At 36.4% G+C, this 72089-nt stretch overlaps 5 protein-coding genes and 1 non-coding gene across 8 annotated transcripts; 4 read left to right on the plus strand and 2 right to left on the minus strand.

The window, feature by feature from the left end:
- Positions 1 to 1968: 1968 nt before the first annotated feature.
- Positions 1969 to 8799, plus strand: LOC126695212 (heterogeneous nuclear ribonucleoprotein 1). 2 transcript variants are annotated; one of them, XM_050391879.1, is made up of 6 exons: positions 1969 to 2246; positions 2398 to 2521; positions 2950 to 3175; positions 3486 to 4683; positions 7471 to 7552; positions 8214 to 8799. In XM_050391879.1, the coding sequence occupies exons 3-5, from the start codon at positions 2954 to 2956 to the stop codon at positions 7473 to 7475; spliced, it is 1425 nt and encodes a 474-aa protein (XP_050247836.1). In that variant the 5' UTR covers positions 1969 to 2246; positions 2398 to 2521; positions 2950 to 2953; the 3' UTR covers positions 7476 to 7552; positions 8214 to 8799. The 2 variants fall into 2 exon arrangements, with proteins under 2 accessions (XP_050247836.1, XP_050247835.1); XM_050391878.1 differs by lacking the exon at positions 7471 to 7552 and having other exon boundaries at positions 1971 to 2246.
- Positions 8800 to 30316: 21517 nt separating this feature from the next.
- Positions 30317 to 30397, plus strand: TRNAL-CAG (transfer RNA leucine (anticodon CAG)). Its single transcript has one exon. It is a non-coding gene; the product is annotated as a tRNA-Leu (tRNA).
- Positions 30398 to 31018: 621 nt separating this feature from the next.
- LOC126695213 (cytochrome b561 and DOMON domain-containing protein At2g04850) lies at positions 31019 to 32424 on the minus strand. Its single transcript, XM_050391880.1, has one exon. It carries the CDS (start codon positions 32309 to 32311, stop codon positions 31112 to 31114), a length of 1200 nt encoding a protein of 399 aa, XP_050247837.1. The 5' UTR covers positions 32312 to 32424; the 3' UTR covers positions 31019 to 31111.
- Positions 32425 to 36151: 3727 nt separating this feature from the next.
- On the plus strand, positions 36152 to 42710 carry LOC126695214 (uncharacterized). 2 transcript variants are annotated; one of them, XM_050391881.1, is made up of 6 exons: positions 36152 to 36444; positions 36646 to 36717; positions 36920 to 37022; positions 40108 to 40240; positions 41578 to 41616; positions 42364 to 42710. In XM_050391881.1, exons 1-6 carry the CDS (start codon positions 36261 to 36263, stop codon positions 42442 to 42444), a joined length of 612 nt encoding a protein of 203 aa, XP_050247838.1. In that variant the 5' UTR covers positions 36152 to 36260; the 3' UTR covers positions 42445 to 42710. The 2 variants fall into 2 exon arrangements, with proteins under 2 accessions (XP_050247838.1, XP_050247839.1); XM_050391882.1 differs by having other exon boundaries at positions 36158 to 36444; positions 36935 to 37022.
- Positions 42711 to 42843: 133 nt separating this feature from the next.
- On the minus strand, positions 42844 to 44673 carry LOC126696151 (cytochrome b561 and DOMON domain-containing protein At5g47530-like). The gene is made up of 2 exons (XM_050392935.1): positions 44665 to 44673; positions 42844 to 43368 (listed from the first exon to the last, which is right to left on the minus strand). Exons 1-2 carry the CDS (start codon positions 44671 to 44673, stop codon positions 42844 to 42846), a joined length of 534 nt encoding a protein of 177 aa, XP_050248892.1.
- An 11057-nt stretch (positions 44674 to 55730) lies between these two features.
- Positions 55731 to 56363, plus strand: LOC126696152 (uncharacterized). Its single transcript, XM_050392936.1, has one exon. It carries the CDS (start codon positions 55731 to 55733, stop codon positions 56361 to 56363), a length of 633 nt encoding a protein of 210 aa, XP_050248893.1.
- Positions 56364 to 72089: the final 15726 nt, after the last annotated feature.

Raw genomic sequence — 72089 nt, forward strand, 5'->3', positions numbered from 1 at the left:
GAGAAAACGTACACAAGTGATGAATTAGATTATTGGTCCCACGAAGAAAAAGATGTGCAGTATTTTGCCTCCAAAATGATCAATTGTACATCCCCATTATTTCACTTATTCAATGGAAAATGGAATATTATTGTTATAATTATATCGCTAAATGAAAATAGAGAAGATTAGCTCAACATTGTTGTGGGGATGGGTTAGCTAGACACATGGAAAACAAGGAAGATGCCTAGAGAAAAAGAATATCATATATCAAAATATTTAAGTGGGGCATGTACAAAGCTTAAGAAATCCTTCACGAAAGTACTTAGTATTGATTCACATTAATATTCTTATTATAACTTAGAGTAATGATATATATATATATATATATATATAATTTTGACAATTTTTTTCACATCTATTGAGTTGACAAGTTTTTATTAATTATTATTTGAATCTACTTTTGATATCACGTTTTTACTTATCACTAATAATCTGCCGCATCAACAAATGTTCTTTTTTTTTTTCATTTGTAAAATTTCTGTAACTTCTAACGTCACATCTATAGAAGAAAGTCTGGAAGAGGATAGAAACTAGAATTGAACCATAATTAATAATTGTATCTAAAAAAAATTGAGAATTACAGGAATATAATTCATTTATCGCTTACAATGCCCTCGGGGGGAACCAAAAAAAAAGAAGAAAAAAAGAAGAGAAGACCCATTTGGACACGTGCTACACAAGCTTAATGGTTAAGAATTAACCAAAGTATTTGTCCACTTTGCAAAGTATGAACTAAAAAAAAAAAAAAAAAAGGTCTATAGTGAAGTCTAAGGTCTAAGCTTTAAGTTCTACACTCTCCCCTAGTCTCTCTATCTTTGATTGGATGGAGAAGAAGGAAACAGAGGTAGAGAAGACTAGAGTACAATTTTTTTTTTTTTTGCTGAAGACTAGAGCACAATTGGATCATTAGAGTTTAGGCCTTCATAAGAGTTAATGCTACGGTTTTTTTATTCCAAAAAGAAAATTATGAGATGAATGGTAAAAAAATATATATATATTTTTACATGGCATTTGTTCTGGTATTTTCCCAATAGTTGGTTTTTAATATAGAATGAGATAAAACTTCAAATATCTTGTTCAAATATCTTGTTATGGGAATAGAGAATAATAGAGTTTTTTGGGTGGTTTGACTTGATTTTTTTTTTTAAAAAAAATTTTAATTTGAGTAAGAAACTGAGATATAATATTTTTTCACCGACCGAATGTGTTATGCATGGTCAAGATATGTTAGGAAAGCCACACCCACATATAAAAACTCCATATTGTAACTATGAAAACAAAAGTATTCTGAGCTTTCAGTGAAAGAAAATTTAATTAATTTTTTTTTTCTCAAATCATTGTCTCCCATTAACAGTAAAATTTTTGCAGAGAATTTGAGAAAGGTTTTTAAGTTTTGACATCATTTTTGTCGACTGATGAGAGAATCAACTCTGACTATTTTTGTTTCCCATAATGTGTTTACAAAAGGTAAAAGAATATTCATACCCATATATTTTCTATAAATAATTCACCGAGTAACATTTATATTTTACACTCATGGATCAATCAAAATCGTTGATAACAATCTTAGCAATAAAATCAAATAAAAGTCAAGCTAATAAACGGTTTCAGATCAATTTGTCTGATTTTGATCAAATATCCATATGCTTGCAGAAACAAAAAAAAAAAAAAACATATATAATACTTCTTCCAATAATTAGAAAAGGAATGAATAAAAAATGGAGGACGAGCAAACATTTCAAATATATATAAACCCAAATAATTATGTTTTGAAAATTTTAAAGCATAATTTTCTTCCAAATCCCTGTTTATTGTTACAAAACCATTTTCATAAATGAAATTGATATTTACAAAAATTAAGAAAAGAAAAACAAAACATTAAAAAAAAGGAAAATCTTCAACTTCTATTCTCAGAGAGAGAGAGCCCGCTATATAATCCTCACAAACAAGACATCTCACCCCTTCTCTTTCTCTCTCTAAAACCTCTCTCTCTAAAACATATGTTAGAAACATATTTGTTCCAATCGGTTTGTAACTGAATTTGCATTTGCTAATCCAATAAGAACCACAACAATTGAAAGAACAAAGAAAAAAGGTTGTGGGGAGGCATAATCTGCTTTCTGTTCTTATTCATTATTGTGCCTCCCCTCTCACTCAGATCTTAGTTTTCTGTAAGATTTGGCATCTGGGTTTTGCTTCAACCGGTGGGTTTTGTGGAAATTTCGATCCAAGTTTGGATCTTTTCTAAATTTTTTGTGGGTTTTTTTTTTTTTTTTTTTTTTTTTTGGATCTTGATGAGTTTACTGATTGAAATTGTATCTGGGTTTTTTTGCCTTTTTTGTTTTTTGTTTCCAGGTTTGGTTAATTCTGGGTGCGTTAATTGATCGATGAACGATCCGATGTTTTTGAATTGAATCCAATAGTATTGATTATTTTGTTGGAGTGAGAGTTGGTGGCTTGTAATAAATATACAAATAAGGTATTGGTTTTATTGCCTGGAATCTGGATTGGTTATTCATCTGCATTTCAATTCATTTGCTTGGATTCTTATAGTCGATGTAAACCATAATTTATATTCCTGGCAATGCTTTGAATTATGGATTGTGATTGGAATTTTAATCTGACTTTCATTCAATCCACTAGCATGGAATTTTAATCTGCCTTTCATTTAATCCGCTAGCGTGGATTGTTCTAGATAATTTTGATGGCTATGCTGTTTTTATTTATTTATTTATTTTTATTTTTTATTGTAGAATTGTGTTTAATGGATTGGATCCAATGTATAATATGTTTTTAGAGTTGAATTTAGTGTTTGTGAATAAGGATTTACGTTTGAATTCCTAATAGTGCCATTGGCATTTGTGAGTTTTTGAACTTATAACTGATGGAAGTATCTTTGGCATGTAGAAAAATGCAATCTGATAGTGGCAAGTTATTTATTGGTGGGATATCTTGGGACACAAATGAAGAGCGTCTCAAGGAGTATTTTAGTTCATATGGTGAGGTGGTAGAAGCTGTTATTATGAAGGATCGGACCACAGGTCGTGCTCGAGGTTTTGGCTTTGTTGTTTTTGCCGACCCGACTGTTGCGGATAGAGTCATAAAGGAGAAGCACAACATAGATGGAAGGATGGTAAGTTTTCTCCCTTAATTATACTTTTGAGATTTTCACATGGCATTGAGGTTTTCTATTTGAATTGCTCAAAATAGAAAGGAAAATCCATTTCCTTATCGAGTTATGGGTCCGGAATTGTAATTGCAGGAATTCGTTTTATTGTGGTAATTTCAAATTGGGCCAAGAGTAATCATGTCTTCTCTTCTCACATTGATTTCTTTTAATCGGTTTTGTTCATGTATGTCTTAATTGTCTTGTGATGAGATCTTAGAATTCATAGTTTTGCTATTTGATCGTGTTTTCATGATTGTGCCATCTCTATACTCAGGTTGAGGCAAAAAAGGCTGTTCCTAGGGATGACCAAAACATTTTGAGTAGAAGCAGTGGTAGCATCCATGGCTCTCCAGGTCCTGGCCGCACTAGAAAGATATTTGTTGGAGGTTTAGCATCCACAGTCACAGAGAGTGACTTCAAGAAGTATTTTGATCAGTTTGGCACAATCACTGATGTTGTGGTGATGTATGATCACAACACCCAGAGGCCTAGAGGCTTTGGATTTATCACTTATGATTCAGAGGAAGCAGTGGACAAGGTTTTGATCAAGAGTTTTCATGAACTAAATGGTAAAATGGTTGAGGTCAAGCGTGCAGTTCCCAAAGAGTTATCACCTGGTCCCAGTCGCAGCCCACTTGGTAACTACTATGGTCTGAATAGGGTCAATAACTTACTTAATGGCTACCCTCAAGGATATACTCCAACTACAGTTGGAGGATATGGACTTAGGATGGATGGTAGATTCAGTCCAGTTGGTGGTGGCCGAAGTGGTGGTTTTCCTCCATTTGGTTCTGGTTATGGAATGGGTGTGAATTTTGAGCCAGGGTTGAGCCCAGGTTTTGGGGGGAGTGCAAATTTTAGTAGTAATCTCAGCTATGGACGGGGATTGAACCCTTATTATGGTAATTCAAATAGGTTTACTAGTCCACTTGCATATGATGGTGGTAATGGAGGAAGCACTTCCTTTTTCAGCTCTATGACTCGGAATCTGTGGGGGAGTGGGGGGCTTAATTATGGCACAAGCTCTGCAAGTTCCAGTGCATACCTGGGATCAGGAAGTGGGAGCATTGGGGGAAGCACATTTGGTAATGCTGGAGTAAATTGGGGTTCTTTGGGAATCTCTGCTCAAGGTGGAAGTAACAATGCCCCTAACAATAGTGGAAATTTTGGTTATGGAGGTGGTGAGGACAGTTATGGCTTGGGAACGGGAGGGTATGGAAGAAACAGTGGTACCAATACGGCCCCAACATCATCTTATGCTGCATCAACAGGTGGTTTTGATGGGGACTTTGCAGACTTCTATAATAGTGGTTCTGTATACGGGGACACCACTTGGCGATCATCAAATGCTGAACGAGATGGGTCTGGTCCCTTTGGTTATGGACTTGGCAGTGCAGCTCCTGATGTTTCTGCTAAAACTTCTCCTAGTTATGTTGGTGGTTATAGTGTTAATAAGAGACAGTCAAATAGAGGTAAGAGCCAGTTAATTAATATCTTCACACAAACTCAATAATCCTTTTTTTGGTCACTCACTCAAATATTATCAAGTTTGGGAACTTTACTATATTGAACAGTAACACTAAATATATTTCTGACATATGGTAGAAAGAAACAAATATCTTGTGGGAGCTGTTGTAGAATCTGGCTCATTTTTAATCTTTTTGCATGATGATCTAAATCCTGGCCTTTCACTTGATGAATTTGGTTGTCTTTGTGCAACATTCAAAAGCTTCACCTCATTTATAAATGGAGCAATTTTTTCCTCTACCACCAGTAATTTTAGCTGACTACTTTGTTTTGGACCATAAGTTAAGTAGCTTTTTATAGAATACTAGAGAAAAATTAAGGTGTGGTGTATTGGTGTACTGGGAACTACTTGACTACTTTATTTACAGAATAATGTGTATACCAAAATCCATTTAGCCCATAGTTTTCGTGCAATGTCCAGCCGAATAAAATGGTTCAGGTTCAAGCACATTGTTCAATGGATTTAACAAGCATGCTGTTGTATGTAACTTGATGCTTTGTATTTCCTACATTTTGTATGCACTTGTTCTTCTCAAAATTTTGATTAGTCAAGCTGTGAGCTACATAGAAGAATTTAAACCCAAAATAAAAAGAAAAAGAAAAAAAAGGCACATTAGTCTATTCTCTGTTTTTTTTTTATAATTATGTTATGTTTAATTGATTATTATGCTTTGAGTATTTTAACAGGTCATGGACTAACATGTGACACTAAATGAAGTTGGATGGTTAACATCTAGTCATTGTTATATGTAAGATGAAGGACTACGATTCTAGGGTTACTAAAGGTTATCATAAATAGTCTCTTTTGAATATTTGCTTACTTTGAGCCTAGTTGTTGATGTTTTAGTGTTCCAACTTGAATCCTATTTTCTTCTCCTAGCTGTAATCTTGTTTTATTGCTGGAAATTTCTTGTTAGACCCTTCTTCTAATCTAAACCTAAATTCTCCTCATCAAATCGTTTTCTTTAAACCTCAATTATCGAGGTTTAGAAATATAAAACTAAGGCTCTGTTCGCAGAAAATTGTTTTTGAAACTTGTTTTTGAGAACGAGAACAAAAACAGCTTATCCAAAAAAAAAAAAAAAAAATGAGAATGAAAATAAGAACAGTTTAACAGAAAATTGTTTGGGTTAATTGTTAAAGAAACAGTTTTTCGGGAGCAAAAAAAAGCTCTTTGGATTAATACCCATTAATGAAATTTCCATTTAAAGTTTTTCCAACCATTATTTTATAAGTAGCTCTATTCTTGCATTGCCCCAAATAGGTTATTTTAGGCCAATAATATCCAAAGCTATTATCTGGAAGGCATTTTATTAGAAATCAATAACTACTTACCGAATAATGGATAAATGGACATTATCAGTAACATGATAAATTGAAGGTTTCCATAGATAAAATACATAAATATTAGCGTGTTCCAAGGTTCATATTAATGTCATGGGATACAAAATGATGTTAAGATTGATAGTGATGCCTGTCTTTTTTCAGATGACCTCCACACTTTGTACCAAGTTAGTTAAGCAGAATATTATAAAATATATAGAAGTCCTTAGAATTTCAAGATATATCTTCAAACTTGGAGCTAAAGGTCGAAGATAACAATTAGTGTACTAGTGATGATTGGGGGTAATTGTTACATAATTATGTTATCATAGACAGTTATTGAACAGCTGGAAATACCAAATATGTTCTTCAGGTTGTTCTATGGTATTGGAACATGTTCATCCACTCAACCATTTGTCCCTGCACTTCTGCTGCACATGTATGCTTCGCCCAGTTGCTCACAAAAGCCTTATATTCCAACTAATTGGATTGTTGCAACTATTTTCCTCTTCAATTACAATGCAAAGCATTGCTTGTCACACAGATACATGCTGATATTGATATAGATAGGCAACAATATATATTCTTTATTTATCCTGTTCTCTAATTTCTAGGTCATATCATCTTCATTCTCCCCTTATGGATTATTGGTTGTTTGTTACAAAATCCTTATATTAAAAAGAAGAAAGTTTTTTTTTTTACTGAAGCTGTGGCATCTTTAGTGGTGGTTTGTATATGTCAACCTAGAAGTGCATTGTGTTGGACCTTGATTATTAGGATTGTCTGATCTGTTGATATATTAGATTATTATGCAGTGCACCAATAAGAAAGAGCAAGTTTATCCAAGTTGAGGGTACGAGTAAAGGTAGAGGAAGACCAAAAATCACATTAGTAGAAGTAATAGAAAATGACATGTCAATTAAGGGAGTAATAGAGAGTAGACTAGGGGAAAATATGGCTGACCTTAACTAATTTGTCGAGGATCCATAACCCACCCCAAAATTTGGCACTAAGGCTTTATTTGTTGTTGTTGTTGTTTGGTAAAACTTGAACCTAGAACCTATCCCTAACCCCATCTCCCCTATGGGAATTTATAGGCTGTGGACACCCCTTAAAGGGTGCTTTTTTGCTCTTTTTATGGGGTGGAGCTCCCAACAAATAAGCTTGAGTTTGTTGTCTTGAAAATTGTCTCAGTTGCTTCTGGGATTGGCCATTAGCTCTTTTCCTTTCTTGTTTGTTCTTAGATATTTTTGGATGAGTTGTTTTTGAAGTGGTGCTCTATGTTTTCACTTTTTATTTTATGGTAAGATTCCTCCTGTACACTGTGAACTTGGGTTGTGCTCCCTATTCTTTTTTTAAATTATTTCCTTGCTTCTGTGCTGGTTATCACTTATTCTGCAATTCCTTAGGTTGATGTCTCGAGTTGACAGCCCATGCATGAAAATCCTTGACCCTGTCTTTGCACCGACCCTGCAACATATGCTTTTGAAGGTTAATAAGCACCATATTTATGATCTCTCTTTTTTTTTTTTTTCATAACTTTATAATAGTTGCTTAAGTAAATAGCCTGTTTTGTTTTGGCAGTGTAGACTTGAATGTGAACTTCTTATCTTTCACACACCAATAGTCACTCCTTTGGTGCTTTGAATTAAATGTATAGCTAAATTTGGTGTTCTGAGGTTCCCTCGCCGAATTAAAAATTTGTCCCTTTCAAAATTGGTTGGTCTAGGCTCTTCTCTGCTATATATCCATTAGTTTTGCCATGACTTACCTTTTCCAAACATAAAAGCTAAGTTGGAAAGAATAGAGTTTGGACTGACGATGCGTGCCTCTCCTATGTACTTACAGAGGCATTCTCATCACTGTTTTTTGTCAGCAAACTTATGTATTAAAAGTTAGATCATAATAACTGGGGTAGTCTTTCTATATTCCTCCTGTGTACTTAAGTGTTTTTGTTTTCCTATTTTCTTAATGAAATTCTTTACGCACACTCACCCACATATATATAATTACATATATTGTGGTGAGCCTTACAATCTCACTATATGTGTATTCAAGTTCTCCTTTTCACTAATGATATTCTTTTCATGAAACATGTTGCTTGTCTTGATTAATTTTGAAACTTACAAGTTCCTTTTCCCACTTGCTTCAGGAATTGCTGCGTAGGAGGATCATTTGGATTTCACAACATTGTAGGTGAAGCAGGTGAATTGTGAATTTCACACACCTTCCTCGTTAATATATTTCAGTTAAAACTTAAGGAAGTTCAGTTATCTAGATCTAACTGGAGTGCCTCTGTCGAAGAATCAAATTTAGAGATAGAAGTTACAGGAATTTTGTGTTAAGACTTGGGTTTTGAGTTACCATTTTAGGTTTTTTGTTCTTGGTACTTGAGTGAGATGTAAAATCAGATTGCGGGATATAGTCAGAAGTGTATCATGCATCTCTGGTGAGGCGGCAATACATAAAAAGATAGACATGATATTTTTTTTGTTTTCGTAGATTTTGATATGGTATCTCTGGCAAAGTTGTGGGTTCTGGTCAGGGATGCTTTGTTTTCTCTTTGTTTCCATCATTTTGGTTTGTTTTTGGGCAGATTGTACCGAGGCTTTTGTTGTTTTCCTAGTGTGAAACATTAAGGGATACCTATCTTGGAATCCCATGAATAAGTTACTACAGATGCCGATTCTTTTTCCATGAGAATATTTTATGCAACAAGTTCGAACTCTTCTTTGGTCTTTTTGTGATGGAATATAATTTTTAGTGTTTTTATTTTTTATGGAAGAGACCAGATAAACACATACAATCCTTTGATGAATCTTTATGTTGTGTTAATGACTGGTAACGTTAGTGTTCAGGTTTCTTTCGACAAGTTAGATAAGGACACTGATCAAACTTGGTGGAATATTGCACTTTCAACCATGTTCTTGCCATCATCACATTGCACTATTAAATGGAAAATTGCTTTTCATATTTCCCATCAAATGTAGAGTCCATCATCCATTTTATCAGTTTACTCCTATGCCAGCATACTCTGCATCCTGTTGAACTGAATGGCATAGTTTGCCTGTATTTGGAAGAAATTATTTTCAAAATTGTATATTTGTCAATATCTATTTCAACTGTGTCGGTGGCTCGGATTAGGATGATTTCTGTTGTATGTCTATGGATGGTTCATGACTCTAAGCACATCAATATATTTGGCCTAACCACAGTATATAAGCATCTTATATTGTTTTCCCCAAAGAAACTCTCTCTCAGGCTCCCTGACTTCAAATGAATAAAAGATGTATTAAAAAATTATCTTGAACTCGACAATGAAGGTTTTTTAGGGAGACAGGGTAGGCTGTCCATATTTGCTTTATTCAACAAACGCCAACGTCACTTAGAGTCGCTCTTTCCTGTAGTAATAAGTTGAACTCACAAGTTACAACCCTTAGTTACAGAATTTGAGGCCACTTTGTGTATTGTATGTGGTAGGTATCCTCTTTATCTGTCTTGCTTGAAGATTAAGAGGGAAAGTAAGGTAAAGTTGTTTGATCATATAGAGCTGGTATAAACTAAATCATAAAAGTCAGGGTGAATGAGACGGCCACATTATTTATTTATTTTTTTGAATAAGATGGCAGATTTTGCATTGTAGAAAAACACACACACAGAGTCTCCATAACAGGGATGTCTGAGAGAGACCAGGCATAGTGTGCCTTGAAGTAGCATGATTCAAGGAAGTAACCTCACTAACTGAATTTAATTAAGAAAACCACAATGTAATGATAGAGACACATTAAAGAGAGACCAGTTTGCCTAGTGCTCTCATTTGCCTACCCCTTTGCTTTATGTGATTCTTTGATATTTCTGATGATATGAAAGACATTTAAAGTGGGAAGAAACTGGAATATATTATAACTAATGGCCCAAAAGTTCAAAAGTGAAGAAAAAAAGGATTTGAACATTGCCTTTTTCTTGACTTTGTTTTCTTCATACCTGTGCTGTGACTCTCTCTCTCTCTCTCTCTCTCTCTCTATGAAATGGTGGGGATCAATCAAAGTCCTACTTTTACAGGCTGTAAATTCTGAAGATCTCAAATTCTCAACCCCACACAAGCAAACACATGACACATAATGAGAAATCAATGGAGCGGTGAGCGGAATTTTTTCCATTTTGACTGGCCTGCCAATGCACTAACTAATAGATGTCCCACTCCAAAGAAAAATATATGGAAGTAGAGAGTGTGTTTGTAATACCCGGAAAAAAAAAAAAGTAAAATAAAATAAAAGGAGGGGTATTTAAGTAAATTTGTTATGGGGTCAACTTTTATAATTAATATTACTAAGGGGTTTTTAGAAAAAAAGGTTGAAACCCTAGTTTATATAGTCTAATTTTAAGTCAGCGTATACCTGACAGATGTTTGAGAGAGGAGACTACCCAAAATACTGAAGTAGAGAAGATTTGACTGCACAATAGAGGTAAGAGCTTAAGAATTTCTTCTTGTCAAAATCTAAGTTTTATTTAGAATTAGAGTATTTCTTTTTATGTGGGTATTTTGGCTAATAGTGAGACTATATAATAAAATAAAATAAAAAATCCAATGAAATATGATGATATAGATGAAGAAGGAATTAGATCTATTTTTCCCTGCTGGTGTTGCGGTAACTGTAAGTGTTGCACAGGTTTACCGAATTGAATTTTGGTGAATAGTAAAGAGTTTTTGTGTTGGTCGGTAGTGTGATGAATTACGGAGTTAACATATGTGTCTAATAGTATTTTTTTTTTCTGTAAAAGCATGTCAGGAGCTTGACTCAGGATTGATACAGTGCTTTTCTTAGTTTTGTCCTCATGCCAAAAGAGAACCATGGTCAGCGGCACTAGCAGGAAAGAAAAAAAAAAAAAACATTTATATATGTATATATGTTAAACGGAATTACCACATTGTAAGGGTCATCAAATAGCCCATGACCCATGGGCTGGTCCAGTAGCCCGCTAGCCCACTGGGCCAATGGGTAGCCCAGCCCTGTAACATTGAAGCCCGTGGGCAGCCCAGTAGCCCAATGAGACAGGTTATGGGTTGGTTTCTTTACCCATGGGCGCCCAGTGGGCCGGCCCGTTAGCCCAGCCCGTTAGCCTGACTCATTGCCCAAAATTTATAACAAAATAATTTAGGGGTTGGGTCATGGGTGGGTGAGGGATTGAACTTTAGACATTATAAAAACTTTAAGACCACACACCTAACCACTAAATACTTGGAATGATTGTGATACAATATGCATAATAAATATATATTTTGGTATTAGTCTAGTAGCTTTGATTTTTAAAATAAAGTTACTAAGATGACTGTTGCCCTACCTCTGTGCTTCTGGAAAGAAAGTCATTCTTTCCTTTGATAAATTCCAATTCTTTCCTTACAAGTTACAATTATAGAAGAAATTCCTTAAAAAAAAAAAAGCTTACCGTTGTTTGGAAGAAATTCTTTCCTTAATGAGTTGATATTCTTCATATATTTCCTTTAAGAATTGATATTTTATTCTTCAAATATTTCCTTTAAGAGTTGATATTTAATTCAATGTACTTATTTATTCTTATCAATAAAAGTTAATTAATCTTATTTTAGTACCTTTTTAAGAGGTATGTCTTAGTATTTTTTTTAATAGAATCTTTTTAGTAGATTTAATTGTTCAATTTGATAGTTTGTAATAATATATAATTATAATTTTTTTGGTTAAATTTTTATAACCCCATTGAAGACCTGTTAAAAATGCCCATGGGTAGCCCATTAAACCCACCTCACTAGCCCAGCCCGCTAAAGCCCAAATAGGCATTGCCCATGGGTAGGGCCATGGGCTAAGGTTTTTCCATCCAGCCCGGCCCGACCCAACCCATTGACTAATCAACAGCCCGTTAAGCCCAGCCCATTAGACCCATGGGCCAAGTAAAAACGGGTCGGCCCGGCCCGGCCCGGCCCATTAACGAGGCCTACCACATTGAGAAAGCAAAGCCAGCTCCTTTTCTTTATTGTTATTATTATTATTATATTTGTTTATTTGGCTAGTTGAGGCGTAAAGGGGAAGCAGTAGGTTTGACTAAGTGATTATATATATATATATATATATATATATATATCAACTGATGAATATAATAATGGGTGATCTACTTTTGGCCCTTTTAGGCATATAGGTATGGTGTAACTATAGACTTGATTCCTAGGAACTATTAGTGGCAGAAAATAAAGAGAGCAAAAAAAAAAAAAAAATATTGTAAAGTTATGTGGGATATTGGTGTGAGTGGATAGTGGGAAATTATTGGTTATTTTGAATAGTCTCTCTTCTGGTTGGATACCGTTATAAGTTTTCTTGAATTATTTGATTATTGAGTATAGTGTTTGAAAATTGTTCTAGGTGATATTTAAAGATTTTAGGGGAATTGTTAAGGAAAAGTTCTTTTTGAAATAACATTTGGAGGTAAGTAACCTTATCCTAATGGGTTTTATTTTGCGTATTTTAACTACTGAAAATTGTTTACAGTTGTTACTATTTATTTCTATTGTATTACTGATTTCAAGTAAAGAATAGAGAAATTTCACAAATAAATATGAGCATTGAATATATGATTTATTTATTTAATTGTTCCTTTAACTATATTGATTTAAAGTACAGAATATAGAAATATCACAAATATATTTGAATATTGAAAATATGATTATATATGATTATGGACAAATTGACTATGAATTGATTTTGATACACAAACCAATGGGGGTTATTCATTGGTATTCTGATACCCAATCAAAGGGGGTCATTCATTAGTATTCTGATACCCAAACCAATGGGGGTTATTCATTGGTATTTTGATACCCAAACCAATGGGGGTTATTTATTGGTATTCTGATACCCAGCCAATGGGGGTTATTCATTGGTATTCTGATACCCAAACCAATGGGGGTTATTCATTGGTACTCTGATGCCCAATCACGGGGATATAGCGTGACCATAGTCATAAGATTGTTAAGAATATGAATTACGTTTGAGTATTTGAACTAATTTGAGTCTTCAAAATTGCTTATGTATTTTTAGAACCTATTGCAAGTTATAGCTTTTGATATATGAAAAAACTGACTACTTTCTAAACCATCTATGATATTTTTGTAAGATTAAAGTATGTGATCTATTTGCAACTTATTATTTTAAGACTATGAAATTTCTTTAGTTATTTTTGAAAACCCATAGCATAGTATAACTTTTGAAGATTCATATTACATCTTATTACTTCATAGATCTATTGTTGGATAGAACTTAATTGGATTTTGGTTTCTTATTGAGTTGTCAACTCACCCCCTCCCCTTTCTCCTTTCAGATTTTGATAAGGAAGAGTAGCATATGTTTGGGCTTTCGCTGGGATGTGCGCATGAGTGAAGTTTAGGAAATCAATGGAATAAGTTTTGAACTTTTATGTTTTAAGATTACCATTTGTGTAATCCTTCAGACTTAAAGGATTTAGTTTATTTTTATTTGATGTTGGAAGATTATTAATTGGAGATCTTTTGAGAATTTCTTTATTGAGGATATTCTTAAATTTATTGATGAAATTCTCTTAAGGATAATTATTTAATTGTTTAAGAGGGCCTTACACACTTGTAAAGTGTAAACTTTATAAGTGCGTGGCTGTTGTCACGTGCCTAGCTCTTTTTGGGTTTGGGGCGTGACAATATTTATGGTATCAGAGCCGGCCCGGTAATCCCGTGTGGGCTCAGAGACACTACCCCACAAAGTGGGCCCTAACGATGACGTTAGGGATTTAAGTGGGGGAGATTGTGATACCCCAATTTGATTGATTGTGTGATGTGTGTGGGTGTGTGATGAGTCCCACATCGGGTATTTACTGGGTAGATCTTGGCTTTATTAACAACTACAAGGAGCCTCAATTGTGACTAGTCCTTTTGAGATATAGCGCAGATGTGGCTAGCGTTTTTCCTTGGGTCGTTACAGTGTTGATTGTGATATCAGAATTGTCAAATTGCTAAGTACCTTGTACATCATCAACCAAAATATGAACAAGAATAAACTATAACAATGAATGTTGTCCGTTGACTAGATGACCCACAAGTGGCTTTTGATCAATTTTCTAGTATGAAAGAAATTTTTATACTAGTGAGGCACAGGGTTAAGTTTCCAAAGACAAAAATATAGGAGTAAATTCAGAAGGAACATTCGTCATATCTGCTAGAAAAAAAGAAGTTTTGGACAATAATGCTTGAGCTTAATGAGCATGAACACCTTGATAAGAAAGCAACCAGCAACAAACACCCTGCACAACCTGGATTTATCAGTTCCAAACCACAATTACAAGTTAACGTTAACCTACATATTAACGCTCTGTTTGTTTCGTTGGAAAACCTTCTGTAAAGATTGTTTTCCACATTTTCCAGTGTTTGGTAGCACAAAAAAAACCTAGTCAATGGAAAATTATCTTTGGTCAACGGAAAACTCTAATAAAAATAAGGCTTATTCTCTATAGGTTGTTTTCCAAAATTTTTTTTTGGAAAACAATCTCTCTCTCACGCGTTGCATCTCCTATAAATATTATCTTCATCTATAGCCGTGAGAAACATAATTTTTTGGCGCCTTCTCTCTTTCATAGTAAGTTTTCTCACTTTTTCTCTCTTCCCTTTGCTTTTTCTCTCCTCACACCCTCACTATCACTAACTCTGGTCTCTCCTCTTCCCATAGATCTCTCTATTTAACTGGTTCCTCTTCTCTTTTTTCTCCATATTTCTCTTCCCCTCTGTAACACAATTCTCTGATTAGATTTTTTTTTTTCCTTCACTAATCGGTCAATAGCTCCGACTTGCAAAAAAGAACAAATTTGCAGTGGTAATTATTTCATTTCTCTCTACCAAAATCCCAATTCTTTGCTTTGAATTTCAAGCTCGATTTTCTTTTTTCTCTAAGAAATTTTCGATTTGATAGATTCTAGGCAGAAGTTACTTCTTTTTCATACATAAAGTGCAAAAAAATAAAAAAATAAAAAATAAAAGAAGAAGAAGAAGAAAGAATGAATGAAGTAAAAGATGAAAATTTTAAACATAGTACCTATATTGCTCTAAATTGCTTTTACATGGGACCATCTTTACCGTGGACTAATAATATTGTTATATAATTAATGATAATTGTTTAGGAGAATTACATTTGTTGGCAAATACTTTTTTTGTTACCAAATACTATGCAGTGATGATATATTATGTAGTACATTATGTAAATACATAATTTAGAGTAATATTGAACACTTGTAGTTGGCCATAGTAGACAAATGGTTGATATGTGTGTATGTGTTTATGTGTATATGTACATTACTGTTTATATATATGAGCAAGATGAGTGGTAGAGATCATGAAAATTTGACAACTAATTAATTTTGATTGTATCTATTGTCAAAATTTTAGATTAATTAGTATGAAAACCAAATTCATTCTTGGTTTTTATTTATTTATAATGATTACATTAGTTAGTTTACATAATATACATGTTTTAAATTATACAATAAATATTTTAAAAAATTACATACCAAACACTAGAAAACATTCTCAAGCTCATTTTTAAGGTCGTTACCAAACATTGGAAAATAAGACAGTTTTCTAGAAAATGTTCTTTGAAAAATGACCATTTTGTAGAAAATATTAATGCTGAAACAAACAGAGCGTAATAAGCATGTTCTCTTTCAAAAAGAGGTTTCATACAAGCTTATGCAATTCTATAGTCCATAGGCCCATACAACGTTGAATACCCATCAGTCTCAAAAGCTTTAATCTTTTATGGTCCCAACAATGTGTATCAAGATAACGTACTCTGGGATTTGACATTATAAGAAATAGGGATGGAGTCAGAAGTTTAAGTTAGGGGGGTGAAGTTTAAATTAATAAAAAGGCACATAACAACACTAGGCGCGTAACATAACACTTCAATTAACAAACTTTATTAAATATTAACAACTAACCATTAAAATTTCAAATCATCTCAACAAAAAAAAAAAAAAAAAAAAACACTAAAAGACAAACACCACCATTAATTATTTGTTGCTCCTTTATTCATTGATATTGTTGCTCCTTTATTCATAAGGGCATATGTTATAAAAAAACAAAATCACCCATTTAGCATATGGGTAGTTCATAAAAAAATATATAAAAATAAAAAACACCCAATGGGTCCAAACTCCAAACAGTAAAAGAGTTAAAGTATTGACAGTGATTCTTCATTTAGCAACAAAACAGGAAAAAAATTAAGAGAGTTCTCCATCTTCCATTGAAAAAGAGAGAAGAAAGTAAAACAGAGCACAAGCTACAGAACAGAGCACAACCTTCAGCTCTAGCTATTATGAATGAAAGGTTCAATTTGTTTTCAAAAAAGAAAAAGAAAAAGAGAGAAGAGAGTTAGAGAGAGAGTGAGAGAAAAGAGGTTCTGCCTTTGCTCAGCTAAGATGAGAGAGGGAAATACCGTGCTGGTGCTTTCTTGGTCTCTCTCAGAAGCATATCTGCTATCGACGTGCCATGCCATGCTGCTATATTTTTGGTCTTAGTCTTCATTCCCTTTGCCTCACGTATCAGTACTGGTGTCTTTCTCTGGGTTAGGGTTTTTTTTTTTTTTTGGGGTGGGTGGGGGGGGGGGGGGGGGGGCGCAATTTGATGGAATGATTTGATGTCAGATTGGTTTTGTTTCAAATTTTTTAAAGGCTGGGCTAATGTTTTTGGTAAATTGTCTGATTGTACTTAATTTTCTTTAGCCTTTCCATTTTGGTGATTTTGTTGTAGGCCTAATTTTTGGGTTTACCCATTTGTTTTTCTTGTGATTTTAGATTTGTAAATTTTAGTGGGCTTTTTCTTTTTGTTTAAAGATTTTGCTTAGGGGGGCAAGTGTAATTGTTTTGGGCAAAATTGCTCAAATATGTAATATATATATATACTCCTTGATTTTTTTTTTTCCAAAATGTGGGGGTGGGGGGGGGGGGGGGCATGGCCCCCCTAAGTAAAAAAAAATGATGATATGGAATCGAATGACGAGGTCAAATCCTTTCAGCAAGGGCTTGCAACAGTAAAGTTCTCCAAAGAGTTCAAGCAACACATTCGGACTCCTTGGTCGAAAGCCCTTATTGTCAAAGTTTATGGCAGAACAATTGGCATTAACTTTTTACATTCAAGAATCCATTCGCTGTGGAAACTAGCTGGACGTCTAGACTGTGTAAACCTAGGTCATGATTTCTTCCTCATTCAATTCTCTCTAAAAGAAGACTTCGAAGCTATTTTGAAGAAGGGCCCATGGTTCGTTGGGGAGCACTTTCTCTCCATTAGGAGCCTAACTTTAAACCGTCCACTGCAAATGTTCCGTCAATAGCGGTCTAGGTTAGACTTTATGAGCTTCCCATTGAATACTATAATGCTAAAGCCTTGCAACATATAGATAAGACCATTGGTAATGTTCTGAGAGTGGATACTCACACGACAACTGAGGCTGGAGGCAGGTTTGCACATTTGTATGTTTAGATAGACATCGATAAGCCACTTATTACTGCTGTTATGATTGGGAGGTTTAAGCAGCCAATGAGCTATAAGGGAATCCACAAGCTTTGTTTTTCTTGCAGATGAGTTGGCCATCGGCAAGAAAACTGTCCGTACTCCATCCAGGCTGAGAAGATGGAGTGGAATGAAGATGCAAAGTTGGAAGGAGAGAGGGTAGTTCATGCATGCGATAACCATGAACCTGGCAATCCTAAGCAGGGAAAGGGGACCATAGTGGGAGTGCCTGAGGGCACCTATGGTCCATGGATAGTGGTTGTACGGAAAAAGAATGGGACAAAAATCCGTAGAGGTAGTGGGCTTGAACTTGGCAAGACATAAGGCCACCATTTGAAGGTACGTGATGTATCAGTGAATGAGATAAGATTAGGTGTTGGCGTTGACAAGAAGACTTTTAGTAGTGGATCCCCAAGAGAAGGGAAAAGGAAAATGTCTCCCATCAAAGCACCAATGGGCCTTCAGCTATTAGAAGCCCTACAAAATATTTCTAAGGATATACCTCCTTTGGACTTGAGCCATATTGGCCTAGGCCTAAAAGCTAAAGCCCTAACAGGATCAGGTAACAACCATGGTTCTCTGAAGCCCAATGCTAGCCCATCTATCAAGGGCAAAAAAGTAATTTCTTGTAGTAGGACAAACTAGCTTTCCTTTAAGGGACCAGTGTGGGCACAACGCTTTCCTCTCGGAGGGGGGTACGCCTCGGCTGAGTGGACCGAGGTGGAGGAAGGATGCTTGGAGTCACCACCTAGTTTAGGCCTAGGAACCATATATATAACGTCGTTACGAGGAAGGACTGGTCTTACTACTAGAGTATGGGTTTAGAGTTTAGATATGGGGATGGGAAGATGTTAGACACCTAACCCTACCCAACTTGTGGGTTAGCTTCCACCCATTGTGTCTTACATTTTAATCTCATTAAAGGCATAGCCAATATTGCATTCTATACTCAAGCACACACTAACATACATCTAACAATTAACATTGCATCAATCATCTTAAAACCCTAACATACATCTATCATGCATACCATATTATCTCATCCAAGATAGCAAATAAACAATATATCACAAGGGCAGAAACATGGTCATATCAGTAATCAAACAAAACATATTGTCATATTTGAAGCATGGCACATAAACATGCATATTCATTTCCAACAAAGCAAAGCAAGATCATATATCAAACCAAATGCATGTTTATGTGAATACATGACTTACCTCCTTACCTCACTGCATCACAGCACCTATGCATCAATGCATGATTATATCATATGTATGTTCATGGAAAAACAAAGAAAGCATTGAAGGTAAACCCTAATCTAACATGTTAAGGATAATTAAGCAAAAAAATAAAGAAACAGAGACATATACATGTGGAAATAAGCTAAAACAGAGACATATTAAACAAAAGAAATAAGGAAACAGAAGTAGAAAATGTTGAATTAGGGTTTCTGGGCTCAAGTATGCATGTGTATACATAGGGCCTGCATATGCAGCCTAGTTGTATGTGTACACATACTTCAAGTATGCGTACGCATGCAGAACACATGCGTATGCATACATACCCAAACCCTTCTCCCTTAAAAGTTACCATGGCTTTTGAGTAAAGTTGTGGTGTGCTTTTATGTTAGAACCCATTTCCCTCTCCCTTGTGTGTGTGTGTGTGTGTTTGTTTCTAAAAAAAAAAAGAATGGGTAATTGTCCCACATTGCTTAAGAGAATGTGTTGTGTGTAGAATAATTTGCACCACCCTCCCTTTAAGTAGAGTTACCATGCTTAAGAGAGTGTGTTGTGTATAGAATAATTTGCACCACCCTCCCTTAAAAGTTACCATGGCTTTTAAGTAGAGTTGTGGTATGCCTTTTTGTTAGAACCCTTTTCCCTCTCTCTTGTATGTATGTGTGTGTTTGTTTCTCAAAAAAAAAGAAAAAAGAAAAAAGCAACATAGAAAAACAAAGCAAAACTTAAAAATTATAAATCTAACAACCTATCACGCTTTAAAACAGAAAACTACTAAACCCTAGGCCTCCTAAACATAAATAAAACAAGAAAACAAATAAAAAGTAGAATTAAAACAAAGAAAGGAAAAAGAAAAGGTTAGAACTTAATACCTCAAACACAAAACTTTTCAAACTTGATTTTGAGCATTCTCCTCAGTCAATCTATTCACAACCAAACAAATTGATTAGTAAACTTCAAAACTCAAAGATAAAGGCCAAAAAAGGTCTCAATCATAGAAATATTGACTTGAGGATGTTTTGTGAAAAATTCCCTCTTTGATCTACTATTTCTAGTGAATCTTAGGTTTTCCCTTAGGATTTTTTGTGTGTTTCTTGAAAAGGTACCATGTATAGCTTTTTATATTGAGAAAATGAGGGTTTGGAATGGCTCCCAAATGATGTGGTATTCATTCCAAACCTCAGCTTTAATGCAGAAAACTTGTCTTTCATAGTTTCTAGAACCCTAACATGCATATGCATGCTCGTGTATGCATGCACAGGTCTAGAGCATGGGTATGCATACGCATGTCTGCGTACGCATGCCCTAGGGTTTCCATGGCCTTTATTTTCCAAAAATAGTTTTATTCAGCTCATAAAAGAGTTATATTTTCCATAAAAAAACCTTCCTCAAGTCAATTTCAATCTAATCGGGCCTTAAACCAACCTTGAGCTTTAGAATTTTACCATCATTGGTGAATGAGGGCCCAAGTTGTAAGAATACAAAATGCGGTGTTTACAACCAGCTGCTACTGCCTCCCCATAATCTTTATCAAACTTTCACACAAAGGTATCCCACGAAAATGCCAAGCCACAACAGAGAGCTTCTCATTAATTTTAGCTCTCAACCCTTTCCTGGCCAGAGGTGGGCTGTCAATTTAGAGGGAATTGTGGTGGAAATTTCGGAGGTGGTAATAGCCAAAATCTGTGCGAATCCAACCCATGTAATGAGATGGTTCAACAAGAAGTTTTGAAAAGCATGGAAATTCATTTTTTCCACTGACAATAGTGAGCACTAGAGAAGCGTTGACGGACCCAGTATGGCAAGAAGCCCTCAATTCCTAGTGGCACTTCCTCACAGATGTTCCATCTCTGGAGGAAGAACGGAGAAAGAAATGGGAGACGTTGCCCCAGATATCATCAATTCCCCTTCTATGCGAGGTGAATCTGAGCAAGGCTTTTTTAAAGTAGCGTTTGCTAGAGGGTTAACCAATCTTATCCTTCATCATAGGGAACAAACCCATAACAAACCTAATATAGGTGTTTCTACCCACGGTGGAGTTCAATTTCAATGTGATGACTCAAAAGATAAAGGTGGGAGTACTCTAGCACAACCTGACTTTAATTCCCTAAAGGGATAGACAATGGAGATGCTGAGAAGGATTTGATGGAATTTGAGAGAGGAGGTGAAGTCACTACCTCCCTATGATGAGTGCCCTACCCCAATCCATACCACAGTCATGAATATTATTGTCTGGAACTGTAGGGGCACTTTGAAGCCCTCCTTTCAAAATCATGTTAGGGATTTGGTGAACAACCACAAATCGGTGATTCTAATAGTTATGGTGACCATGATTGGAAGAGATAGGGCTCGTGAAATTACGGATAGGCTTCCCTTTGATGGAGACATCCATGCTGATACAATTGGGTATACTGGTGGTCTCTGGATGCTGTGGAACTCTGATAAGGTGGAGATCACCCCTCTCTCTAACACAGAGCAAGAAATCCATGTCACCATCATGGTATGAAGCTCTAACTCCTCTTGGATTCTCTCTACCATTTATGCTAGCCTTAGAAGTGTTGAAAGGCACATTTTATGGAACAATTTTTCTTAAGTTGCAGACCTGCATAATATGTTGTGGGTTATAATGGGTGATTTTTACGAATCCCTAATTGGCGAGGATAAGTTTAGAGGCAGACCTGTGAGTGTGAATAGGTCCTTACTTCTGAAAAAGTGCTTGGATAAATGTAATATGATTGATTTGGGGTTTTCGGGACCGCGTTTCACTTGGACCATTCGAAGAGAAGTTCAGGGTCTAATCGAAGAAAGAATTGATAGATTTTTTTGTCAATCCAAGCTCGTGTTTGCTTTAGCCGGAAGCAAGAGTAACTCATCTTACCAAATGTCACTCAGACCACTGCCCAGTGCTTCTTGAAATGCAGTCTAGAGCCCCTTCGTTTCGGGTAAAGCCTTTTAAATTCCAGAAATTTTGGCTCTCTAATCAGACCTTTCTCGAGGTGGTGGCTAATTCTTGGAATCAAGCCCTATTGCTTCGTGACGCCATTGATAAGTTTCAGAAGGAAGCCTCCCTCTGGAATAAATCTCACTTTGGAAACATTTTTGCTAAGAAAAAGAAAGTTATGGCTAGGCTGAATGGGATCCAACATGCTACTACTATCAGACCTTTGACTTTCCTCCTCAATATTGAAAATGAGCTCCGTCGCGAGCTAGATGTGATCATTGGGCAAGAGGAGGATTTATGGGCCCTTAAGTCCCGAGTAAATTGGATGATTCAGGGAGACCAGAATACGACATTCAATCATGTGTCTATGTTAGTCAGGGGGAAGAGGAACCAAATCCTAGCCATAAAAAAGCTCTGTTAAGGGATGGATCCAAGAGGAACATGAAATCCCAGATTTTATCAGGAATGGGTTTAGGGACATTTATACTTCTTCCCTTACCTCTTCTTCCAGAGTTATGCCTTCTTACTCCCAATGGCAAGCTTGGCTAAATGAGGAAGAAAAAGAGAGTATAGGAGGTCAAGTATCAGTGGAAGAGATTAGAACGACCCTTTGGTCGCTAAAAGCTTTTAAAGCTCCAAGTTCAGATGGTTTGCATGTGGGCTATTTCCAAAGATTTTGGCCAATAGTGGGAGATTTTGTAGTGGAGGAAGTTAAAAGAATATTCATGGAAATAAAAATCCCTAATTACCTCAACTAGATCCTTGTTGCCCTTATTCCGAAAGTTTAGGGGCCTGAGACTCTTGGAAATTACCGCCCGATCAGTTTATGTAATATAGTTTATAAGGTGGTAACAAAAATCATAGTAGCTAGACTTAGGCCTCATCTGGGGAAACTTATATCCCCTCTTTAAACGGCTTTTGTGTCGGTGCGGAAAGGAATTGATAACGCCATAATCATGCAAGAACTTATCCATTTCATTACTAGAAAGAAGGGAAAGGTGGGTTATATGGCAATTAAAATCGACTTGGAGAAAGCATATGATAAACTTGAGTGGAGTTTCATCAGGGACATGCTTTGGAGGATTAATCTTCTAAGGGACCTTATAGATCTTATTATGAGTTATGTTTCATCGGTATCCACCTCGATTCTGTTCATCTGCAAAATCTAGAATTTATTTTTCCCAGAACGTGGATAGAGATACAAGGGAATCCCTATATGATATTCTTGGGTTTGCTTCCACACCGTGGTTAGGAAGTTATCTTGGCATTCCCATTAAACAACCTGACATCTCTCCATAAGACTTTAACTTTATTCTGGATAGAGTAAAGCAAAAACTTGCATGATGGAAAGCCAACCTGCTGTCGCTGGTAGGAAGGGCGATCTAATTCAGGCCTTTCATCAACCATTCTGTCTTATGTCATGCAATGCTCCTATCTCCCTAGGAGAATACTTGAAGGAAAGGATCGGGTCAATAGAAATTTTCTTTGGGGCACTACGGAGTCAGTAAAGAAGATTCATTGGGTTGGCTGGCAGAAGGTAGTCAAACCAAAAAAAGGAGTCTTGGGATTACAAGCAACAAGGGGTAGAAATATTGCCCTTCTCTTAAAACTAAATTGGAGATTTCATGTAGAAAAGGAATCTCTTTAGGCGCAGGTTTTAAGGTCAAAATATTGTACTAACCGCAGGATGAACTTAAGCAATGCTAACAGGTTCCCTTACTCTCAAATGTGGTTTGCGATGAAGAAAGGAATGAAAATTTTTAACAAAGGTATTAAATAGGTAGTGGAAAGAAATAACAATCTTAACTTCTGGTTTGACCCCTGGATAAATCATGGAGTGGTGTGGCAAATTATTCACAGTCCTCTCTCTCGAGAAGCATCTCAGTTGAAGGTCCTAGATGTTCTTCAAGATAATGGTTGGGATTGGAATTAGCTAGGCTTCGATCTTCCCCAAAAAAATCAAACTTATAATCCAAGCTACCCCAATGCTTTGGTTTCAAGAGTTGAAGACACGCTAGCTTGGTCAGGATATCCTCAAGGAAACTTTGATCTCAAGTGTGCCTACAGGATGGCCATTAGGGACGACTCAAAGGCAACCTTCTCGGCAAGCTGAATTTGGAAATTTGACATTTTGCCAAGAATCCAAACTTTCACCTGGATGTGTGCTCACAATAGCATTGGAGTTAGGGAATGCTTTGGGAGAAGGGGAGTTCTAGAAGAAATAAATTGTCCCTTATGCAATAGGGAGACTGAATTGTCCCTTCATGCCTTCCATGATTGTGAAAAAATTAAACCTGTTTGGATCTAGTTAGGGATTAAAATGGACAGATCCCTATTTTTGGACTAGGGATCTCCAAGATTGGCTAGAATCTAATGGGAAAGCAGCAAAATGTCTCTTCCCTCAAAACTCTCCTTGGAAATTTGTCCTTCTTTTCGCTATTTGGATTATTTGGAAGAATGGGAACCAAGTGGTCATTAAAGGGAAAAGCCAAAACCTAAGCCTAGCAACAGAAACTAAGAATCGAGTTGCAGAATATCTTTTTTATGCATCCTCACCCAAAAGTGTTAATCGGTTAGTCCTGAGGCAAATTCGATGGGAAAAACCCCAAGCAGGGTGGAAAAAACTGAACATTGATGGGTCCTCTATTGGTAACCTGGGGTTAGCTGGTTGTGGAGGTATTATCAGAGATGAGCATGGTCACTAGGTTAAAGGGTATGCTAGAAAAATTAGGATCACCAATAGCTTTATTGCTAAGCTCTAGGGTCTCAAAAATGGCCTTTTTGTTTGCAGCAATTGTAACTTTGATTGTGTTGAGATTGAACTGGATGCAAAAGCTATTATAGATGTCATAGCCAATCCTAATTATGTAAATAACACTGTGTCTCTTATCTTGGATGATTGTAGGCAACTGATTTCCAATCTTCCTCAGGTTTGGTTTAGTCATTGCCACCGTGAAGCGAATCGTTGTGCTAACAAACTTGCCAGGATAAGATCTAGCCACAATTTAGATTTTGTTATTTATGACAATCTGCCTATGGACTTGCTTTTTGTTTTTTAGGATGACCTCCATGGGATGTACCTAAATAGGCTTTGCCCTAATATTCATGTTCTTGTTTAGTTTAAATTTATCTCCTTTTCATCAAAAAAAGAAAAAAGAAAAAAAAAAAGATCAGACCACCAAAAAAAAAAAGTGCATGTGGCTTTATGTTGGCCATAAGAACCATAATGAGTTGTAGCCATCATTGCCACAATCTCCAAGGTGCTTTTGTCAATCATCATTTTGCAAAAGAGATAGAAGGCGTGCATTGAAGTTTGAAGGTTGTGAAGGTAGAAAAAAATTAGAAGAAGAAGAAAGCAAGCAAAGATGCAGCCAGCCAGAGAAGAAGATGATGGTGGTGGTGGTGCCCTAAAGGATTATTTTGCTAAGGATTTGTCATTTGTAATATTCTTGTTGGTTTCTAATTATCCGGGTTTAAGAATTATTTTGTTGGTTTGTATAATGGATTTTCTTGATTTTTTGGGGCAATACAGCAAAGGGATGGTTTGATTAAAACAATTTGGGAAACTTCATGGGTCAATTTGTAAAAATATTTTTTCGGGGGGGGGGGGGGGAAGGGGGGGAGGACAAGTATATACAATTTAGGTTCAAAATTTAGAATTTTTGTGTGTATACTACTTGTTATTTTTTCAAAATCTGGGGGAGGGGGCCATGACCCCCCCCCAACCAACGTGTAGTTCCGTCTCTGCTTTGATAGCAAGTTCACTTTGATTCAAAAACAAAGGGAATGCATATAATTGGTATTTAAACAAAACCAATGCTACCCAAGACTTTTTAATTTTTTAAGTTTGTACCTACAAGCTTATGTTGCAATCCATTATAACTGTTAAGTAAAATGCATGGAAAATGCTAAAAAAACATTCTTTTTTACAAAAAATTTTACAAATTGCTAACGTGGTGAGTAGTTATTGGTAAATGAAAAAAAGATGTTAGTTGTGGGCCCAAATAAAAACCAATAAAAAGTTGGCCACAACAATAGTTTGTAAAAATATAGTAAAATAGTTTGTGACTGTAGCATAACTTAAAATGAATTTAGAACCCAAAAATCCAAAAGTAATGGACCAAATACCCATGCTCAAGATTCTAACTTTAGCTAAAATAAAGGGAAAATTCTTAGGTACTCCTAGAATACAAAAAAATATACTCCATCCTCTCACATTCATGGTAGGTCTCACCATGAATTTAATGAGTAGAACCTACCATGGATGTGAGAGGAGAGAGTACCATTCTACGTGTTCTATGAAAATCTAAGAATTACTCAAAACAAAGAAAAGATTTTGTTTGAAACACGCCAAGTAGTAATGACATCGGGTTTTGGGACACAAAAATTTTCCAAAATCAAACCTACGAAATATTTTACCTACCAAACTCTATTAAATATTGGGAAATGTATCATAAACATATCTTATTTATATATGAAAAACTTAACTTGTTCCTAAACCCGCCTGTTTATCTTGCCATAAGTCCAAACAAATGGGTGGATTAACCCAAAATTAAACATCGATAATATTAATTAATAAAATTTAAGAACTTAGTAAGGCCACGTTTGATACACTAAATGTAGATTACGACAGGAATATAATCTTTATTACGGAAAATAAATTTGTTGTACTAGAATAACTAAATTTATTCATAAGTTTAGTTTTGAGTTGTAATATTAGAATAAAACTTAAGATATATTTTAGGAAATATCTTACTTATACTATTATATTTTGTAGAAAATAATATTTTTTAAATTGAGAGAGAGATGAGTTATTTTTTGATAATTTTTTATTTTCATAATTGCTATGTACATATGGAAAGATTGTTTATTTAGAAATATATTAGATTAGAAATTATTACATTTACTAAGGAATAACTATTACAATCCTTTTAGAGAGGAATAATTATTCCTCATTTTAAAGAAGAGTAACGCTACAGACATAAACTATTTTACAACATTTTTACAAAATGTTGATGTGGCAAGCTCTTATTAGCAAATCCACAAGCGGATTTTCAAACAGTATAAAATTAGCATTTTGCTTAGCTCCCTTTCTAGCTGGATGCAAAAGCTATTATAGACATTCTTGTAAATCCCACCCAATCAAACTCTCTCGTCTCCCCTTTGTTGGATGATTGCAGAAAGTTGGCATCCCAGATCCCGCAGATTCAATTTAAACATTGTTATCGTGAAGCGAACAAAGTTGCTAACCATCTTGCTAGAAAGGGAGCTAAGCAAAATGCTGATTTTATACTGTTTGAAAATCCGCCTGTGGATTTGCTAGCTATTTTTAACTATGATCTTACTGGGTTGTACTTAAGCAGGCGTTGCCCTGCTGAGACTTTGTCTGTTTAGTTTTGTTAATGCAATTCCTTTTTACCAAAAAAAAAAAAAAATCACTCACTACATCAATAGTTTGTAAATTTTTTTTGTAAAATAGTTTGTATCTCTAGCATTATTCTTTAAAGAATATCTATTCATAAGGATTAATTATTTATTGTAATAAAAACATAACTAAACTATAAAATAAATAAACTATAAGAATATCTATTTTATTATGGTTTACCAATCATGCCCTACGTAATTTTATAAAAAAGTAAATCATATTTTAAAAGAGAAAGAGGCACATACTTATTTAGTTATTTTTATTTATAAAAATGCTATTTTATTTTTTGTGAAGAGAATATAATAATAAAGGTATTTTAGTATTTTAAAAACATAATTTAGTTGGGTTTAGGTACTCATGGGCCATTGCATAAAATCTAAATCTTTCCCAAACTTGCAAGCTAGTTTAAATATATGAGCTCAAATCCACCCCAAAACCATTAAAACAATCTCAAACCCTTATTATTAAGGTCGGGTTGGATTGAACAACCCATTAAACCTGACCCATTGCCATTACCATCCTTGACTACAAACTGCAAGTGCTTACTATCTTCTATCTTAACCTTGACCTAAAGTCAAATCAAGATTCCAACCGTAGACGAAACAAAGACACATTTTCACACTCCTTAAAGATAATAATAGAAAAAATAAATTGACTATATTAGTAAGCACATTCTTATATTTTTGGAGAGATTATGGCTAACTTTAGAAAAATAACAAAACCATATTGGTAAGCACAATCTTATATTTTTAGATAGATTATGACTAACTTTAGGGGTATTTACTAAAGTTATTAGGCGAAACTATATTATTAGTTCCTGAAATTTATCTTATGTGTGCAATTGGTCCCTCAAGTTTCAAGTGAGCACAATTGGTCCTTCAAGTTTTCAAGATGAGCAATATAAGTTTTTCGGTTAACTTCCGTTAGTGGTGTTGCTTACGTGATTAACGGAATAATGACCTAGCATTTTTTAAAATGATGTGGAATTTATTTTTATTAAAAACTTACAAAAATTAAATTTACATATAAGAAAGAAACTAGAGAAAAAAAAAAAAAAAAAATGTCCATTTGCAATATGATTTATTCATCAATACAATATTTACAGTCACCAGCAGCAACAGTAGCAGCTTCTGCGCTCTCTTGTACTCTTGTAGCTAGCTCCGGTGCATGTTCAAGGCCTACCTGCACTTCACCCATGGCGGGTCAACGTTCGGCTCGAGGACAAGGTACTGGAGGTCTAGAATGATTGATGGTGCCACGTCAGACGAGGACATAGTGACTCTAGTGTACAAGCTCGAAGATATCTGCGAGCTTCTCAGATCGTCGCATGCGAGTATTGTGAAAGAGGTCTCGGAGATATTCTTGAGCTTCTCAGATCGTTGCATGTGAGTATTGTTATACAAAAGGTATAATTGTGATTATGAATTTGTGTTTTTGATTTGTGGTGTTTGGATTTGGGGATTGGGTTGGGAGTAGATCTTTGTATTTTATTTTTTTGTTTTTCTGTTTGGTTGCTCGGAAAGTGAGGGGAAATAAAGAATTAAGAATTTGGGTTTTGGGTATTTGGCTATTGGGAAATAAGTTTTTTATTTTTATTTTTATTGTTTTAAGCTTTGTTTGATGAATAATCTTTTTCTTAATTTTTTGTAATTATCTAATGCGGCTCAAGATGTTAAGAATCGTGTGAATTGAGTTATTTTATTACGTTGAAATTGCTTTTAAATCCATACAATGAAAAACGTCAACCACCATGGGTGAACTGCAAGTAGGTCGTGAACATGCACTGGAGCTACAAGAGAACAAGAGAGCACAGAGGCTACTACTGTTGCTGCTGGTGACTGTAAATATTGTACTGATGAATGAATCAGATTGCAAATGGAGTTTTTTTTTTTTTTTTTGGTATCGGGTTAGGATAAAGATATGAATTGGAATGGGTCTAGTTTGTAAATTTAATTTTGTAAGTTTTTAATAAAAAGAAATTTCAAATCTTTTTAAAAAATGCCAAGTCATTATTCCGTTAGCTACGTAAGTAACACCACTAACAGAAGTTAACCAAAGGACTTGTATTGTTTATTTTGAAAACTTGAAGGACCAATTATGCACATAAGGTAAACTTTAAGAACTAATAATATAGTTTCGCCTAGTTATTATTAGAACCATATTGAATCAAAGGTTGAATCATCAAATGGGTGAATTGTATGAAATTATAAATAAGTACAAAGGAAATGATAGATTTACAAATGGAAAAAAAAAAAAAATTATTGAAGCACAAAAAAGCAACAATTTTTTAGAAAAATATTGAACTGCAAGGTTAGGTGTGTTAATATTATGTTAATTTGATCAAATACTACATATATATATATATATATAATTACTAATTATTAATCTAATGGTTGGATTGTAAAAATAAAAAATAAAAAAAAGAAAAAAAGAAGAAGAAGAAGCTAATGGTTGAATTAATGATTCCAATGTGGAACGGGTGAACCATTATATAACTTCTTTAACAGTTCAATAGTTAGTATGGTTTGGTGGTATACAGTTAACTGGTAAAGTTTCTGATAGTTGAATAAAAGATCTGAAATTCAATCTCTGCTTACATCAAAAATCAATTGGTATTTTAGTTTGATGATAAAAAGCTATCATCAGGAATGGATGTTTGAAACTCTCAAAAAAAAAAAAATAGTTAATATGGTTTGGAAAACGATAATTATAAATTATTCCATTCACCTAGAGGCTTGGAAGTAAGGTGAGGCATTTTTGTTTGTTAAGTAAGGAAGGAAGGAAAAAGGAGAAAAAAATGGATGGATTACTAGAAGACAGTTGCAGCAGCCAATAGACATATGGTGAAGTTTTGTCCACGGCTAAGGCTAAGCCCATATTGGTAGGGGGTACGTAGCCAATTAATTAGACAATAAATTTTCTTTATAGCGATTGAAGAATTAATGAGTAGAGATATTTCAGACAAAGCTTTATATGCCTTCAGATAACAATTTAGATATTGATACCCAACATTTGTTAATCTCTTCCTCTGTTCTTTATGTTGCTATCTATTATTGTATAGATTAATTATTTATTTGACCCAAGCTTCAACAAAGTCAAGATGGCCGAGTTGGTCTAAGGCGCCAGTTTCAGGTACTGGTCCGAAAGGGCATGGGTTCGAATCCCATTCTTGACATCTGTATTTTTATTACTAGTATTAGAAACAAAATATTGTTTTGTTTAAACCAACATCGCTTTGATAGTTTTTATCTTCGAATCAAGGCGATTATTATAGAAGAAGATAATCATGAATTGGGACCAATCTTGTTTTGTTTGTGAGAAATCCCACCGCAACTTTATAAGCAAAAGAAGAAAATTTTGAAATCATAAAGAAGTTCATACATTCCTGTTGGTGCAATATACAAAAGAAACAGAATAAAAATTTTACAATAAATTTATTTGAAGAATATCAACAACACAATTGGACTTGGACTGACTCACATGAGAAATATCATCTCCTTTTAGCTTTCTCTTTGATTGACTCATTTTCTTGTACATTATTACATTTAAATCCAATATATATATCTTCGTGCTCATAAATTAATATATACTCTGAGTCTCACTTTTTATTAATATGGAATTCCAAATTTGATAACACACTAACTCCTCATTTATCACATTGATTAAACTCCAATATCTTTTTATTAAATTTTCCAACTTACCATTTAATTAATTTGTTAAAATATCATTTTACTATTAAAATTCTACAGCAATTCCCAAATTACCAAATCTGCTAGGTGACAGTATAAATTTGCAATTTAACAAGAATTCCAACTCTGTATTGAATAAATTTGGATAAACATGGGCAATATTGCAACACTAAGAAACAATATTGTTTTAACCTGTAATCTCAACTGTGGATTCCACTCCCTTTATCAGATCCCCCAATTAGTCCTTCTCTCCTCAGCTTCTCTTCCTTCGATTTCCTACAGAAAATGACCCAAGAATTTACCTCCAAAGCTATACACACACCAAGCAAGGTAGAGAGGCCCAAACAGTAGCCTAACTTAGCATAAGACCTGCCTGCTCCCATTACTTCAAATCCTTGAAAAACATTCACAACCCCAAGAATCACACAAGAATACCCAACAAAATGGTGGTAAGATTTCCAATACTTCCTAAACTTGTTTGTAGTTTTAGGCCTAAACAATAGTGCAAGTGTTTGTAGCGCTCCTAAGCAAAATGCTGCAAACCCAAGTTTCCTGTGAAGTCCATATTCCACACCAGGTGACAGCTCCCCAAGCCTAATTCCAATTGCAAATCCAACAGTTCCTAGGAAAAATGCAAACAATTGCATGCCTGCATGAGCATAAAACCATGCAGGGCCTAGTGCCTGAATGTGCCTAAGGTAGCGTGCTGTCACGGCTCCAATAGGCAATATAAGGCCCCATGAGATTGCATTTATGATACCATGCGCGGTTTTGAGTGTTTTGATGTTGTCATGTTGGGCAGTAGCTGAGCCTGAGAGGACATCTATAGTGGCAAAGGAGGAAAGGTCGTTAGAGGTAGTGGGATGAATGGTTGGTGAGTAGCCTTGGACATAGAGTCCACGGTTCCACACATGGTTGATCTTTGTTTTATTTGGTACAAGTTTGAATGTGGCATAGATTTGGATTGTGGCACCATTGTGAACTGTGGCCATTTTGCCACCATATAAGGTGGCAGAGGAAGAGAGGAGGTGGATGTCAAGGGGCCGAGAAAGGAGTGGGTTCTTTTGGAGCTTTACAGTTGGGTCTAGGATGTATGGCAGTAGGACAATTTGGCCGGAATTTGGGTCTGGAAAGGCGATTAAGGCACGGGTTCCGGTCATCTCAGGGGAACTAGGATTGATGCCCCATCCAACCCAGCCTGAGGGTGAAATGAAGGTACCAAAGAAAACAAGGTCTAAAGTGGCATTGTGGGGGTGGAAGGTCCATGCTATAGAGGCTTGGTGGGTAGGGAGTGTCGTGCATTTTTGGAACGTTTTGGTGGCAGTGGTGGTGGTGCAATGGGCAGAAAATGCAACATGAAGATTAGAGGATAGGAGGAGGAGGAAGAGGAAGAAAACCATGGTGATTGTAGCTAGAAGAGTAGTGAGGAGTAGAAGTGGCTTGAATGGGGTGGGTTGCTTTTGTTAACATTTATGAGTTTGGTAATGATATTTTTGTGAGGGAAGGAGAGTGATGGGTCATTATGGCTATTATGCATTTTATGAGAATAAAGTGTGTGCTTATCTTTGAAGTAAAGGCAGTACTTAGTGTTTGTTTGGTGGAAATAGGAATGAAAGTTTTGTGTTGTAATCGATTTTAAGTAGTGGGTACATAATGTGGTTATACAATGATGTGATTATACATGGGTTTGTCCTTTGCGCTCCTGCTTATTAAAGACTAAAGAGATGTAACTTTCTATATTCTTGTTGGCTAAAATGGGTAGTGGAAGATTCTCAATATATTGTGCTTCGCTTTGAAGCTAAGTTACCGATGGTGAGTAAAATAGTGCAAGTCTTGATTCTATAGTGGGGGTAGCTCTCACCAATGGGATTATGTCTATGAACATTTGCAGTGATAGATGCCCAGTTAGGAACTCTTACCAATTACCGCACACTGCTTAACTTGTACTTACTAATATTTCCTTATCTTATAATTTTCATGGTAATTAACTTCTTGTTGCAGTTAATTTGTATGCCTGTTTTAACCTCAGCTGAAGTCTAATCATTTTATGATAAATTTGTTTTAAGCTCGTCTTAGTTATAGTGATATAATAATAAACCTTTATTGGAGCACTGAATGGGTGCCAAGGGATGCCCAACTCTAATTATTTTTGAAGGAACAATGATCACATGTAACCAACATATTTTGGTTACAACTTACAAATTGATTAATTTATATGTTTTATCTTATTATTTAAATTAAATAATGGGTTTTATATTGATCCAGGTTGAGGAAAGATGTTCAAAACGCTTTTAAATAAATTAGTTGTGCCAGCGTTGGCTCAAATGATATATGCAATGAAAGGTAATTCTCAAAGTGTGTATAATCTATAGTTAGAGAAGAATTAATTACGTAAAATTTCTTCGCACTACATCAGCTAGAACAGAGGGGAGTTGCGTTAATTTGTTTTGGCAAAAAATACTTTTTAGAATGATCTAGAATATATTTATATTCTTCAGCTTGCTTATAATTTCGTTAATATATATTAACCTCTTCATATGTTCTATGCGCTTATCAAGATGGGCTTTTTCTTTTCTTTTAATTTTATTTTATAGTAATAAAAATAACATTTTTAAGTTGTTACTGTACATGAATAATTATAGTTTAAGACTGCAAGTATAAAATGTGTCTTAATGACATTAGGGTTTTTTGGTGTGCAACTATATAGGCATACATAATCCCTAAGTGTGTAAAGCTCTCCGAATATACGTTTCATTTAGAAAATAAAGAACCACACACACTCTCATTAGCACTCTCATTAGCACTCTCAAATCTCAAGGTTCCATCACATGAGCTCTGAGTCCTAGCCTACGAACAAAGAGTAGAATACCCTATTTGTGGTTTCTATCCACTTGGAAGCCATTAGCACTCTCATTAGCACTCTCAAATCTCAAGGTTCCATCACATGAGCTCTGAGTCCTAGCCTACGAACAAAGAGTAGAATACCCTATTTGTGGTTTCTATCCACTTGGAAGCCATTGGAGATTGTGGTGGCTGTCGAGGTTTGTGGGAAGAGCTATGGTAGACTTGTTTTTGCTACACTAAGGTTTTTGGTTAGGATTTAATAGTAAACCCAAGTGATATGAATTGAAACTCTTAGAGTGTGTTTGGTAGTTGTTTTTTATCTATGTATCGTACAATACAGACGATTTTACAATATGATACAATTCATGAGCACTTACAATACATTGATATGATAAGAAATTTTTTACGCGCGATACAATATGTATCGCACAATACATGATATGTATTGTGTATTGTACAATACAAACAACTATGCTCACATCAATGTGTGAAATAGTCGAGGGTGCAAATAGTTTATTGGATTTTTTTTTTTAATCCAAAAGGCGGAGTGCTCCTAAAAGACTTTCATAAAATAACGAACTAAGTTGGCCTACAAACCAATGGTTACAAACTCTTCTTTTATATATATAAATGTATATATATATATATATATATATATTTTTTTTTTTTTTTTAAAATGTAAATTTTGACAAATCCATCTTTAGATTGCACTTTCTTATTAAATCTTCTATGTTTGTAAAATTTCAAAAAAAATAAAAAATCTATATTTATGTCATTAATCAAATGTTTTGTTTTCAAGTTTTTAGTCTTAGGGTGCATTTGGCTCAAAATTAAAAAGCCAGTTTATTTTATTATTTAGCTTATTTTTACTACTATTCATGGGTTCCACTACATTTTTTGGTACTATTCATGGGTCTCACTGTATTATTTTAGCTAACTTTTACCTTTATTTACAGTACTTTTAGCAAAAAGTTTTCAGTTTCAACAAAATAAACAGATTCCAAACAAACTCTTAAATTATGCATAAAAATAAGTTTATGGATCAAATAATAAATAATATCTAATTTGAATGAAATTGGACATGCATGTTGAGAACATAAATAATATGCAATCTAACGAGTAGATTTTTAAAATATGTAAATATGATAATTTTTTAGTGGGACTTACTTTGTAGGCAAACTTTGTTCTATAATAATTTTTCTAAAGTTTGAAAAGTGTTTGGTTTGACGAAAATTGATTTTAGGAAAATATTTTAAGCATTTGTGGGTGTTTGGGGCGACTAAAAATGTAAGTCAATCCGGTTGATTGTAAAATAATTGCATTTATGACGAAAATTGATTTATGCTTTTATATTTTATAAAACTTTTTCCGCATCACCCAAAACTCATCAACAAAACTTCTACCCACCACTGTCAGCCACCCAATCACCACCCCTACTAATTAATGTCTCTAATCTCAAGTTGCCAACCACCGCTATTGCTAGACTCCGCCACCGCTAGTTGCGGGTCTTCACAACCATTGGTTGTCCGTCGGTTTTCTGTAGCATTTTCCTCAACACAACCAAATGCTTGAAAATATTTTCGGGAATATAATGTAACCAAATACTTGAAAATTTTTCACTTGAAATTAGTTTGTGGTCCAAAAATATTTTCTGTCAAACCAACCATAGCTAGAGTAAAAAAGAGAGGGTAAAATACAGTTAACACCCTTGAGATTTTAACTAATGCTAATTAAGTCCAAAACTTTTTAAATTTGACAAACTTAGTCCTAAACTCAACTTGGATCTTAAATCGTTACTTATTTTTCTCATCTCTCTCATTGTGATTTGGGACCAAGTTGATTAGTTTTGGATTTGGCTGACATTAGTCCAAACCTCCGCCACCATTGGTTGTCAATCGCCGGTTTTCCACATCATTTTCCTAAACACAATCAAATACTTGAAAATATTTTCATTTGAAATTATTTTTTGGTCCAAAAATATTTTGTCAAACCAAACATAACTAGAGTTAAAAAAAAGGGTAAGATATAGTTAATACCTTTGAGGTTTGAACTAATTCCAGCCTTTTTAAAAGTGACAAACTTGGTCATAAACCCAATTTGGAACCTAAACCGTTACTCATTTACCTCTTCTTAGACTTAAGGGCCGGTTTGGTTGTGTTGTTTAAACATCAATTTTCGTTGTTTAAACAACAGAACACGTATTTCTACAATATTTTTTCACCTATATGTATTTTCATAATATTTAAATAATATTACTAGAACAATGTTATCAAATAGTCACTTAAGTTGGTTGGTTCGAAACTCCCGTATTTAAAAAAGGAAAAGGAAAAGAAAGTGTTAAAAAGGTAGCGTCGTTCTGAAACGGCAGTCGTTTTGGGGAGAACAAAACAGTAGCGAAGAGGCAACAGAGTGAAGATTGGCGTTCAGATAAATCTGTGTGCGAGACAAAGAGTTAGACAGAGAGAGCAGTCAGTGTGGGGGAGTGTTAGATAACAAGAAAAAAAAATGGAGAAAAAGAGAGTGAGTTTGGAAGGAAAGAAGGTGATAATGGTACCGTACATGGAGGCACACGTACCAAAGTACCATGAGTGGATGCAACACCGGGCTCTCCTTCAAGCCACTGCCTCTGAGCCCCTCACCCTTCAACAGGAGTTCGAGATGCAGCTCACCTGGACCCAAGACCCTAACAGTTCTCTCTCTCTCTCTCTCTCCCCCTTTGTGTGTGTGTCATATTTGATCTTTCTGTGCACCGACTCAATTTTTTGATGAATGATTAAGGTTTTGGATATGGGTTTTCTAAATTTTTCAGCTGGGTTTGTTCAGTTTTGATTGTACATGCATATATGTATCTGCTTGTGGCACCAACTAATATTGGAGGTGGGTTTTGCAGAGCAGACTTTCATTGTATTGGATAGGGAGATGGTTGTTGGAGAGTTCATTCATGGAGATCCCCATGTTGAAGGTCAGTTAATCAATTACCCGTAGTTCGTTTGCTGAGAAAATTGCGGTCCGGAAAAAAATAAAAAAATCTGCAGGATACAAGGTCTTTTTAAATAAAGAGAATTAATTTAGCTTCCCATGTACAAATATAGTAAAATCCACTTGAACTCTATGTAGCTTGTTTCCATGATAGTCTCTATTAATCTATTATAAGGGATTGACAGCATGCCCTTTTCCAGCCATGGTCGGTGATGTGAACTTATACATGAACAACTTCGATGATCCCAATATGGCAGAGATTGAGATAATGATAGCTGAACCCAAAAGGTACACTTACCCTTACTTTTGGGGATAAACTTTCAAATGAGCTCTAGCTCTACTGTCACCTCCTCCACTTATAAGTTTTAGGTGGAGGCTGAGGTTGTGGGCTCAAGACCCATCAGGTGTGTGTAACTTACCAATTAACATAAGTTAACAAAAATTCTGATGATAAACAGATTTTCATTTAGTGGTGGAGGATTGTGTGATTGCCAAATGCCTCTTTTCATTATTTTTGATTTCATTTATATGCATATTAACACTGCTTTTGCTGGGATTTGGGTTTCATTCATTTTCCTTATTGTTTTTGCTTCATATTCAATTTTACAAAAGGGAAGCTGTGAATATAATATATGCATATAATGAATTGAGGAATGCAGCTAGTGGAGTGTGCTTATATACACGAACTTCATATAAATGTAGTTAGTGTGTGTGTTTTTCGTGATGAGCTTGGGGTTATGCATATGGATTTCATATGCATATGGTTATATGAACTTCATTCACACATCCTATTCTACTTATTACAGAAAAAAAGGGAGGGGTGGGGGGTAAATTACACCAACCTCCCTTGAGGTTTCAAGAAATGACACTGCCTTGAAACTATTGAAAAATAGTACACAACCCCTTGAGGTTTGTGATGAAGTTAATAGATAAGTCCTTTCACTCTGATGCCATTACTTACTTAAGCAGAATAGTTCAAAAAATGATTCCTACTCAAACTAACTTTACTCTGAACTATGATTAAATCTAACCCTTAAACTATTCTTACTCCTAGGATTCTCTCTCTTCTATTTCAACCCCACTATGCACTTAAAAAGTTGTTGGTTCAGTCTTAATTATAAGTGTGCATTTGGCATTAGCTTATTTAGCTTTTTGCTGAAAGTGTGTTAAAGCATACTTGTACCTTGAAAAAGTGAGAAAAAGGTTTTAAAAAGCTGTACATAAAAGCTAAAAGCTAAAAGCTAGCAAGTAAGCTGGACACAAACAGACATTAAGCTTAACTAGAATGAGAGCAATCTGGTAATTTTCAGATTTTCTGGAACTCGCTGTCTGTCATTGGCTGTAGGAAAGGACCATGAGTATTATTCAAAGTTTTGAGTCTTCTTTTTTTAATATTTGGTTTGTTTCCTTTGTTATTAAGATCCTAATCTTTGTAGTAATAGGTTATTTAAGTCTCCTAGTCTTTCGACCAGAAAAAGGTTTAGAAATAGCCTGTATAAAGTCTTTTTTGTAGTCAATAAGACTCATAGAGTTCTTGAATTTAATAAAATTCGAGCAATATATTTTAAGCTATGAGTGTGTGATTGCCTAGGGTTTATATTTCTTTGCTTTTAATTCTATTCATTGTTTTAACCCTAAGAAGCCATCAAATTTCTTCAAAATCCAATCTTTTTATTACCTAAGTCTAGCCCTACCTAAACCCTTAGACATCAAAGTGTATTCAAGAAACCTTCAAGATCTCATCAAGAACAGTGGTGATTCCTAAAGATTCTACATCAAAATTGGTAGCAGAGCCTATTAAGTCCTCTATCCTGTATCAGTTTGGTATCAAAGCCCACTTAAATGTTTGTATTGCGTCAGTTTGGTATTAGAGCAGGTTTTGCCATGATGTATCCTCACCATGGGAGATAATATACAAGTGGATTGACTTGCTAGAATGGTAGAACAGCTAAAGTGCCACAAAAGGAAGTTGGAAAGCCACAACAGGATGCTGACAAATCAGAATAACTTTCTAGGATGGTAGAACAGCTAGAGGAGCAAGTAGAAGACTCTAAATGGCAAGTTCAAGAGTCAGACAATATTCAAAAAATCCTAGACAGCTGGAAAACAAGCAAAAGAACCTAATGAGCTAGCTGAAGCGCCTAGACAACTTGAAGATGAGTCAAAACTAGTGATTTGAAAGTTTAATGGAGGAAAGTTTTGAAACTCTCGAATGCGGAAAAATAATTCGAAAAACCAGCTACTATTCAACTATTGTTGTGCCAAATACATCTTAGCAAGCCACACATTTTTTTCTATAACAAGCTAAAGCTAAAACAAAAGAAGATATCATCATGAAAGAAGAGATGAAAGAGATGGAGAAGCTTTTTCCAATACTTCAACATGTTCATAAAAAGTAAGGATGCGTCACTTGCAATGATGGTTCCCATTATTAAATTTGTAATTCCTAAAATGTTTAATCCCACTAGAGAAAAAGATGTTCCACTGTCATCATGATTTTAAGAAACAAAGAAAAGAAAGGAAACTCAATTCAGCCCTTTTATCACATGTCAAGGATGCTAGTGATTTTATAATTGGTTGCAATTATTGAAGGGCAAAATGGTGATTTCATTAATAAGGTAAAGGTAAGATAGAACCCTTACTTTAACCAAGGGCAAGTTTGTCCCCCCACCCCCTAAAAAAAAAAAAAATCTAATGTCCTGACAAAGTTAGGTCAAACATTGGTTTTAATGTTGAATGTCAGTTCTCTAATAGTTGGAGGGCGTGTTGTTTCTTAATTCCTCAAGGGAGGTTGGTGTGAGGACATTTTTATAGTCCTTAACTTCCCTTCAGTTATTATCACTATTTGTGTTAGAGATTTAATAATCATGATTGTAGTTATTATCTTGTCTTTGCAAGTCAAATTCTCAAGGTTTTAGAAACACAAATGTCATCCAAGTATATTTAGATCCAGTCTTATGATCATAGCAGATACAGCTATAGATGGGGAAGCAGAATTTGCCATATTAGCCTTTTGGGCCATTGGCTGGCTCCAAAATATCATCACTTCAAATTTGTGTTTTGGATTGACCCTTCTACATTAACCCAGACCAGATCATCAACTAGTGATTTAACAACTCAGCTACTTTAAAATATATTTGTCAATTAATCTGTGGCCAGTGCATTAGGATAGTCTGATTATTGACACTCCATTTTGAATGTTTTGACTGAAATGAATGCTATCCTTCATCTTGCTCAATTTTCTTTTGGATTGGCTGTGAACTTTATAAACTCCTTTACCTATTCAAAACAGGGGAAAAAGCTTAATTACTTTTCCTATACTATAATATTGTTCTCAAGCTTATATCTTATCATTTTGCTCTTGCTAGCATAGTCGTGGGAAAGGACTTGGAAAGGAGTCTGTCTTGTTAATGATGGCCTTTGCAGTTGAGAGCTTAGGGATACACATCTTCCGCGCTAAAATTGGGGAATCAAATGGAGCATCTCTTACCTTGTTCCGGAAATTGGTCTTTCTCTCTCTCTTTGAAGCATGCTTTTAATTTTATATCTACACATTCATGCAATGCTGGTCATTCGTTTGAACAAAATTTCCCTGGTTCTTGCCTACATATGAATTGGTAAACATGTATTTAGGGTTGATATCGGTTTGGTGTTGAGAGCATTTTTTGCACTGGACCAGAGCTGTTGGTTTTGCAATATTTGGGAACAACATTGAACTGTTGGGAAGGACAACCGGACCGGGATGACTGTACTTCAGTTGGTTCGAAAGAAGATAGTTTTCACTCATATCAACTGCCACCACTACCACTGAAATAGGGAAAAAAGAAAAAAGAAAAAAGAAAAAAAAACAAAAAGAGTCAAAACCTGAGCATGATACAAAATAGAGAGAGAGAGAGAGAGAGAGAGAGAGAGAGAGAGAGAGAGAGAGAGGAGGAGGGGGGGGGGGGGGGGGGGGTAAACCAAAGTCAGAGTAATGTATGTTACCTTGAGCCAAAGCTAACATCCCATAGAGAAGCAGAAGCCCAAGACCTATCATTACAATTCTCAAACCCCTGATTTCATACTTGAAGTAACGTCCATGTTGGCTTATTGTACTCTATTTAATATGAAATTTGTCTTTTTGTTCCTTTTTTTCCTTTGTTCACTACCGTGAACTCTTTGTGTTTCTCTTGCTTTTCTTTTATTAATAATATTCTCTTCTTACTTATCAAAAAAAAGAAAAAAAGAAATTGGGTTCATTGTACTCCCTTGACGTTCATATGAGAGTGAGAGAGAGAGGGGCTTAACATCCATGTTTGGGGGGGGGGGGGGGGGGAAGGGTTGTGATGCTAGGAGAAATTAGAAGTAAGATTAAGGTTTTGGAATGTTAATATATAAGGTCTATGCTGGCACCTGTGTGGGGGGTCAAACCAAGGACTCTTGATTAGGATACTGGTGACAGAACCACTGAAATATAGGAGAAGGTACTCATGAATGGGATATATTGTCTTCCCTCTCACTTTGTAGGGAGGATGCATATATCCCATGCATGAGATAATTATTGAGGATATAAGTGCTATGGTTATAAAATTACATATATTTCAGTTGGTGGTGGCATAAAGAATTACAGTAATGATACCAAAAACGGATTATTAGAACCAATACCCAAAAAAAGGCCAAAACCAAAAATTCTGATAGGTTTTTTTTTTTTTTTTTAAATTATTTTTTTTAAACACCCATATGTACTTACATGGTCTGCATTTTATCCCTCCTCACCCCCAACACTTTTCTTGTTTGTGTGCACGACAGATGACATTTTCATTTACGCTTTGTCCTTAACTAAACTCAATTGTGATTGGTGTAGGGATTCGAAGAGGCTTCTTATAGTGAAATCTTTAAAGAGGTAAGATTTTCGATCCTTACAAACACCAGTACACATAGCTGTGCAGTTGTGTAATTGCATTGGCTTATAAAGAAGTTAAATAGACTACAGCCAGATCATTTATATCACCAAGTGTTTATGCATGCATTTTTTTTCATTGGCTTATGAAGAAATAGAAGCTTCTTGATTCTTGATATTAATGTAAGGAAATATTCTTCCCCCAGCATCAACCTTGTAATGGTGCAGGCCTGGTAACAATGGAATTTCTACAAAGTTGAGCTTACAGATTATTTGGCTGCTTCAGCCCGTTTAGTATATAATTCTTAGTAATTTTATGACATGTTAGTTTGGTAAATAGTTCAGGATCCTGTTATCTAATGGGTTGGATCTATCTAATCAGATGAAATCAGCTTAATTGGATTATTTTGGCATTTAATTTTTATCAAATTATACATCTAGATGAAGAGGAAAACTATTAAGGAAAATTCTACGGGAAAACAAATTGTCCAAACTGGTTGATTGACAGTTACCGGGAAAGTTGTCAAATATTGAACTGGATCTATGTGGTTAGTTATGTTCTTTTCATTGTTCTAATGGGGAATAAAACTTCTATAATTATGAACAGGTTGAGTTGTAAGTTTTTGCTGAACTAGTTGCCTTATTTTTCATAACCATCCAAGATAGCAAAATTTTACATTGGCGGAATATAGCTTCAACTGTCCTCTTCATAATCCTGCCACTTAGCGTATATTGTTCCTTATTTGACAGGTGACTTTGGAGTTACAAGTAACAAAGCCCAAGCATGAGGAGCTCCTGCATTTGCTGGGTAATGTAGTTACTCATGCATAACTTTATCTGTGTAGACCAAGCAAGTATATTGGATTAACTATGGTTTTAGGATGTCATCTCATGAGACGGAAGTTCACTTGAATGTAGGGGTTATGAACTAAAGAAGAAAGATATTTTGATAGATTATTTTTGCTAGATTTGTAATTCCTGATCTTTTGGCCCTTTCATTCTTTTTTGTATAGACCAAGTAAGTTTATTGGATAAACTGAGCTTGTAAAAATCTTTGCAAAATGTGGAACATCCATGGATAAGAATATTTGCAAGTAGTTGATGGTGTGATGTAGTAGAATGGAGCTAGTTACATTAAAGTAGACGTCACTGAAAATTCTTATAGCTGCAGAGTCTACATTAATGATCATGTGAAAACATGTAATGTTGGTAAGCATATTCATAGCAAAATTAAAGTTTTGAAGGAGGCAAACTTGAGGACAGCGAAAGAAAATCTAGAATACCTACCGATTGAATGTTGGGGCCTGATGTTGGATGCATCTGAGGGATATTGTTTATAACTGAACTTCCAGCTTGCCAGACGTGATTAACAGTTGTTCCATTGTTTAGTGGGCCCACAACACCAAAAATAGTCATTTCATTTTTGGCATATGTTGCTGAGATGTTTGAAACCCGAAAGCAAAGAGCTGCTTGTTTCATTGAAGGGTTGTAACTGGTTATTGGTGTTGTATAAGCTGTCATAGTCCCATTAGCATTGAGAAAAGCAACAACAGCCTGCGATCCAATCATGCTTGTTCCAGTTGGATTGATTGCCCATGCAATCCATCCTGTAGAAGTTTGAGTTGCTCTGTAAGCAATCTGAATGCTTTTGGTGGATGGAATGTAGTTCCAGTGCATATGGCTCTGTAATACTGGAAGGTCAATGCAGGAATTGAATACTTGGTTAGTTGAAAAGGTGTTGTTAGTTTTTAGACCCTTTAAACAATTGATTAAACCTAGGTAATTAGCCAAGTTGTTACTTAGTTCAATTAAACAAGTCTAGGTTATCACAATATAAAAGATCAAATCATGCAAAGCAGCGGAAAATAAATAACGCAACGATATGATAACCCAGGAAAACCAAACCGGTAAAAAATTTAGGGAGGATTTAATCTAGCTATCCTCAAGGTAAAAAGCAAATCCACTAGAAAGAATCGAAGTTCATACAATAAGACTTACAAGCTCCCACGCTCGACTTCTTATTACTACCAACTAGTAGAACTTATTGACACGACCACGTGCAAGCTCTGAATCCACGGACTCCTTCTTTCTTTGGCCTTTGCAGAACACAAACACCCCCGTTTGTGACTTTGAGATCCCACTCAAAGGTTTTGCAACACAAACTCTCCTGTTTGTCACTCCAAGACCACCCTTGAAGGTTTAGATCATCAACACCTTTGATGACTAGAGAAGGCAGCAACTTCTACAATACCGAATCTTGAGATTCTTCAAGGAATAATAACGGTAGAAGACATAAGAGAGTTTTTTAGAAACAAAACCCTAAATACAAAAGAGGCACATTTTTTTCTCTCTGAAAAGTTACATAAAAATGTGCTTAGGGTTTCCTTTATATACTGGGAGAAGTAGATTAGAAACCCTAATCCTAAATGGGCTTGAACTGCTGTTTGAGCTTAATTAAAATTCTGCAGATATGACTTTCGATCGATCGAGCCTATCTTTTGATCGATCGAACCAGACAGATTATGAAATCTTCTTCCTGCAGCTTGTTTGAATCATCTTGAGCATTGTCTAATAATACCTATAGACTCTAAGATCTATATCTAGACAAGTTTGTATTCACGATTTGCCAATTGTTCTAAACATTTAGAACCTAACAAACTCCCCCTTTGGCAATTCGTGACAAAACTTTCATACAAAATGAAATGCTCAAATACAAGAACAACCCAATACAATAAAATGCCTAATTACATCACAAATCCCAATCTATGACTCCTAACCTAGAAGTTGCAAGAAGAGGTAGAAGGTCTTGATCAGAATGCAACTGTCTTTCCTGAAACACTCAACAAACACATCACCACATGTGTGGAAAGAAAGACATATAAACAATAATATGAAATAGAATATAAAAAAGAAAAGTGAATTCTAACTCCCCCCCTAAGTTAGATATATCAAAAAGTTTTTATATTCTCCCCCTAAACAAAACAAACAGGTCATCTATGTCTCCCCCTTTTTGTCACGTATTGACAAAGTCTACCTAATCAGAAGGTAGACAGAAAACATACGCAACAGAGTAAGAGAAAATAGAGACAACTCCCCCTATGAAGAGCAACAACTCCCCCTAAGAACCACAAAGGTTACAAAAAATTTCTCCCCTTATAAAAATAGGAAAAACAAAACAAGTTTTGGGAAAAACAGTTTTGGGGAAAAATAAAGGGGTTAGGGATAAAAAAAGACACAAACCAAGTTTAAAAAAACTAAGTTGAGGATACACATGAAGAAAAATATTCTCTCTTTCAATAAAATGCAAACATGGCACTATGTGACCCATAAACAGTTGCATGAGTAGAGAAAATATTTGCACATTGATTATCCATCATATCTCTTAAGAAAAATATTTTCTACAATTCACACATAAAAATAGCATATACTAGAAAGTACATAACTCAAAAATTAATCAATCAATTTTTAAATCAAGTTGAGTACCCAATGTAGCAAAGTGTATATATGCTATGTGTGAAAACAATGAGAGAGATGACTGCAAAACTGCAAGATGGATACAAAAAAAAAATCAATGCAATTCATGTGAATCCTAAACATAAATGATGCATGAAAAAAAATTTGGTCAAATGCTTAAAAACTGAAAATTCTTCACTCCTCAAAGCACATTGTTTTATAAAAAAAATGTATGAGTATGAGACGAAAAGTTTTTCAAAAACACTTGAATTCAACCCAGATCTTCCAAAATCAAGATTTTCAATTAATTTGTCCTCAAAACTCAAACATTAAACACATTTTGCATTAAAATCAAGGAACTTTTAATCTTGGATGGCCACAATAAGATCACACACAATATAATGTACTAAGTTTAACAAAGAGTAACTTGTTTAGTGTGTGCAATTAGCAAAAACTTGAGATACATGTGAGGTGATATGTGAATAGCAATCAATCACAAAATCTACAAAATTCATCACATAGAATTTAAAAGAGACTATCACCTAAAGAGTTACATCATATAACTTCCACATCTCCTAGAAAACAAGCTTGCAACCATATAAATTTCTTGATTTTATGCCTCATAATATACACACCAATTTTAATTATGTGATTTTGGCATCAAGCCTAATAGTACATACCAATTTTAAGCATTAAGCAATTAAACCGAGGCTACACCTTATGTTTTTTTTGTGCATGTGCTACACTTTCTTGAGTACAAAATCTTATGATATGCACTAAGGTGTTCATGATTGGTTAGTGAACAGTGGTGAGATGGTTATTTATGTCTTTCTCAAAAGGTTCAAGTCCGACAGTCAAAAAACATGTGACTTCAAGATCAAGACAAAGTGATCAAAACCATAAACATTTTTCCCACACAACATGCACTATAAAGTTTCAACTAGTCAAGTGCAATAAATAAGCTCATCAAAGCTAAACAAGGTACATAAACTTGTTATGTAAAAATAAAATGGCCAATCCTTGATTATAAATCCAAGATGTGAAATACAAAACACAAAAATCATTTTGCTTTTAAAAAATTTATGACCAAAAACAAAAAAACACACATTATGCTAAATGAACAATACAAATGCAATGCATGTCAGTGCTTAACTAAGTTATAGAGGGTACACAAACAATAAATATCAATTTCTTAATTAACCCTTGAGTACATGTACAAACTAGTACATACTCACACAAAAACAAAAAAAAGCTTAGTACTTATTTAACACATACTATTCAAGTTTCTCCACAATGTCAAGCATGTTCTAAATTAAGAGAGAGATATCATAATTCATGTAATCCTCAAGAAAAATAAAACAAGACTCAAAATAAAATATTTTTGTCTTTTTGAAATTTTTTCAATGTTTTTGGATTTTTTTTTTTTTTTTTTTATAAAAAAAAAACTAAAAAACAAAACAACAAAAACAAAACATGTCCACAAACAATTGAAAGAATTAAATCAAGGACAAATCAGCAACACTCACCTTAGAGAATTTTTTCTCACCCATATAGCACGAGTCTTCGGCTTTGTAGGTGAAGATCTATGTGAAGCAGAGTGTATTTGAGGAATTACACCAATCTTCTGAGAGAGACTGAAATCCTGCAAATTCCTTTCACAAGCCAACAAACTCAAATTTTTCAAAAGAATATGAAACAATTTATATGAACTTATGGCAGGAGAAATATCATCACAAATTCTAGACTGAAACATAGAATGCTTAAATTTCAGTTTATGACAATTAGGACGAATGTGACTATGGACACCACAAAAGTGGCAAACAGGAACAAATTTAGGAACATCAGTATTCCTAACAACAAATCTAGTCTCAGATTTTGGTTTTTGCCTCAACAAAGAGCAATTTGGTCTAATATGACCAACAACACCACAAAGGTGACAAGTAGGCACAAAAATAGAATTATTGTGCTCTCTAACAGTAGGTTTAGACTTAGGTTTAAAAACATCAGCGTCAACATCAGAACTTTTACCTTTGTCTAACCTAGCAAAATAAGCCTCTTCTTAGGGGTGTGTCGGTTCGGTTTCGGTCGGTTTTCTAAGTGTTGGCCAACCGAAACCGAAATTTTCGGTTTGTGAAATTCTCAACCGAAACCGACTGAAATAATTGGAAATCCGTCGGTTTCGGTTGGATTTCGGTTTCGGTCGGTTTTTCGGTTTCCTCATCATTTATTTTCTAAGAAAGCAAACAAAGAAAAAAAATTAACAAACCCAGAAAGTAGAAACCCAGAAAATATTAACAAACCCAAAAAAAATAAACAAACCCAGAAAAAATTAACAAACCCAGAAAATCCCTTTGCTTTCCCACGTTTTCTCACCACCCAAACACCAACAAACACCAAGCACCAAGCAAAGTAGCAAACACAAAACCCAAAAAAAAAAAAAGAGAGAGAACGGCGAAGAAGCGTACCTGTGAAACCAAACTCACAACCTTCTACCTTGAAACCCAGAAATCACGAAGAACAAAACCCAAACCACGAAGAACAAAACCCAAACACCCAGAAACCTTGAAACCCAAACACGAAGAACAAAACCCAAACCACGAACCCAGAAACCTTGAAACCTAAACAAAAACCCACAAAGAACAAAACCCAAACCACGAAGACAGAAAAATCAAACCAGAGAGGCGGCGACAGCGAAGGAGGCGGTGGCGATTGAACCCAGGTGGCGAAGATTCCAGGCAGCGGCGACAACGGGGTTTGTTGATGTTTTCTCTCTGGATCTTTGGGTGGGTTTCTTGATTCTTGTTCTTGATTCTCTCTGAATGTTGTTCTTGGTGTGGGTTTTTCATTTCTTGCTTCTTGATGTTCTCTCTTGATGTTGAAAACGGAAGTCAGAGAGAACAAAACCCAAACGTGAGAGACAAATGCTGAAAATAGGATTAATAGGGTTATAAAGCAAACCCCAAAACGACGTAGTTTTGGTAATAAGGAGAGGAAAAATAAAAAGGCATTACTAAGGGTCGAACCTGGGCTGACTGGAGACAAGCACGTGTCCTTGCCGCTAGGATACCAAGTACTTTGTTAAAATATTTTGTACAAATTATTATTTAATATATTTCGGTTCGGTTTGGTCGGTTCGGCCTATTAGAAATTGCAACCGAAAACCGAACCGAAATTTCGGTTTTTTATATGATAAAACCGAAACCGAACCGAACCGAAACTGAACCGAAATTTTTACATCGGTTCGGTCGGTTTGAAGCGGTTTTTTCGGTTCGTCGGTTTTTTGCACACCCCTACCTCTTCTTTATTATTCCTCTTAAAAGGAGGGATATAAACTTTTTCAGCTTTAGGCTTAAGAGAAACAGAAACACTTTTGTTATCAACAGCAGACTTGGTACAAGTCAAATTTTCAATTTTAGCTTTAGATTCAACTAACTCTTGTTCCAAGCTTTTCATCTTCTCATCTTGAGAGGAAATTTGATTTCTCAAAAATTCATTCTTTTTATTAGATTCCTCTAATCTAACAATCAATTCCTCTTTTTCAAGATTAGTCAATTTTAACTCTTCCTTAAATTTCTTAGCAATTTTAATAGATTTCAATAATTCCTTACGAAAAGTTTCACAGGCATCAATAAATCAACAGAAGCATGAGCAAAAACATCATTAGAAAGACACTTCAAATTATCCATGACAACAGGGGGTCAAGGATCAGCTCTTAGATCAAAAGATCTAAAACAAAAGAGCAACCCGCTCTGATACCACTTGTTAGTTTTTAGACCCCTTAAACAATTGAGTAAACCTAGGTAATTAGCCAAGTTGTTACTTAGTCCAATTAAACAAGTCTAGGTTATCACAATATAAAAGATCAAATCATGCAAAACAGCGGAAAATAAATAACGCAACGATATGATAACCCAGGAAAACCAAACCGGTAAAAAACCTGGGGAGGATTTAACCTAACTATCCTCAAGGTAAAAAGCAAATCCACTAGAAAGAATTGAAATTTATACAATAAGACTTACAAGCCCCCACGCTCGACTTCTTATTGCTATCAACCAATAGAACTTACTGACACGACCACGTGCAAGCTCTGAATCCACGAACTCCTTCTTTCTTTGGCCTTTGCAAAACACAAACACCCCCGTTTGTGACTTTGAGATCCCACTCAAAGGTTTTGCAACACAAACTCTCCTGTTTGTCACTCCAAGACCACCCTTGAAGGTTTAGATCATCAACACCTTTGATGACTAGAGAAGACAGCAACTTCTACAATACCGGATCTTGAGATTTTTCAAGGAATAATAACGATAGAAGACATAAGAGAGATTTTTAGGAACAAAACCCTAAGTACAAAAGAGGCACACTCTTTTCTCTTTGAAAAGCCACATAAAAACGTGCTTAGGGTTTCCTTTATATACTGGGAGAAGTAGATTAGAAACCCTAATCCTAAATGGGCTTGAACTGCTGTTTGGGCTTAATTAAAATTCTGCAGATACGACTTTCGATCGATCGAACCAGACAGATTATGAAATCTTCTTCCTGCAGCTTGTATGTTCTTGAATCTTGACTTGAATCATCTTGAGCATTGTCTAATAATACCTATAGACTCTAAGATCTATATCTAGACAAGTTTGTGTTCACGATTTGCCAATTGTTCTAAACATTTAGAACTTAACAGGTGTAGTTTGAGCAGAGGAAATGTAGACTAGAGAGATGAGAATGCAAATTATTAGGATGGGTGTTGAGGTCAATGCCATGGGATACTGATGAATATCTAGGAGCTTAGGATTACAATGATTTTCTGCTGGGGAAGAGGGTTTGAGGATTTGGAGTAAACTGTTGGGTCAAATAAGCTTTATTGCTGAAATATTTTCCAAAGAGCTTGAATGGAAACAAGAAATTTTTATCAAATTTAGACAAGCATTCGATCCTTGATTTTGTAAAAGCTAGCGGCTGTTTTGATAAAAGCGTAAAAGGGTTTTTCTCCTTTTTAATAGAAGTGTTTAGTGAAGTGTAAAATATGGTTGGGGTGTGAACTTCTGTGAATTTTTGCAATCTCAGTGTGAACTTAATGAATTGAAGTAGAATAGTCATGAGAGTTGTCTTCATTATAGCATCATGAATTCTTCATTGACATTTCTCCTATGTTGTAACTGCATTTTTCCAACCCAACACCAATTCAACAACAAAGCCTAGTCCTAAATGTGGGCATAATTGTTTCATAAACCGACAAGGGATTAATGGCAACTTATAGGTGAAATGAAATACAAGTTTTTTGCTTTTGACAGAGTCTTTTTGAAACGTCGGAGTGGCATTTATTTATATATAAATCTTTAGACTTTGTTCTTCACAAGAACAACATGTGCTAGGTGCGTGTCTATGAAGCCAAAACAAAAAGAAAAGATAAGAATACAGAACGTTAAGTAATAGAAAGCTAGTGAGACAACCTTTTAATAATTAAAAAAAAAAAAAAAGTCTTGCGGAGTAGAACGGAGGTAACTTTTATAGTGGTAGACTGAAATCAAATGTGCAGGTAACTAAACTTCTTAATTGCACTGTGCTCCAACTCCATCATCCATGGTTATTAAATTCGAGGGATCAATTTGACTAGTTGGACCAGTAAATTTTGATGATTCAAATCTTATATCGGCTGTTTAAGCCTATGAGCCGATTAAACCTAGTCACACGCACCTGGTGGGTGTTTTTTTCAACTCGTTCAACGCGAATGAATTCTTTTCTAACTTGTTCAACCCGAACAGGTTCTTTGAAACTGACCATGTACTCTAAATCACTTATCTACTTTTTTTTTTTTTTTTTTTTTTTTTTTTTTTTTTTATATAAATTTTTATTACAAATAGTTTGACATTTTGGTCTTTTAAAAGAAAATTGTTATATTACGAAAATAACATCTTCCATTATTTATTTACAATTATTTCCACAATTACATTTCTTAATTTATGTAAAGTTATTATGAAGAAAATTATAATTTTCAAAATATAGTTTAAATTATTCTCATTCAATTTGTTTTTTTTCAATATTTTACTTTAATTTAGTTATTTATACTTTTATCTGTGTTGAACTTCTTAACATATGTATTTATTTATTTTTATTTTTAATATTTATATGTTTTGATTGGTTAAAAATTGTATCTTTTTATTATATTCCTTAATAAGTTTTTTTAAATGAACATTGTAAGGACCTAATTTGAATCCCAAGCCCAAGAGTCAAAAGGATCTTGGCTCAAAGAGCCCAATATAATGAATTTGTAGAGAGTGGATCAGAAAACTAGGCTCTAATGAATTGGACAACAATTATGATGGGTCTAGATGACTTGAAAGCAAAGATAAATAGGTTTTATACAAAGAAAATCATCCTCGACCCAATTCGAGGAGATGTGTTCTTATATATATATATATATATATATATATATATCTCTTTTGAATTTGATTATAAGTCTAGTTCCTGTTGTTACACTGTTTTTCCTTTCTTTTTCTCGATCCCCCTCCTTAGTGTATTCTTTCTCTTTTATATTGTCTTCCTTCTTTCATCTCCACCCTCCATGTGTAGACCAGGTTTCTGGTGTTGATCCCTGTCCCATTAGCATCTTCCTAAAGTCTCTGAGAGTAGCTGTAAGGTTGAAAATTACTGTTCAGATATCACTTCTACATTAATGCGGCCAGAGAGTTAGTTACAGAGCATTCAATGCGATGGTAGTAGCTTTTTCTTAGATATTTCATAGTTACTCTTTGTCTTGTGCTTCTATGATGTGTATCCTTATCAGTAGAATCTCCCAGAACGTTGCTTTGGATGGCTGACTACACTTCTGACCTTTGCTTTGCTTAGCCAAGGAGATATTATGCTGAGGTACAAATTTTCGGGCTTTAATTTCATTAGCCCACTCACAAAAATACCCACATGAGCCCACACATTATTTTAAACCCACATAAATATTCCCCATATATATTACCCAAATATTCTCCTTGCTATTAGGCCCTTACAAATACTCCATACACAAGCCCATAAATTGCCTTGGACCCTTTCACAAATATTATCCATTATAGCCCACATATTATCCAACTTGAGTTTTCACAAAAATACTCATCATATTGCTACCATAATGAGCCACAAAATTATACCATCTCTATAAAAAGCCCAAAAGCACTTACCTTGTGGGAAAATCCAAAAAGCCCAACAAAATCCTCTATAAAGCCCATTGCTACATGGCACCCTAAAGCCCATTGCTACACGGCACCCTAAAACCCGTTGCTACACGGCACTCTTACAAAGCCCGTTGCTACATGACACTCTTACAAAGCCTGTTGCTATATGGCACTCTTACAAAACTCATTGCTATACAACACTCTTACAAAGCCTGTTGCTACATGGCACCCTTACAAAGCCCGTTGCTACACGACATCTCTAAAGCCCGCTATGATGTGGCACCTCTAAAATCCACTACGATGCGGCCTTTCCGAAACCCGCTACGATGCGGCACCTCTAAAGCCTGTTACGATACGACATCTCTAAAGCTCGCTACGATGTGATATCTCTAAAGCTTGCTACGATGCAGCACCTCTAAAGCCAGTTACGATACGACACTTTTACTAAGTCCGTTGCTACATGGCAATATTTTTACAAAATCCTACAAAACCCAAATGCTAATTTGACACTATTTTACAAAGCCTAAATACTAATTTGACACCTATTTTACAAAGCACAAATGCTATTTTGGCACTATTTTACAAAACCCAAATACTAATTTGACACCTATTTTACAAAGCACAAATGCTATTTTGGTACTATTTTACAAAGCCCAAATATCATTTTGGCAACTATTTCATAAAGCCCAAATGCTATTTTAGCACTATTTTACAAAGCCCAAATATTATTTTGGCAACTATTTCATAAAGCCCAAATGCTATTTTGGCACATATTTACAAAATTCAAATATTACTTTGACACTTGTTTTACATATACTAAATCCCTCACTCATGGGAAATATAATTATTCATCCCTCAAGAAATACCTCTCTTACAAGATTTATAAAAGCCCATATATATTACCCATGGCAAAACTATTCATTTTGTAGGGACAACCAAGCCCAAGGAAGCTTAACTACAAAGCCTAGCTGGACTAGCTCAGCTCACACACAAATTCCAGCAACTAGAGGTCACGTGACCTGACCAGCCAAAATTTAGCACAACTAAACAGCTGGAGCCCATTCCCATCAAGTCCCAACTTGTCCAATTAGATCAGAAGAGGACACATGTCCATCAGGGGTTAAACCCTTCTTTCACAAGCTGAAATTTCATAATTTCTCATGTGACAGAAAGCTGGGAAGTTTCAGCCAGTTGTCACTTCTTTCTTCTCCAACCCATTTAGTCAAAAACCAGAAGCAGCCATGACCAAGCCATTAAAGCTCCCGTAACACTTTAAATCAATTAATTTTCATACTAAAACGTGTATTCTCTGGTTCATGGACCAAGCACATGAACCCCAAATGTGGAAACTTAGGGAAATATGATCTTAGGGAAATATGATTTGGAGGGCACCAAGGGGATTCCAGCAGAGTTCCCAACAAGGGCTCCAAGATTGACACCTGGCTTGGGGTGATACAATCTGTCCTAGGAAGCTCTGATTCTAGTAGCATCATAACCAAGATCGTTAGCCTAATGCATGCTCTAATCCCATCAGCCAAGGCCAATCAGCATTCAATGCTAGGTCAGAATCCTAGCTGTTATTTCCCAAAACAGCAAGAACCTTCTAAAGTTGAGCTTACCACTCTTAGCTAAAATCCTAGGAACGATTCTCTAAGGATTTTCTGAAGATTGAGAAAGATTTTGCTGAGATTATTTGTTAATTACCCCCTAAAAAACCTAGATATAAATGGAACTTTCCATTAATGCTTTAGGGGAAGAACACACTAAGACATACACTAGGAAAGATTTTTCCTTAACCTCTCTGTTTAAGCCTCCTCTAAGCTCTAAAAAAAAGTCTCTAAGTTTTTAGTTTCAAGCTTAGAAACTAAGTCCCTAGCTTCTAGCTCAAAAACACTTATCTACCCCCAGTAGAAAGCTCCAGCAGCTTTACTATACACTCTCACTCATTACTTATATTACTCACAAATAACTCTCTCTACTCATTACTCACTACATTCACGAGCATGTCTTGGTACCATAATGATCTTACTACGCTAGCTGGGATTTCTCTCTCTCCCTTCATCTTACACTAAGTTTTCCTTATTATTTGTTATAATGGAACCCACGATACTTACTTATTATTTTACTATTAATGGTTATGATGTAACTGTTACTATAGAATTTTTCCCTCACATTGTTGTATTAGAAGACTCTTCTCCAGAGCTAACAGATGATGAGTCTGAAAATATAGATATTTCCCTTAGTTTGTGAAATAGCTAACAGCTGGAGGTTTATCCTGTTTTATCTTACTTTACTGCTGGGCTATTTTCTGCAGAAACACCTTACCGCTGGGCTATTTTTTGCAGAAACACTTTATTGCTGGGTTATTTCTTACAGTATGTTTTTTAACCATGCTAACGTGTCTGCTGTAGGGATTGTTTATGGGCCACTCTTGTCAGTCTTAATCTAGGCCCAAGGCATAAAATATAGTGGATTCCTTGGATCTTCACCGATAGCCTTTGAGCCGTGCATCAAGCCCATCGTCGAGTTTCAATTTAGACCCCCCAAACCAGCATAAATCTCATTTGTCGGAAAAGAAACTTTTTCTCCCCCGAAACATTCCTTCTCGAACCACCTTCTTGGACCCTCATGACCAAACCCCATCTTCTCTGACTTAACCTTCGGAGGGTCTTTGGCTAGTACCACATCGGTACTCTCTTAGGGTTTTCTTTGTCTTTGTTTCGCAGGTCTTGTTTCGAGCATGTGAATATTGTGCGACTTACTGACAATTTTTGGCATCTTCAGTTGGCGTCGTCTGTGGGAAACGCTTACAACTGGTAAGCCATACTATCGCTTCCCAGACAGAGTTGCATGGTACTCACTCACTCGATGGCGACCACTAACGATGCTTAAGGAAATGAACCACGCACGACCGCCTTCGAGAGACAAGTTCAAACTCTTGCTGCTGCCATGGAGCGCCTCACTAAACAAAACCATGACCTGGAAGAACAGTTGTGCCAAAAGAATGCAGACCTTAATACTCAAAAGGAAGACCAAGAAGGGTCGGAAGGTAGCAATGCCCTAAGCAGACCAGAACGATAGGACACAAGTCGGTCATCCGTCACTGATATGGTTCCGCCTCACATAGTCGCCGAGATGCAAATGATGAAGAAACGAATGGACTTTATGATGAATGCCCTCGGAGGACGGGTGTCTAGCGACCTCAATGACTTGGTCCATCGAACCGATTTGCCATTCACAACGTCCGTCACTTCATTCCCCCTTCCACCAAAGTTTCGTATGCTGCCGGTGGAAAATTACAACGGATCCAAGGATCCCTTGGACCACTTAGAGTCTTTCAAGACCCTAATGCACCTTCAAGGGGTGCTAGATGAGATCATGTGCAGAGCCTTCCACACCACGCTGAAGGGACCTGCAAGGATCTAGTTCAGTAGGCTGACGTTTAACTCTATTAGTACCTTTAAGGAGTTAAGTGCCCAGTTTGCCTCCCACTCCATTAGGGGGCACATGTATAAGAAGTCCACTGCATGCCTGATGAACATTAAGCAGCGAGAGGACGAGATGCTGAGATCTTACATAATTAGCTTTAATAAGGAGGCTTTCTCGATCGACGAAGCGGACAACAAGATACTCGTGGTGGCATTCACCAATGGGCTATGGAAGGGTAAGTTCCTATTTTATCTGTATAAGAACGACCTAAAGACTATGTCAGATGTGCTTTACAGGGTGACTAAGTACATGAACGTAGAAGATGCATTACTGGCTCGAGAAGAGAAGCCCAAAAAAAGGGAAAGACAAGAAGACATACGGTCGGATAGGGGGTGGAAGATGGCAAGGATTGGAGAATGGCGGGAGGACAAACGCTCCAAGCCCCCCGCAGGGAAGTTCACAAGTTTCACCCCGCTGACTACCTCGATCGACCAAGTCTTGATACAAATTAAGGATGAAGGAGCCTTGACCTTTCCCGGCAAGTTGAAGGGGGATCCTAATAAGAGGTCTAGAGACAAGTACTACCACTTCCACCGTGATCATGGCCATGACACAGCTGACTGCTACGGCTTGAAGCAACAGATTGAAGTCCTTATCAGGCAAGGAAAGCTGCAGAGGTTTGTCAGCAAGGAAAGGGTGGATCCACCTTAAGAGCAGGCTCCCTGATGGGAAAACGAGTGTCCTAGGCCACCCATAGGAGATATAAGAATGATTATAGGAGGCACAACAGCTACTAGGTCGTCCAAAAAGGCTCGTAAGACTTACCTCAGGATGATTCAGAACGTCCAGCTGACGGGTTCCGTACCAAAGATGGCGCGGATCGACAACCCTGTCATCAAATTCTTGGAAGAAGATGCTTGACATCTTCACCACCCACATGACGATGCACTTATCGTTAACATACGAGTATGAGATTACAACACGCATCGGGTTCTGGTTAACAATGGCAGCTCAGCTGACATCCGTTACTACCCAGTATTCTAGCAGAAGAGGATTGATAGAGAGCGATTGGTTTCGACGAACGCTCAGCTCGTTGGTTTTGGAGGAATAAGGGTATTCCCCCTTGGTGCAATTACATTATCCATGACGGTGGGCGATTACCCCCAACAGATCACTGAGGACGTAACATTCCTTGTGGTTGACTGGACGTTCGTTTACAATGCCATTATAGGACGAGCTACCCTTAATTAATGGAAGGCTGTAACCTCGACCTACCATTTAATGATCAAATTCCCTACCGATTATGGAATAGGAGAGCTTCGTGGAAATCAGGTGGCCACACGTGAATGCTACATAGCTATGATGGAGATGGATGACCATCTCCAGGCCATGAATATAGAAGAACACCGGACAATAACAGAGCCTGTTGAAAAGCTTGAAGAGATACTTCTCGACGACTCTGAGCCTGATTGAATAACCAAGATTGGTACCTTTGCCAGCCCGATGGTCCGCTAAGCACTTACAACTTTTCTCAAAGATAATCGGGATGTATTCGCTTGGAGCCATGAAGACATGCCAAGAATCGACCCTTTAGTCATGGTGCATAGGTTGGATGTGTCACCCTCCTTTCCACCCGTTTGTCAGAAAAAGCGATTATTCGCCCCAAAACGAGACTGGGCTATAGCAGAAGAAGTTCACAAGCTACAAGAGGCGTACTTCATTAGGGAAGTTTACTACCCCGACTGGTTGGCAAACGTTGTGATGGTCAAGAAAGCTAGTGGAAAATGGAGGATGTGCGTAGACTTCGCAGACCTAAACAAAGCATGCCCCAAGGATAGCTACCCTCTCCCACGAGTCGACGTCCTAGTAGACTCTACAACTCAACACCAGTTATTAAGCTTTATAAATGCTTTTTTGGGTTATAACCAGATCAGAATGGACGAAGCAGATCAGGAGAAGACTTCGTTTGTTACTAGCCAGGGCCTCTTTTGCTATAAAGTAATGCCATTTGGCCTCAAACACGCGAGCGCGACATATCAGAGGCTCATGAATAAGATGTTTGCACAGCAGACTGGGAGAAATGCCCAGGTCTATGTTGACGACATGCTGATGAAAAGCCAAAGGAAGGAAGGTCACTTGGAGGATCTCAGGGAAACATTCAACACTCTTCGTTCCTACAACATGAAGCTCAATCTAGGCAAGTATGCCTTCAGAGTAACGGCAGGAAAGTTCCTAGGATTCATGGTGTCTCAGAGGGGTATTGAGGCCAACCTAGACAAGATCCTGGCCATAATAGAGATGGCACCCCCAAGGAACATGAAAAAAGTACAAAGCCTCAACGGCAAAGTAGCGGTACTGAATAGGTTCGTGTCAAAGGCGACGGATAAGTGTCTACCTTTCTTCCGCACGCTGAAGAAATCTTTTGAATGGACGACCAAGTATCGACAGGCATTCGAGGACCTGAAGACCTACCTCTCGTCCCCTCCGTTGTTGAGTCCTTCCCAACCTGGGGAAGAACTATTCCTCTACTTAGCAGTATCCTCGATGGTCGTTAGCGCAGCCTTAGTCAGGGAAGCAGATAGGTACAGAAACTCATGTACTACACAAGTCAAGAACTCTGAGGCGTAGAGGAAAGATACCCACTAATGGAGAAGCTCACTTTTACTTTAGTTACAGCAGCTCGTAAGCTCAAGCCATACTTCCAAGCTCACACGGTGATCATACTAAGTGACAAACCCCTACGACGAGCGATGAGCAATCCCGAAGCTGCCAGACGAATGGCATTATGGGCAATAGAGTTGAGTGAGTTCGACATACAGTACCACCCGCGTATTGCCATTAAGGGACAGGTGGTTGTTAATTTCATTGCAGAATTCACTAATGTAGAATGCCAGGGGACAAGAGAGTATCCTCAATGGAGTATACACACGAATGGATCGTCCAACAGGCGGGCTGGCAGAGTAGGCATTATACTTCGTTCTCTAGAAGGGGACGAGATCGAATGCATGGTTCGTCTCGACTTCCCTACAACCAACAATGAAGCAGAGTATGAAGCTCTAGTAGCGGGGCTAGATCTTGCCAAAGCAACAGAAGCTGTGGGTGTGATTATTCATTACGACTCCTAGGTTGTCACAAACCGAGTAAACGGTGATTACGAGTGTAAGGGCAAGAGGATGAAGAAGTACTTGGAGCAAGCAAAGATAAGGGTGGACGACCTACAGGCCAAGATTATTCAAATCCCCAGGGAGGAAATGAGTAAGCCGACCGTCTTGCCAAGGCCACATCAGCAGAACACATGGTCGTTCCCGACAAGGTACTCTCCTTTATTTAGCCTTCGCCATTGATAGACGTCATCAATGTATAGGAAATAGGTTCCGAGAGCAACTGGACTACCCTTTTAGTCTCCTACTTGAAAGACGGCACATTACCCGATGGTAAGAAGGCTGCTAGAAAGCTGAAGGTTCAAGCAGCTTCATCTTGATAAAGGACGTATTGTACAAGAAGGGCTTCTCTAGACCAATGTTTAAACCCCGAAGAAGCAGATTATGTCATAAGAGAAGTACACGAAGGGATCTGCGGCAACCACTTGGGGTCGCGGTCATTGGTACATAAACTAATTCGAGCTGGATATTATTGGCCTACTATGCAGAAGGACGCCCAGACTTATGTCAAAGCTTGCGACAAATGCCAAAGGTTCCACAACATCATCAGATAGCCAACGGAAGAGTTGACCCCGATGACAGCCCCGTGGTCGTTCGCCCAATGGGGACTTAAAATCATGGGTCCATTCCCAATAGCAATACGACAGTTGAAGTTCCTTGTAGTCGGTATAGACTATTTCACTAAATAGGTAGAAGTAGAGGCCTTGGCTACCATTACGGAGAAAAATGTGAGAAGTTTCATTTGGAAAAATATCATTTGTAGGTATGGGATCCCTAGAGTTTTGGTCTCAGACAACGGGAAACAGTTTGACAACGAATCCTTCAAGGATTTTTGCTCACAGTTGGGAATCAAGAGCTACTACTCCTCTCCCACCCACCCACAAGCCAACGACCAAGTCGAAGTCACGAATCGATCCTTGCTTAAAATCATCAAGACTCGGCTAGAAGGGGCAAAAGGTGTATGGCCAGAGGAGTTGCCAAGTGTACTATAGGCATATAGGATGACAACAAGGACACCTACCTAGGAAACACCGTTCCAATTAGCTTATGGAAGCGAGGCAGTCATCCCAGCAGAAGTCAGACTCACGAGCTACTAAGTGGGTAATTATGATGAAGGAAAGAACAACGAGGCTATGTGTCTACAGCTTGATCTACTAGACGAAGTCAGGATGGCAGCTGAATAAAGACTCGCGTGATACCAGGACCTCATGGCCAAGAACTACAACTCCCGAGTCAGGCACAGGGACTTTGAGGTTGGAGACCTCGTGTTAAGGAAAGTAATGGACACAGCTAAAGACCCTACCCAAGGAGAGCTTGGCCCTAACTAGGAGGGACCCTATAGAATCACATCATGGCAGAGGAAAGACACCTACCACTTGGAGACATTGGACGGACAGAAGTTACACCATCCATGGAACACTGAACATCTCCAAAAGTACTACCAGTAGTAGATAGCATGAAGAGCGACACTCCTCATTTACAGTTTATTTCTTTTAGTTAAATTTTTACTTACAGTACTTTTTAAGCCTAAAGGGCAAGTTTTTTTTATCCTTTTTAAGAACAATCTTTTACTTATGCACGCGTTTACCAAAAACAAGAGGAATTATTCAGATACAGGTTGTGTATATTTTCTCTACTAAACTACTTTCGTTATCAAGTCTACAAGTGGACGAGTTCATCCTATAAGGATGCTTTGAAATTATCAAGTCCACAAGTGGACGACTTCATCCTATAAGGATTCTTTGAAATTATCAATTCCACAAGTGGACAAGCTCATCCTATAAGGATACTTTGAAATTATCAAGTCCACAAGTGGACAAGCTCATCCTACAAGGATGCTTCGAATGAATTCCACAAGCAGACGAGTTAATGAAGTCCATAAGTGGATGAGTTCATCCAATAAGGATGAGTTAGCATTATTAAATCTTCAAGGTGACGAATTTGTGGTTAAGTCCATAAGTGGATGAGTTCATCCCATGAGGATGAGTTAGCATTATTAAATCTTCAACGGATTCATGATTAGGTTCATAAGTGGATGAGTTTATCCCATGAATAAGTCAAATATTGTAAAGTCCACAGGTGGATAGATCTCTGATTAAGTCCATAAGTTGACAAGTTTATCCCACAAGGTTGGGTTAATATTGTTGTTCACAGGTGGACGGATTCATTAATAGACAAGTCCACAACACAAACAAGCAACACACATATACTGGAAGTGGTGGATATAAAATACCATAAATAAAGTGAAATTTCTACAAGTAAAAGCCCAAAAAAAAAAAAAAAAAGACATTAAAACATTGTCTAGAAAATAGACCAAATATACAATGAAAACAAAAAAGAAGAGGCTAAAGCTCAGGAGGCCGAGGCATCTTGGGGGTTCTCGTCACCCTTAGGAGGAAGGTCCTGGATGTTTTGAGCTGGAGGGTCTTTAGCATTAAGAGACGGGACCAAAGGGATGACGGGGGGATCTGCGGTAGGTTGGGCGAGGGCGACACTATCATCTTTTGGAACCTCCTCTGACTCGGTGGAGTCGTCAGTTTCTTCAAAAATAGTGTCGCCTACAGGTGTTGACGGCAAGGGATCATCCATGGAGACCTTAGACGAATCCAAGTGAGGGTAGATGGACTTGACCTATTTAAGACAATTCTCAAACCCATCACCATAATATTCAGCACAAGAATTAATGAATGTCTGTGACACCCTAAATTCCTTCACGGTGTTAGCCTTGGCCATCTCCATCTGGCCTAAAAGAGCCGTCAACTCCTTTTCCACCGCCGCCTTAGTTTTTTACTCCTTTTTCCTTTGACAACCCTCCTCCTCTAGCTTCTCTCTCAACTCCTTCACCTTTTGCTTGAGGGTACGAAGGGCACCCTTATATTGTTCTTACCCGTCGGTCAGGTTCTTGATGCGCTTATGCAGATGGGTAATCACCCCTTCTTTGGTGATGCCCCTATCCTGCAATGCCATCATATGAACCAGCACCTACAAGACAAAATAACCGTCAGCTATTAAGCATAAATATAAGTAAAGAAGAGAAAGAGGAAGAAATGTACCTGAGCAAGGTTAAAGAGGCCCGACGCCCCTAGCTCCTTCGTCGATTGCTTAGCATAAGGGTCCATTTCCAGGTCCTTGATGATAGACTCAATCACCTCGACGGCATGGTCCTTGTGAGTAAGTAGACGGCGGTCGTCCACCCCGGTGACAGGACCTTTTCCCGTCATCAGCCCTTTGCCTACTCCATGTTTGGGCTTAGCAAGAGGCGACTTCTTCTGCTTATCACCTTCCTGGATGACCGGTCCTTCTTAAGTGGATGATCATCCTTTCCCTCACTCTTCCTCTTGGATGACAACTTAGTGACGTCCTTAGGGGGTTACGAGGAGGGCCCTTCCTTTTCCTTCTTCTTATTGGCAGCAGCCGCCCGCACCAAGGCTCTTTGCTTGGCCACCTCCATTTCTACAAAGGAAAAGTGAAACTTAGAGAAGTTGATGCCATAAAAGACTACAAGAAAAAAACTAAGGTGTATGAACTTACACTGACGGGAATAAGCGTTGAGTCGACGGGCTACTGGCGTTGGCTCTAGACCTTCACAATAAGCATGCAAGGTGTTGAGAGTGATTAGATCCCTACACCTCTGCTCATCAAAAGGGATCTCTAGAACCCGACGAATGAAGGCTTCTTGCTCGTCAGTTATGTGTGGGTGGATGCTAGTTGAAAAGGAAAGTAAATGACATTAAAAACTTGGGGATAAATAAATAAAGAAGCAAATAGGGAGACGATGCTAAACCTGAATCTTTGATGATGCCCCAAGTTTTGTCAAAACCATGAGGCATTGTCGTCCACTCTTCTTGATGGCAAATCTAGTTCGTCCCCTGAACAAAAAAATACTTGCCATTCCAATTTCTATTGGAGTTAGGCATGTTGGACACTAGCCTAAGTTCTTTCTTTCTTGCCGAGAAATGATATATCCCCTGGGATGAGACGATGTGCTGAGGCTTATAGCACTAGAAAAACTCGTCCAGCAAAAGCTAACGGTTCCCACCACTAAGACAGGCCCATAGGATCTTAGCCCCAATGAATATCCTCCATGTATTAGGGGCTATTCGGCTGACGGATAGTCCTAAAAAGTTAGCTAACTGACAGTGTAGTGACGTCAATGGCAACCTCAGCCTTGCCGCGAACATGGCATCATACATGTCAACATCCGCTGTCTTTCCCGAGTAGCATTTCTCAAACTTCCCAGGCAGACGGATTGGAATATGATCTGAAATTTGGTAACGGTCCCGTAAGTCCTTAAAAACTTTGGCTGACATTGTTGGCTTAAAGTCATTAACGATCTACATTTTGGGAAGAATAAATGGACGGGTGTGGCCATCCCTATCACTTCCCGAACTCCCTTCTCTAGAGGATTCATCCTTATCCCCGTCATTCTTTACATTGTCACCCTCAACCTCACCACTATTTCCTTCTTCCTCCCCAACTTCCCTATCATGACTCTCAGCCTTGTCATCAGGAGAACGGGTGGATGTTTCCCTCTCTGACAACCAGAAAAAGCCCTCATCGAGCTCATATCTTGACTGGAAGACCTCGTCATAGCCCACTCCCTCACGGACTGACGACTGTTCACTCGTCGCTTCTCTAGACATCTTTCTACCTACAAGCAACAGAGGTAATCTAAGAACCTAAGTTGACGACCTTACTTAAAAAATAATAATAAAAACAAGAGATAAAGAGAAAAACTTACGAAGTAAACCGTTCCTTGAAAAATGACGGTTTCAGTAAGACGGTGGCAACAAAGTAGACAAGATTAGTGGGCCGACAGAAGCAAGGTGTACACGAAACAACAAGCTCTCTAAGATCAAGGATGAAATGAGAAGAATAAGGAGAGGAAGTGAGGTATATATAGGATGAAAAACGCACAGAAGACAAAGCGACACCCTCGTCCAGAAACAAGGCTAGTTGGCTTGCGCCACATGTTCTAACATTTAATAATGGCTACTTGAGGAATTAGTCAATAAATGCTCCTTTTACTGAAAAATATATATAATAAAAGAACTACAAATCAAACTCCACAACCCGTTAGCTAGAATTGACAAGGTTATGGAGAAAGGGGCAACTGATAGGTTGAATTCTTGAAGTAAAGTTGACGAACCTATAGTAGCTGTCAACTTTACTAACATGCCCTTAAAAGACTCCAAAAGCTGACAATCTCGAGACTGACGGGTATTCCTGAAGGTTGTCAGTGTATGGATTAGAGATGACCAGAAGGCATTGATGGAAGGAGAAGTTGATGGGATGAGACTGACGGGTTTAACATGATTTTACTTGATCTACACGCATAAGTGTAAAAGGAAATATCTTGCACCCTACGCTTAACCCTAATCAAGAAGACTCCTACAAGGAAAGGATTCCGTAAGATACACAGATTAAAGAGGTTCTCTCCCACAAGGAAACATCTTCTTAGCCAAGAAACTAGTATCAACCCTATACTACTATAAAAACCCCAAAACCCTCACAAACCAAGGTACGCATATTTACCCCAGCTCTAGCACTCTAGAGTTGTGAAAAGTTCTCTAACCTAACCTTCGGGGGTCTTTGGCCGGTACCGCACCGGTACTCTCCTAGAGTTTTCTTTGTCTCTGTTTCGCAGGTCTTGTTTCGAGCACGTGAATATTGTGCGGCTTAATGACGATTTTCGGCATCATCAATTAGTATTTATTTTTATATTAATAATGAGGGATATTACTAACTCAACTATTTTTGCTATTATTTTTACATATTTTATTACAATAAAGTTAAGGAAGCAACAAAATTTCACACCCCTCTTAAATTTGTCTATCAACTCACACCTAGATTTACCACAGTTTGCAATTTAATTTTTCTTTCAATAGCCAATTTATGAAGTGTTTGACAAAATTATGAGTGTAGTAAAATGGTTGTGAACGTTTATTGTGACCTTAATATTTAGGAAATTTTTTTTATTATTAAGATACTTGCATTTTGGAAGTTGGGGGAGAGGTCTTTTTAAATCCCGTACATTTTGACTATCTATTAGCCATATTAGCATAATTGGATTGAAAGTTGACTAAAATACTAAATTGTTACACATTTGAAATTTGAAGAATTATAATTAAATATTTGAAAATTGAGGAATTGTTCATGTCCCAAATTTGAGGGACAAAAGATGTAACATGCCCTCTCTCTCTCTCTCTCTCTATATATATATATATATATATTACTATGACTTAAATGGCTAGGATGGTTATATTGATTTTACGATATCCATGGTAGATAGGGATGGCAACGGGTCGGGTTCGGGCCGGGTTTTTTGAAACCCGGACCCGACCCGCGGGTCTATTCCTGTTACCCGGACCCGACCCGTTTAATAAACGGGTCTTTTTTTTAGCCCCCATACCCGGCCCGTCGGGTCTCCGTGGGCCCCGTCCAGCCAGCCACTTCTGGGCTTAATCCGTGGCCCAATCTTATATATATATAAAATAAATAAATAAATAAAAACCCAAACACAAACAGCAAAACAAATCAATCAAAATTGTTGAAATGAGATTCTTAGACAGAAAATAAATAATAAATAAACACAAAAAATAGAATAAATAAAACACCATTTATCACATCAAAAAAAAAAAAAAAAAAACTCCATTTATGGACCGATTTTTACATTAACACAAACATCAACTCCGATTCACATTTAAACCAACTCAAAATATACACATGCATTACATTCTATACAAATCGAATCCTCAAACAAATACCCAAAAACTACTGAGTGAGGAAATGAACCCAAAACAAAAATGAACCAAAAAAAAAAAAAAAATGAAGAACTCAGACCACTAAACTGACTAAAGCTCCATCGGCGGTGCTCCCATCTAACAACACGACCTCATCTCTCTCTGATCTAACAATCCCAAGCTCCGATCTATTGATTTCGTGCTCCTCCGTGACAAACGGCAACCACCACGAGATCTTTGCTCCTCCTCGAGAGTGAGGGTGGGTCGGTGAATGAATTAGAGTGACGGTGAGGATTAGATGTGAGTGTGAGTGAGAGTCAGTGAGGGGTGGATGAGATGTGAGTGAGCATGAGAGGGAGAGTCTGAGTCAGTGAGAGTGAGGCGGCTGAGTTGAGAGAGAAATGAGGGAAATGAGTTTTAGGGTTAGAGTTGATGTATATATATAGGTAGGTTTTTTTGTAATTTTAAATATATCTAACCGGGTCGGGTCGGGTCGGGTACGGGTTCGGGCCGGGTTTTTACCAAAACCCGGACCCGCTTCGGGTTTTTTTTTAAAACCCAAACCCGACCCTATTCTTTATCGGGCCGGGTAAAATCCGACCCATTAGGATCGGGCCGGACCGGATACCCGCGGGTCGGGTAGAAATTGCCATCCCTAATGGTAGATAGGCATACGTGCAAGTTAGATGTTTAGGTGTTCAATGTAGGTGACCTAAAAGCCTAAAAGCACATTTGGGTGTCAAAGCTTTGTGAGTAATAAAAATGTAAACTTTAACACTAAAACATGAAAAGGAAAACAATGGTAGAATAAAGAAAGTAAAGAACAAAGAGAATGTACGTGGAAAACCTTGTGTAAGGATGAAAATCCACAGCAAGTGAAGGACAAAATATCCTCCACTCTTAAAAGTTGTATAATATATGAAAAGTTTAAGGTTACATAAGGTGTTGTTCTTCCCAAAAACCTATCATTTTTGCCTTTCTTTCCTACCCTGATTTCCTACCTCTCTACCCTATTTGCTCAGCAACTTTCTCCTTTTATAATACGAGGAATGTTGTTGGATGTACAATAGCAAGTGTCTCACTCTCATTCCTCCCCACAAACCCTAATACAACTGTTGTATTATAGCAGGAGGAGAGAGAAACCGCAGCTAGCAGGGTAAAGAGATGAAAGGCGACTCTACTACATTGTGAGGAACAAGAATCGACAAGGAAAAGGATTGCATGGAAGCTGAGGGCATTGCACGTGTCTTCGGTAGTGGTCCAGCTTGGTACTTCCCAATGAAGGGTGTTCTGCAGACTTTGACCAACAAAGACCAAATTCCCTTTCATGGTAGTGCTTCTTGTCCATGCCACACTGTGCATATTGCTTCCCCCAATGGTGATCACGCTATTGGCACGAGCCAGGGGCCCAGCTTCCCTCACCAACACTTCTCTCTTGTACCTCACGGTTTTTCCATGTGATGTAACCAAGTCAGCGTATTTGCTTGCACTAGTTTTTGTAATGTACAATAGGAGTCGCAATGTTTGACACAACTCGCAAACACTACATGAACACAATATAGGTATTTGAGAGTTAGGGTTTAGCCTTAACAAGTTCGGGTTATAATCGGGACAACCCATAATCGACATAATAAGAAACTTGTCAACTGTGGGTTGGCCCACTTAACCCACATCAAACACTGTTATATATTTGTGTCAACATGAAATGACCAAATTTCCAACCTATTTAACCCATATAACAATTAAATATTAATTTTATTTTAGATGTTATTTGTTATAGGTATTTTGATGTTATGAGTTATGACTTTGTATAAAATTTGTTGTTTATTAAATTTAAAACAATATTAATAAGGTCAAACAAGTTGAAATGGATTGTGTTTGAAGCGGGTTAAAGAAGTTGTATTTGTGTCAACCAATACAACTTGTTTAGTATCAAGTGGGTTAAAATGGGTCATGTTATATTTGTGTCAACCCAACCCAACCTATATGTTAAGTGTGTCAAGTGGGTCGTATTGTATCAACTCTCTTCATAAACAAGTTGTGTTAAGGTTGAAGAGTCATGCTATGATTTTTAATGAATTGCCACCCTTAATCCATGGTGTAACGTTGGAAAAATTATATAGTAGAATAGTCTCGTAAGATACCCTCTCAGCAGCTACGTGGGACAGAGAAGGATTTGCTAACTTTACCATGCTGCTAGACTGCTAGTACACTGAATTTTGGTAGAGTTTCACTGACCTCATAGTCAGTGCCGGTTGAACCTATAGGCCATTTAGGCCACCGCCTAAGGCCCCCACTTGTAAGAGGGCCCCCAAATAGTAATAATATATTATATAATATTGCTTTCTCATCTTAAAAAAAAAAAATTAAAAAAAAAAGCCCGTTTCTCACATTGGAGTGACATGAAGGCTAATGCCATCACCATATTTTTAGGCTAATGCCATCACCTTAATTGAAAAAAATATTTGAATTTATAATTAAATATAATAAAAGGCCCCGTTTAAAGCTTTCGCTTAGGGCCCCCAAATTCGTTGAGCCGCCCATGCTCATAGTGGCTGTTAGAAAAGAATTTGGTTAAGTGTTCTGGAATGGATTAGCATATGTTAAGAAGTGGGTTAGTAAAAAATCAGGTAACCTAGCAAGTAGCAACTCACTTTCGACTTAAGTCAAACACCTTTTTTGGGTGAGCAAATTTTTTTTCTCCAAGAAATCGTTATAGATTCTCTAGATAAACTGTTTTGGCTTATACGAAATCATCATCTTTTAGAATCCCTTAAGTGTTTCTAAGCAATTTCTTAATTAGGTTGTGTATGTTTGGTGTGTTTGCACGGATAGCTTTTGGCTATTTATTTATATAAGAATTTTTAGTGGGTCTTATTGTTTATTCTTGAAGGAACTTTATATTTGGGGAATAATGAGTTAAATTTGAAGTGAAATTTTGGCATAGATGGTTTAAGTTAATCATTGGTGATTCATTGGGACAACGGTGAGTTATATATTTAAGATAAAGACAGATTAACAGAAAGCGTGAAAGAGATATGTTTTTGAAGATTCATATAATTTCATTTCTTGATTACAACTGGCCCAAAAATGAAATAGAAAACCATATAGGGTGGAACTTATATTAACTAGAGCTGTCATGCATTTTATAAATACAAGTTGGCGAACATATATATAGAACCATAAAATAGAGGCATTCATCCAAAAAATCAGAACATAATAGTCAATAGAGGGGGCAGTTGGGAGTAGTTTATTTTATATGAAGGAGCATTAACAGTATTACACTTATTATTTGATGGTGGAAGGTGGATTAGTGCGCCAACATGTGCATTTATGTCCTAAAAGAAGCTCTCGACTCTTGTGTGTGGGATTCTATTTCTCTTGTTAGCTTGGGTAGTTGGGTTGGTGATTCTAAAATCTAAATCAGAAAGAAAAGGAATTAGTAACTATAAAATATCCAAAATTAAACTGTTGGAATTCGCTCAACAAAATTAGTGTTTTTTTTTTTTTTTTTTTAAAAGAGAATTTTAATTTATAACATCCATTTTTGATGATAACTCTTTATTATCAGAACAAGATACCAATTGATTTTTTGTGTAAGTGAGGATTGAACTCTAAATCTCTTATTCAACAATTAGAAATTTTACCAGTTGAACTAACTAGAATCTACAAATTAATGGTTTTTAGAGTTTTGTTTTGGTATGAATGTCATTTGGCTAGAACATATGTTAACAATTTGTTGTACTTTAACTAATTTCCACTTGCACTTATAATTTTGCAAATGAGATACAAATACAACATAAGATTGTAAAAAGGACGGTGAGGATGTCCTTTCAGTAGGGGAAAAACAAAATTAAAAGAGATGTTGTGATATATTCTTATTCTTCACCAAAAAAAAATAAAATAAAATAAAAAGAAGAAGAAGAAGAAGAAGAGAGAGAGAGATGTGATATCATAAATGATTATATACTAGGAAACCATTTTAATGTTTTATTATCACACAATGGTCGACGAAGCAACTTTTCCATTTCTACACGTGACCATCTCAGTTACATACAGATACAGCCTATAAGTATTATACAACAAATTAAAATATCATTCAGATTAGAGCACGCCATTTAGGTCCACATTTGCAGCTTAATTAAGCCTTTTTTTTCTTCTTCTTACTTATTCCTTCTTAAATATCTCAAGTTCACCTTCTCAAAAAAATAAATAAAAACTCCAAGTTTTTCACCTCACTTTCATCCATACGTAAGATATTGCATTTCTGACTGTTTCCTGTTTGCTTCTTAATTTAACTTAAGGCCTATAACCTTTCACATGATCAAATGTATAAAAAAAAATTGATCTTATGGGTGTTGTTGATATTTTCCCATATTATTTCAAGCCCTCTGTTTTGACATGATCTTAAGGTTCGATCATTTTTAAGTTTACAATTAGTACTCACAAAACTCTATTCACATTCTGAAAGTGACCATTTAAAAAGGTTTATTGGTTCGACATAGTGTCCATTTGGCATGATTAATTTTGCCAACTTATTTTACTATTCAGCTTAATTTTACTGCTATTCATGGTTTCCACTGCATTTTTTGGTACTATTTATGGGTCACACTATACTATTTCAGCTAACTTTTACCTTTATCTATAGTACTTTTAACAAAAAGTTTTCAATTTCAGCAGAATAGGCGGATCCCAAACAGACCCATAAGCAATGAGAATCATTTTAGGATGATTGCAACTTTAAAACTTAAAAAAAAAAAAAAAATTATGCAGGAATATTATACAAAGCTTAAAAAACCCTATATATGATGAGTATAACAATATTAAAAAAAAGGGGGTTAAATTACCATTTACCTCCCATGGTTGGTCATGTCACAATTTAGTTCACAAAATTTCATTGGTTACATTTATCCCCCTTAAGTTTGAAGTAATATGAATCCAGTTAAAAATAAGCATTGGTCATATACGTGAAATGAGTGGGTGGAATTTTTAATGGTGACTTGAAAAAATACCATTAAAACTATGGACAAAATTTAGTTACAAAATTAGCTATAGCTTAAAGTTACAACATTATTCAATAACTTTTTATTAGAGGTGAATTTTGACAAATCCATCATTGAATTACATTTTCTTCTTATATCTTCCATGCTTGCAAAAATTTTAGAAAATTAAATATCAATAATTATGTCATCAATAAATTGTTTAAATTGCAAGTTTAAAATTATGCATAAAAAATAAGTTTATAGATTATATAGTAAATAATATTCGATTAGCACAAAATTTTACATGTGTATTAAGAGCGTAAAGTACATGCAATTCAACCATTAGATTTTCAAAATATTTAATAAAATTAATTTTTTTAAAGGAAGTTGTAGTCTTAGGCTACAGTCAATTTTGTAGTTAAACTTTATCCTAAAACTATCATTTCTACTATTTTTTAGCTGGAAAAAGTTTAGATGCAACCAAGTTTGGAGCTATCACCCTCCAATCTGTTATGTAACTATTGAAGAGATCATCCACATATAATTTTAGTCACATGATTTTTGAATGAGTCATGTGATTTGTTTAAATAATACGCATAGATAGTCCTATAAATCATCACGAAGTGGGTCAAAGGAGATTTCTCCAAGCTGATTTGGAGCTAATCTTTGTCCTAGTTAGCCCCTTCTCTCTCTCTTTATCTTAGAATGTCCCTCTAAAACTTCTCTTTCTCTCTAATAGTTTTTCGTTCATTGATTATGGCTCCACATTTGGGAATACTCGACTTGAATTTGGTTGGTGTGAGGTTGGAGTTGGACTCAATCTTTGATTGGGCTATGTCACTAGATCTTTTGCAGGGAATGAGCCATCACTTATGGCAACAAGTGGATGTGGTTTAGGTTTGGGGAGTTCCTTAAATGTTTTTTTTCCCCTCTTTTTGTGGTTGTGATGGGATTTGGTTTTGAAGTCCTTTGATGATGACCACTGTAATGGGCCATTTTTGTAATGTTAGGCTGAGCTGCCTCTTACGGTATTTGGCCCAAATGTTCTGAGTAAGGGAGTCGGGACCGGTCCAATTGTAACTCACTTTGGTCTGGCTTGTGCACAAACTATGCCCCGTTCGCCAGATTTTAATTACAGACCCATGGCAAGCAGAACCACTGTGAGTAAGTTATGGCAGACAGATATAATAAAGATGATATAAGAAACACAGTCACTACTTTTAGCCACAATAAGTAAAAGTGAGCAACGAAAGGCTCTTTGTACACAGAATAAGCTAAGTGAAGAATAAAAAGAATTAGCAAAATCAAAGCATTAGTCTGCCATGCTAAGTAATACATGGGGTTGAAACCAAGAAGGGAAAAAACCGTTCCCTCAACGTGAGTAATATCAGAGAAGAAATTAATTGCTTTGAGAGAACAGGCCTAAATGGTCTATGCCCAAATACAGATCTTTTGCCTTTTATAGAGAGCAAGGCTATTGAGGGAGAGAGGAAATCAACCTATTGGTGCATGCCTGCCGTTCTAAACTCTCTGTTTTTCTTTTCCTCTCCT

This window comes from Quercus robur, chromosome 8, assembly GCF_932294415.1.
Source record: "Quercus robur chromosome 8, dhQueRobu3.1, whole genome shotgun sequence".
NCBI lineage: Eukaryota > Viridiplantae > Streptophyta > Magnoliopsida > Fagales > Fagaceae > Quercus > Quercus robur.

Excerpts from the sequence above, each read along its gene's own strand:
- LOC126695214 (XM_050391881.1), top strand. The coding sequence starts at position 36,261 with ATGGAGAAAAAGAGAGTGAGTTTGGAAGGAAAGAAGGTGATAATGGTA. Across the intron at positions 36,445-36,645 it reads CTGGACCCAAGACCCTAACA|AGCAGACTTTCATTGTATTG; the intron begins GTTCTCTCTCTC and ends TGGGTTTTGCAG. Across the intron at positions 41,617-42,363 it reads ATAGTGAAATCTTTAAAGAG|GTGACTTTGGAGTTACAAGT; the intron begins GTAAGATTTTCG and ends CTTATTTGACAG.
- LOC126696152 (XM_050392936.1), top strand. The coding sequence starts at position 55,731 with ATGTATAAGAAGTCCACTGCATGCCTGATGAACATTAAGCAGCGAGAG.
- LOC126695212 (XM_050391878.1), top strand. The coding sequence starts at position 2,954 with ATGCAATCTGATAGTGGCAAGTTATTTATTGGTGGGATATCTTGGGAC. Across the intron at positions 3,176-3,485 it reads ACAACATAGATGGAAGGATG|GTTGAGGCAAAAAAGGCTGT; the intron begins GTAAGTTTTCTC and ends CTCTATACTCAG.
- LOC126695213 (XM_050391880.1), bottom strand. The coding sequence starts at position 32,311 with ATGGTTTTCTTCCTCTTCCTCCTCCTCCTATCCTCTAATCTTCATGTT.